Source organism: Trachypithecus francoisi, unplaced genomic scaffold (assembly GCF_009764315.1).
Source record: "Trachypithecus francoisi isolate TF-2019V2 unplaced genomic scaffold, Tfra_2.0 Contig00384, whole genome shotgun sequence".
In the NCBI taxonomy this organism is placed as follows: domain Eukaryota; kingdom Metazoa; phylum Chordata; class Mammalia; order Primates; family Cercopithecidae; genus Trachypithecus; species Trachypithecus francoisi.
Window position 1 is genome coordinate 67,697 of NW_022680607.1, and position 62,020 is coordinate 129,716.

At 38.8% G+C, this 62,020-nt stretch overlaps 1 pseudogene across 1 annotated transcript; it reads right to left on the bottom strand.

Annotated features, from left to right (window-relative positions):
- Positions 1-38,717: 38,717 nt before the first annotated feature.
- On the bottom strand, positions 38,718-57,365 carry LOC117083728 (annotated as a pseudogene). The gene is made up of 3 exons (XR_004437193.1): positions 57,050-57,365; positions 50,677-51,466; positions 38,718-40,550 (listed from the first exon to the last, which is right to left on the bottom strand). The product of XR_004437193.1 is annotated as a neuroligin-4, X-linked-like (transcript).
- Between the last annotated feature and the right edge of the window lie 4,655 nt (positions 57,366-62,020).

Consider the following 62,020-nt stretch of genomic DNA (forward strand, 5'->3'; position numbering starts at 1 on the left):
AAAGTCAAATTATCTTCTTCTGATCAAAGGTTCAGACTGCTCAAAAAGTAACTCTAAATTTTAAGGCAAAAATTTTGCCAAATTGTAGGATATATACTATTGAACATTTATGGAGTTTATTTTGAGATGGATCCTTGCTCTATTGCCCAGGCTGGAGTGAAGTGGCATGATGTCAGCTCACTGCAACCCCTAATCCCTGGGTTCAAGTCTCCTTCAACCTCATGAGTAGCTAGGATTACATCATGTGCCACCATGAAGGGCTAAATTTTGTATTTTTAGTAGAGTTGGGGTTTCACCATTTTAGCCATGATGGTCTCAAACTCCTGGCCTCAAGTGATCCACCTGACTCCTCCTGTGGCTTTCTCCTTTGATGTTCCACTTATTACAACAAAATCACTATTATAGGGTCCCAACTTAATGAAAAAATTCCAAGTAGACCTTAAAATGCAAATGATTTGACCAGGTGGCATCAGACTGCGAGATACATTGAAGTAATTTTATTACGCTAGATTTTAGTTTCCTTGATTAAAAAATATAAAAACTAACAATATTACAAATTACCAAATCATCACCTTTGTTTCCCCATTTGAATTCTGGAATTTGGGAGATGAAATCATCAAGTGTTCTTCCTGTAGTTGTGGTTTCATGGCATTTTGAGAGGAAAGGTTGGACTGCTTTATTTTATGCAAGGGACATGAATGCCTCACTAGTTTGATAAAATGATGTAAAAATGGCTGTGTCAATTTAAAGTCACCGTCTGTTGGTAAGATATAAGTGGAGTGGTCACTGTTGTATGTAGAATAAAGCCTCCATACATTCAATATACATAAACAAGTGGGTGTACTCAAAAGTATCCATATCCTAACCTTGAAAGCCATGAATATATTAGATTGTCCATCAGAGAGGAATTAAGTGGTTGGTGGGATTATGTTTGTTAGTCAGCTGACCTTAAACCATGGAGATTATCCTGGACTATTTGGATGTGTTTGATGTGATTACAAGGTTCTTTCTATGTGGAAGAGAGATTCATAAGAAGGACTAACATAATAGAGATGGCTTTGTAATAAACCTTCTATTGGTGATTGCTGGATTTCAGGTGGAGTGACTACTATAATCCCAGAAATACAGGAAACTCCATAAACCAGGAAGATTAAGGAAACAGATCCTCTGAAAGGAAACATAATACTACCAATGCCTTCATTTTAGCCCAGGGAGACCTCCAGGACTTCAGAACAGTAAGATCTATACCTGCATTGTTTAGACATTAAGTTTCTGGGTATTTGTAACAGAAAACTCATGCAGTCAACCCTGAGCCTCAACCAAACCTGCACTGCCCCAAGGCCCTCCATGAAACAAAGGACAATGATCAAATACACGATAGTATTGATGACGGCAGGAGCTTCAGGAATAAATAAGGAAGTGAAACTTATTTTAGACTCTAGAGAACAGTGTTTCTTTCTTATTTTCTTTTTTTTTTTTTTTTTTTTTTTTTTGAGACGGAGTCTCGCTCTGTCACCCAGGCTGGAGTGCTGTGGCCAGATCTCAGTTCACTGCAAGCTCCGCCTCCCGAGTTCACGCCATTCTCCTGTCTCAGCCTCCCGGGAAGCTGGGACTACAGGCGCCCGCCACCTCGCCCGGCTAGTTTTTTGTATTTTTTAGTAGAGACGGGGTTTCACCATGTTAGCCAGGATGGTCTCGATCTCCTGACCTCGTGATCCACCCGTCTCAGCCTCCCAAAGTGCTGGGATTACAGGCTTGAGCCACCGCGCCCGGCTCTTTTTTCTTTATGGAATAGACCATCTACTTGTTGGAATTCAACTGACTTTTATCTGGTGGCAATATTTAATGAGGACACTTTTCCCCATCTCTCACTAAGGACTGAGAAAATGACCTGGCCAGGCCAACAGATCTGTGCTTCTCATTTTACTCCTGTTAAATAGAAGCAGAACAAGGACTGAATTAAGTCTATCAACCAGAGACAAGGAAACTCAGAGACACCTGAGAACTGCAGGTGGCAGTAATTCAAGATTCCACCAGAAAGCTGCCCAAAGTAGTTAAATCAACATAGTTTGTGGTTCAAGCAGTAAAAACTATGGAAAAATGATTCCAACTTCCACTGATATCCATGAGTTCTATTTTACATGAACTTGAAGTAAAGGTGATGCATTCAGGCAGAAATGTGATGCAAGCTGTAAGACCCACACACCTGAAATCCAAGAGAATGCTAAGCATTTGGGACAGAGTCTTAGTGGTCTCTTGATTTGTAAAATGAATAGAACTGTTAGATCAATTGTAAGACATTTCTGGCATTGCTGTTTCACCTGAGACTGAATGCCTGTGATGTAAGGCAAAAGTGAGACAACAGCAAGAACGCTCCCAGCTGATATCTATTGTTGCAATAAAACCTATTAGAATTATAGAAAACTATTACTTATCATTTGCAAATATAGATAGATAGATAGATAGATAGATAGATAGATAGATAGATGTGCCTGGGCATGGTGGCTCATGCCTGTAATGCCAGCACTTTGGGAGGCTGAAGCAGGTGGATCACTTGAGTCCCAGGTTCTTGTCCAGCCAGAGCAACATTATGAAATCCCATCTCTACAAAAAAAAAATATATATATTTTTTAAAATAGTGGGGTTTGGTGGCATTTGCCCAGGGTCCCAGCCCACAAGAGAAAGCAGGAAAGATCTAAAATTGACACTCACTCTAACATCACAATTAAAAGAACTAGAGAGGCAAGAGCAAACACATTCAAAAGCTAGCAGAAGGCAAGAAATAACTAAGATCAGAGCAGAACTGAAGGAGATAGAGTCACAAAAAACCCTCCAAAAAATCAATGAATCCAGGAGTTGTTTTTTTGAAAAGATCAACAAAATTGACAGACCGCTAGCAAGACTAATAAAGAAGAAAAGAGAGAGGAATCAAATAGACGCAATAAAAAATGATAAAGGGGATATCACCACAGACCCCACAGAAATACAAACAACCATCAGAGAATACTATAAATGCCTCTACGCAAATCAACTAGAAAATCTAGAAGAAATGGATAATTTCCTGGACACTTACACTCTCCCAAGACTGAACCAGGAAGAAGTTGAATCCCTGAATAGACCAATAACAGGCTCTGAAATTGAGGCAACAATTAATAGCCTACCCACGAAAAAAAGTCCAGGACCAGATGGATTCACAGCTGAATTCTACAAGAGGTACAAGGAGGAGCTGGTACCATTCCTTCTGAAACTATTCCAATCAATAGAAAAAGAGGGAATCCTCCCTAACTCATTTTATGAGGCCAACATCATCCTGATACCAAAGCCTGGCAGAGACACAACAAAAAAAGAGAATTTTAGACCAATATCCCTGATGAACATCGATGCAAAAATTCTCAATAAAATGCTGGCAAACTGGATTCAGCAGCACATCAAAAAGCTTATCCACCATGATCAAGTGGGCTTCATCCCTGGGATGCAAGGCTGGTTCAACATTCGCAAATCAATAAACGTAATCCAGCATATAAACAGAACCAAAGACAAGAACCACATGATTATCTCAATAGATGCAGAAAAGGCTTTTGACAAAATTCAACAGCCCTTCATGCTAAAAACGCTCAATAAATTCGGTATTGATGGAAAGTACCTCAAAATAATAAGAGCTATTTACGACAAACCCACAGCTAATATCATACTGAATGGGCAAAAACTGGAAAAATTCCCTTTGAAAACTGGCACAAGACAGGGATGCCCTCTCTCACCACTGCTATTCAACATAGTGTTGGAAGTTCTGGCTAGGGCAATCAGGCAAGAGAAAGAAATCAAGGGTATCCAGTTAGGAAAAGAAGAAGTCAAATTGTCCCTGTTTGCAGATGACATGATTGTATATTTAGAAAACCCCATCGTCTCAGCCCAAAATCTCCTTAAGCTGATAAGCAACTTCAGCAAAGTCTCAGGATACAAAATTAATGTGCAAAAATCACAAGCTTTCTTATACACCAGTAACAGACAAGCAGAGAGCCAAATCAGGAATCAACTTCCATTCACAATTGCTTCAAAGAGAATAAAATACCTAGGAATCCAGCTTACAAGGGATGTAAAGGACCTCTTCAAGGAGAACTACAAACCACTGCTCAGTGAAATCAAAGAGGACACAAACAAATGGAAGAACATACCATGCTCATGGATAGGAAGAATCAATATCGTGAAAATGGCCATACTGCCCAAGGTTATTTATAGATTCAATGCCATCCCCATCAAGCTACCAGTGACTTTCTTCACAGAATTGGAAAAAGCTGCTTTAAAGTTCATATGGAACCAAAAAAGAGCCCGCATTGCCAAGACAATCCTAGGTCAAAAGGACAAAGCTGGAGGCGTCACGCTACCTGACTTCAAACTATATTACAAGGCTACAGTAACCAAAACAGCATGGTACTGGTACCACAACAGAGAAATAGACCAATGGAACAGAACAGAGTCCTCAGAAATAATACCACACATCTACAGCCATCTGATCTTTGACAAACCTGACAAAAACAAGAAATGGGGAAAGGATTCCCTATTTAATAAATGGTGCTGGGAAAATTGGCTAGCCATAAGTTGAAAGCTGAAACTGGATCCTTTCCTTACCCCTTATACGAAAATTAATTCAAGATGGATTAGAGACTTAAATGTTAGACCTAATACCATAAAAACCCTAGAAGAAAATCTAGGTAGTACCATTCAGGACATAGGCATGGGCAAGGACTTCATGTCTAAAACACCAAAAGCAACGGCAGCAAAAGCCAAAATTGACGAATGGGATCTAATTAAACTAAAGAGCTTTTGCACAGCAAAAGAAACTACCATCAGAGTGAACAGGCAACCTACAGAATGGGAGAAAATTTTTGCAACCTACTCATCTGACAAAGGGCTAATATCCAGAATCTACAAAGAACTCAAACAGATATACAAGAAAAAAACAAACAACCCCATCAAAAAGTGGGGAAAGGATATGAACAGACATTTCTCAAAAGAAGACATCCATACAGCCAACAGACACATGAAAAAATGCTCGTCATCACTCGCCATCAGAGAAATGCAAATCAAAACCACAATGAGATACCATCTCACACCAGTTAGAATGGCAATCATTAAGAAGTTAGGAAACAACAGATGTTGGAGAGGATGTGGAGAAATAGGAACACTTTTACACTGTTGGTGGGATTGTAAACTAGTTCAACCATTATGGAAAACAGTATGGCGATTCCTCAAGGATCTAGAACTAGATGTACCATATGACCCAGCCATCCCACTACTGGGTATATACCCAAAGGATTATAAATTACTCTACTACAAAGACACATGCACACGTATGTTTATTGCGGCACTATTCACAATAGCAAAGACTTGGAATCAACCCAAATGTCCATCTGTGACAGACTGGATTAAGAAAATGTGGCATATATACACCATGGAATACTATGCAGCCATCAAAAAGGATGAGTTTGCGTCCTTTGTAGGGACATGGATGCAGCTGGAAACCATCATTCTTAGCAAACTATCACAAGAAGAGAAAACCAAACACCGCATGTTCTCACTCATAGGTGGGAACTGAACAATGAGATCACTTGGACTCGGGAAGGGGAACATCACACACTGGGGCCTATCATGGGGAGGGGGGAGGATGGAGGGATTGCATTGGGGAGTTATACATGATATAAACGTTATGCACATGTACCCTAGAACTTAAAGTATAATAAAAAATAAAAAATAAATAAATAAATAATAAATAAATAAATAAAAAAGGAAAAAAAAAAAAAAAAAGAAAAGCCAGTATTTAGCATGTTCTTAAATATATTTTAACATGTGAACAAATTCAAAGATTTTGGAGGACACTCTTGTCATCAATGATTTCCACAGGGTATTTCCTAATAATATAAATGACAACTGATCCTTTCACTGAAAAATACCAAACAGATACTGATGATAATTGTATTTCCTCAACATATTGAAAAAACAGTGTTACATTTTCAATACTGTTACCTGATTTTTTACGGACTGTGGACATGTGGGATTGATATTACTGAACAATCAGAAACCTTCAGTTGGAAAACAGCAATGGTAGAAATCACCTAATTATCTCAGTGCCAAGGTTTTTAGAAACTTGACTATGGAAGTTGATTCACAACTCAATGGCAACCCCTCATATAACCCTACAAACATAATCCCCTTTTTTTGCAGAGGAGTAATATAGGAAGGTGTATATTGTCTCTCTACCCCACATCGATAGGCTGTTCTAATCACATGATTTAGGAGAAAGGTATTGTTCTAAATAGAAAATTTAAAAATTTTGACATTTAAGTAGACTTCAAATAACTGCACATGACCAAAATGGAATTTTGTTCGTAATAATTATACAAAAACATAAAAATGGCACTGAGAAATTTACATGGCAATAACTAACATGAAATTTATATTAAAAGAATGACTAACACTCTAATACAATTCATTAGAAAAAATGTAGAATAATGATGAAACAAGAGTTTTACAGAAGGCATCTCTATGGATTTAACTTGATTTATCTCAGATTTTGGATGTCTAGCGGTATTTGAAAGATGGACTAGGAAACTTTACTATGGGAATTGTACATTGAAATGAGTAAAGAACACTTCTTTTATTTTCATTTCTTTTTCCTGTTTCTTCATTTCATTTTCCTATTTTTTTTTTTTAATTATGTTTTAAGTACTACAGAGCATGCATCTTTCTTACATAGGTATAAATGTGTCCTGGTGGTTTCCTGCAACCATCAACCCATCATCTACATTACATATCTCTCCTAATGCTATCCCTCCCCTAGCCGTCCACCCACCAACCAACCCCAGTGTGTGATGTTCCCCTCCAGGTGTCCATGTGTTTTCATGTTCAGCTCCCACTTATGAATAAGAATATGTGGTGTTTGGTTTTCTGTTCCTGTGTTAGTTTGCTGACAATGATGGTTTCCAGCTTCATCCATGTACCTGCAAAGGACATGAACTTGTCCTTTTTTATGACTATATAGTATTCCATGGTGTATGTGCCACATTTTCTTCATCCAGTCAATCATTGTTGGGCATTAGGTTGGTTCCAGGTTTCTGCTATTGTGAACAATGTCACAATAAACATACGCATACTTGTGTCTTTATACTAGAATGATTTATAATCCTCTGACTATATACACAGTAATCAGATTGCTGGGTCAAATGGTATTTTTGGTTCTAGATCCTTGAGAAATTGTCATACTGTCTCCCACAATGATTGAACTAATTTACACTCCCACCAACAGTGTAAAAGCTTTCCTATTTCTCCACATCCTCTCCAACATCTGTTTTTTCCTGACTTTTTAATGATTGCCATTATAACTAACATGAATGGTATCTCATTGTAAATTTTATTTGCATTTATCTAATAACCAGTGCTGTGCTGATGAGCTTTTTATTCATATGTTTGTTCATTGTATTTATGTCTTCTTTTGAGGAGTATCTGTTCACATCCTTCACCCACTTTTTTATGTGGTTGCTTTTTTTTTTTTTTTTTTTGTACATTTGTTAAACTTCCTTTTAGACTCTGGATATTAGCCCTTTGTCAGATGAATAGATTGCAAAAAGTTTTCTCTCATTCTGTAGGCTGCCTTTTCACTCATATGATAGTTTCTTTTCCTATGCATAAACTCTTTAATTAGATTCCATTTGTCAGTTTTGGCTTTTGTTGTCATTGCTTTTGTTGTTTTAATCATGAAGTCTTTGTCTATGCCTATGTCCTGAATGGTATTGCTTAGGTTTTCTTCTAAACGTTTTACAGTTTTAGTTCTTACACTTAAGTCTTTAATATATCTTGAGTTAATTTTTGTATAAGGTGTAAGAAAGAGATCTAGTTTAAGCTTTCTACATATGGCTAGCCAGCTTTCCCAACTGTAGGAGATCAGTCACGGTGGTGGGAAAAGTTATAAAAGTTTTAGGGAAAGACACATCTTCTTGGAAGCCTGGGAGATTCTGTAAAAGCTTCAGAAGAGAATTTAGCTGAAGGCTAAATTAGGTTCAGATAAATTCTCTTAAGGCAGCTAAACTATCTTTAGGGCAAAGGGTAGATTAAAAGGGAATGTAAAGGAAGTTATCTAGATAAATTGATTTACTTATGTCTCCAGAAACCAACCTTTGATTATTCACATGCAGGGCTGCTCTCTACTTGAGGAGTTGACAATGTTAATTACCCATAAATTGTGTTCTCTCCAGGACTTTGTCATTAAATCTGTACTAAATGAATGTGATAGTCTCCAGCTTACTGAGGCTGCTGCTGCCGCACTGTCATTGACAGTGTTTAGCCATGTAGTCACTTAGCCATGCTGTCAAGCAGAATCCCTGTCTGTGTACTTCTTTCATCTGTACCTCAGCTAGAGTCTGTAGTGCAGACTTAGTAGTTGGTGCCCCATGCAAGGAACACTACAATGGATCACAACAGAACCCTTGAAAAAGGTGAAGAGGCTGTGCAAACATTAAGTCATTGGTGCCTGCTCAGGATTTCCAAGTTCAAGGGAATTGTTCAGGCTAGGGTTTCATCATGTGACAACAGTCATTAACTCAACAGCAACAGTATAAAAATATTAAAACAACTGTTTAAAGGTAGCAGAGCCTCAGTTTTGCTGGCTGAATTAAAGGACCTAATGCAAATGGTTGTTTCTCATAGCTCATGGTTTCCAGAAGAAGGGATGCTACATCTATATATCTGGGAACAAGTGAGGAAAAATTTTAAACAACATCATGCACAAGGGCAATGAATTCAAGTGACATCTCTAAGGTTATGGACCTTAGTTAGGGCTACTTTCATCTTAGTCTACATGAAGAGCCTAAAACGGAGGAGGAACCATCACCCACCTTACCACCTCCTCCTTCTTCCTCAGCCTCACCATTATCAGGCAAAAATACCAAAGAGGAAATGGAGATTTCACCAGAGCTCCCTCCCTCAATAAACTGGAAAAAAGACAAGGGATGCACTACAGCTATTGGACCCTGTCTTAGGCATGCAGCCTTAAAAGGGGAGATATTGGCCTGCTTGGAAATGCAAGATTGACAAGACAATCAGGTGTATGAACACAGTTCTTTTGATGCTTACAAAGAGATAAGAAAAAGTATTAGAGACAATGAGGCTGTTAAGAGTAATTGAAGCCATAGCAGACAACTTCCATATGACCCCATGGGACTGCTCAGTGCTAGCTAAAACAACTTTAGATGTCAGTCAATTCCTCCTCTAGAGGGCAGAACTTAATTAATAATGTGAACAGTGAACTCTATTCTAATTTTGACCACTGTTGTTGTTCCTCCCCTACTCCTAACATGGCTCTCTCAAAATCTAATTTGGGTAGAGCAGTGGCCTTTAAAGGGAGAGAATTACAATAAGTTCATAAATTAGGTAAGGAGCAATGAAAAGCCAGCCATATAGGACTATCAAACAGCACTTGGAATTTGCCCAATTTCATCATTCCCAAAAGATCTGACAAATGGAGACTTTTACATGACTTATGGACTACTAATGCTAATCTCCAACCTATAGGGCCCCTTCAACAGGAGTTGCCTTCCACTGGTGATTCCTCAGAATTAGCCTATAGTAGTTATTGACTTAAAAGACTTCTTTTATACCATTACCCTTGCAGAACAGGACAGAGAAAAATTGGCATTTACAATACCAGCTACACATAACAAATGGCCAGGTTGTAAAGTACATCCTCAAGGATTGATGAACAGTCCTACCATGTGTCAATAGTACGTAAATCATGCTTTGCTCCCCAGTAAAAAAGATTTTCCTAACAGCAAAATTATTAATTTTATGGATGATATTTTACTAGGACCCACGAACAGATCCAGTACTTTTATGTTTATATGCCTCTGTTCAAAGGAATACACAGAGGTTTAATCATAGCACCTGAAAAAGTACACACTTCCTGCCTTGGAAATATTTTGGATACATAATAACTTTCTGGTCAGTAAGACCTCAAAAGGTTAAATTAAATACTAGCAACTTATACACCTTAAATGATTATCAGAAATTACTGGGTGATATTAATTGGCTGCATGTCACGTTAGGCATAACTCCTAATAAGTTACACAACCTGTTTTCTATCCTTAAGGACAATACAGCCCTAAACTCTCCCAGGTATTTAACTTCTGAAGAAAAAAGGGAAATCAAGAAAATAGAACAAGCTATTTTTCAGAGGCAGCTAGATCACATAGACCCACAATATTTAATCCAATTGTTTGTTTTTCCTACTAAACATTCTCCAACAGTAATAATATGACAAATGGTCCCAGAGCTGCATTTCCTAGATTGGGTTTTTTGGCTCATGTACTATCAGGGAAACCCACCCCCAATAATTCAATGTAGGTTCTTTTCTATTTCCCTAACTATTGGCCGGTCTGAGAAATAAAGGAAAAGAGTACAAAAGAGAGAGATGTTAAAGCTGGGTGTCCAGGGGAGACACCACATGTCAGCAGGTTTTGTGATGCCTTCCAAGTCACAAAAACAGAAAGTTTTATTAGTGATTTTCAAAGGCTAAGCAGTGTATGAATAGGGTGTGGGTCACATAGACCACATGTTTCACAAGGTAATAAAATATCACAAGACAAATGGAGGCAGGATGAGATCACAGGACCGGGAAAAATTAAATTTGCTAATGAAGTTTCAGAAATGTATTGTGATTGATAGCATCTTATCAGGAGACAGGGTTTGAAAGCAGACAACCAGTCTGACCAAAATTTATTGGCAGGAATTTTCTCATCCTAATAAGCTTGTGAGTGATACAGGAGACTGGGGCTTATTTCATACCTTATCTACAACCATAAAAGACATACCTTATCTATAACCATAAAAGACATTCCCAGAGCAGCCATTTCAGAGACCTACCCCTAGGAAAGCATTCTTTTTCTCAGGACTCCTTCTTGCTGAGAAAAAGAAGTCAGCAATATTTCTCCTGTTAGCTTTTGAAATAAGAGAAATATGCCTCTGTTGCACCTGGCTCTTGTTTGGATGAATGGAGGCAAGATGGAGCAGTTCCGGGTTCTTCACTGTCAACTTTCCCGCGCCAGGGAAAGACACGGGTTGACTGCGCAGGCGCAACCCGACCTCCGACGGAGAGAAACCGGAACCGCCTAGCCACGCCTACCTCCCCGCCCCTGACCCGCCTATGTCCCGCCCACTGCCCGCCCACTCCTGGGCCCAGGACATAAAAGCCGCTCCTGGCGGGGGCCAGGCACGAACTTCCTCGGCCCCTCCTCCTCTGCGTGGGACCGGGAACCTCGTCGGAGAACGCCGGAGCGAACTTCCTGGGCCCCTCCTGGTACCCGGGACCCAAGAGCGCCGGAGCTAACTTCCTCGGCCCCTCCTCCTGCGTGGGACCCGGGAACCTTGCCCGAGAGCACCGGAGTGAGCTTCTTGGCCCCTGCTCCTGTGCGGACCTAGGAACCTCGCCGAGATCGCCGGAAGGACTTCGTCGGCCTGCACCGCCGGAGGCTGGTGAACCTCGCCCCTCCCTCACATTTGTTTTGTAAATAAAGGTTTTTTTTGTCTTGCCTACTTGCCTTTTCTCTGGCATTTGCTCTGGGGGTCGCATTAAAGCCAATCAGCTCTCCCCGGGCGCGGTGGCTCAAGCCTGTAATCCCAGCACTTTGGGAGGCCGAGACGGGCGGATCACAGGGTCAGGAGATCGAGACCATCCTGGTGAACACAGTGAAACCCCGTCTCTACTAAAAAAAATACAAAAAAAAAAACTAGCCGGGCGAGGTGGCGGGCGCCTGTAGTCCCAGCTACTCGGGAGGCTGAGGCAGGAGAATGGCGTAAACCCGGGAGGCGGAGCTTGCAGTGAGCTGAGATCCAGCCACTGCACTCCAACCTGGGCGACAGAGGGGGAGACTCTGTCTCAAAAAAAAAAAAAAAAAAAAAAGCCAATCAGCTCTCAGGCAGCCAGATCTAATGATTATCTCCCTTGCTCCCTGAACATCAAGGTTACACTGTTCTTTTGTCAAGATGCCCAGATTTCATATTGTTTAAACAATTTGTGCAGTTAATGCAGTCATCAGAGGGTCCTGAGGCGACATTCATCCTCAGCTTATCAAGATGATGGGATTAAGAGATTAAAGTAAAGACAGGCATAGGAAATCACAAGAATAGTGATTAGGGAAGTGATAAATGTCCTGAAGTCTTCGAAATTTATGTTCAGAGATTGACATAAAGACAGGCATAAGAAATTATAAAAGTATTAATTTGAGGAACTAATAAATGTCCATGAAATCCTCCCAATTTATGTTCTTCTGCCATGGCTTCAGCCAGTCCCTCCATTCAGGATCCCTGACTTCCCACTAAAACATACCAGGACTAAAATACTACCTCCCTGTATCCAGCTACTTAGCAAAGTCATCTATTCAGGCCACAGATCATACAATGAGTTGTGAGGTTATTACCCTGATGTTATAAGAATTCCCTTGAGTAAAAAGCAATTCAAAACAGTCTAGCCTTACCTCTAGACCTGCAAATAGTACTCTGATTACACAAACCATATAAAACATGCCCTTTCTGCTAAAATGCTACCTCAATTCTTATCTCATATTCCTATAGTTATGCCTACCAAAATAATTCAATCCCCCATACCTAACACTTTGATGCATTTTTACTGATGTCTCTGACAAAAAATGGAAAAGCAGCTATTGGAGGGGAATTATGTAACTCCCTCACTCAATCATTTTGATTTACTAGCACTCAGAAAGCTGAGGTGAGAGCCTTAATATTGGCCTTAAAAGCCTTTTCTCCTCAATCTATCAATATTATTAGTGACTCTGCTTACACTGTTTATTACAAAACCTTGAGATAGACCTCATTAAGTCCACACTTGAGTCCACCATATGTGGACTTTTTCTTCAACTTCTCCAATTGCTGGATCAATGTACACAAAATGTTTTTATTGAATATATTTGAGCCCTCAGCTCATTGCTTGGCCCACTGGCTTATGGCAATGATCAAGCAGACTTGCAAGTTATGACATTACTGCTTGGCCAAGCCTCCCAATCACATCATTCTTTTCCACCAAAATTGTAGATATTTATCTAAACAATTTCAATGTACCCAAAGTCTAGATAAACATATTATCCTGCAATGCCCAGATTGCCAGCTCACAGGTACATCCTCTCCTTCAGCAGGTGTTAACCTAGAGGACTATAACCTAATCCATTATGGCAAACACATGTTACCCATGTCCCTGAATTTAGAAAACTTAAATATGTGTATGTATTCATTGATACCAATTATCACCTAATTAGCACACATGTTCTTCCAGGAGAGTCCAACCAATATGTCATTAAACATCTTTTAACTTTGGCATTTATAGGGTGGTCCACAAAATTTAAAACTGCTAATCATCTGGCATATGCCTGCTCACAATTTCAATGATTTTTCTCATGTGAAACAGCCAAATTCCACAGACATCATTTATAACCCCCAAGGACAGGCTATAGTAGAACCTGTCCATTCCTTTGTTAAAAATATGCTCAAAAAACAAAAAGGAGAGAATATAAGTAAGGACCCTGCAACACTACTAGCATCAGCATTATTTACACTTGGTTTCTTAAATTTAAATAATAGATTTCAGTCAGCTATAGAAAAACACTTTGCTAAAACTTCTCAAGACATAAAACTTGCAGTTTTATGGAAAGATGTAAATAGTAATGAATGGTGTGGTCTAAATGATATACTAACATTGAGAAGAGATTATGCTGATATTCAGACCCCGTCAGGTACTCTTTGGATTTCAGCACAGTGCATCAAACTGTACCATGGGTAGGCTATAACCCAGTTCAATAGCAGAAAGGAAGAAAATAACCCTGTGAGACCCACAGCTCTGGACGATATGGCTTCCTCAGATGACACAAGCCCCAGATATTGCCTAGGGTATGCTGAAGAAGACAACTCAGAGGTCTTAGCCTTCTGAGTGAATCCTGCTCTAGATACAGACAATATTCACTTCATGTAATTGTTCCTTTCTAGGTTTTCTATTGCACATTGCAACTTGTGTAGGGTTTTGTTCCTTTTTTATGCTCTCACTTTGTCTGCAACCCATACCTGCTATACTCTATTGGGTTCATCACACCCCCTCCCCAGCCTGTAATAAAGTAACTGCTTGCTTAGGAGGGATTGGATTGGCTTACCCGCGGTGGGTTCCCTCATTAATGACACAAATTGGACTAAGGTGCCAGGTAACACTACAAATTCCTCCACTATCCTCCCACTGTGTATAAGTTATAAAAGTTCTAACCCTTACTGTGTATCTGCCCAAACACAATTCTGGCTACATTATGGCAAAGGAAATGCCTTAACATTCTTGGTTGCAGATAGTCTCAAATTGGATAATACAACCAATGCCACTATTCCCAACATTTTTCCTGATACTAAAGAACAAAGCTGAGAAAGTAATGGATTCCACTTTAGCTGGGAGTTCTGCCATGGTGGACTAGATCATAGCCTCCAGTTAGGCAATTATAATGTCTTAGACTGGAGCCACCAAGGCCATTTGCAGGGCTATCATACCGATGTTCAAATCTCTCAAGGCCTCAATCACAGTTTTGCATCCATGTCTTATTCCTCTGTGATTTGGGCCAATGGGGGGATGGGATATTCCAGATCCTAATTACAGTTCATGCCATCACAAGATACCTTATGATGCTTGGGACACCTTAGCCTCTCCCTTAATGTCTAACATGGGACATCTTGTAATTTCAGTAACAATTATAATATGATCTTTATTCATAATCACACAGATCAGTACCTGATTTGCACTGCATAGTCATATATTTTCTTTATGAGAAAAAATACTTCCATTACACCCAAAAACTACATGTTTGTGACCTGAATGAAAGAACAGACTTGGATTACCTCAGGTATCACTAATTAAAATATATCTAATTTAAATATTACTAGTGTCATGGTATTAAGGAGGCAATCTGAGGTATTCCTACCAGTCAATTTGACACATGATTAGCAAGGTTCCTCTACCCTTGCCACCTGAGAATGTGCTCTGGTCCAAGTCAAACCCATCACTTACATGCTTTAGAGTCTCAGTCATAGTCTTTTGGCAACTGCTAGTGTTGCTGTGGCCTCTATTGCTGAATCAGTACAAACAGCTACTTTTATATATAACTTAGTCATAAATGTGTCTAATGAGCTTCTCCTACAGCAGGATATAGATCAAAAGATGCTTGCATGACTACAAGCCCTTGAGGCTGCCTTGGAATATGTAAAGGAGTGGAAAGATGTACTGGCATTCCAACCACAATTAAACTGTGACAGACGTCATAAGTATATTTGTGCCACCTCTCTACCTTAGAATCAATCAATACATAGTTGAGATGACATGAAACAACATCTCTGGGGAAACTTACATAATAATTTAACTGTGTATGTAAAGCAACTTAAAACTAAAATTCTACAGTCTCTAAACGCTGTAAATCTACATGCCCAACAAACAATCATATACAAGAATGTGCAAGAACATCTCTCCTGTATAGACCCCTACTCCTGGAGGTTCACTCCTTGATTGGAAAAGAATATTACTTATTCTACTCCTGTTTGTCTTCTGTTATTTACTAATTTGAGGATGCAAAGCCAGAATATGAGTTATAACTATTGCACCTGACAAACGTGTTGCTCCACACATCTGTACTCTTCAATCAACAAAATCTAGTGCCAAAAAACACACAAAAGGGGGAGATGTAGATCAGTCAGCATGGTTGGAAAAGTTATAAAAGTTATAGGGAAAGAAACAAATCTTCTTGGAAGGTCACGAGGTTTTGCAAAAGCTTCAGAAGAGAATTTAGCTAAATTTAGCTGATGACAGCTAAATTTTCTTTAAGGCAAAGGGTAGATAACAAGGGAACGTAAAGGAATTTATCTAGATAAATTGGTTTACTTATGTCTCCAGAAACCAACCTTTGATCATTCATGCACAGAACTGCTCTCTACTTAGGTGTTCAACCATGTTAATTACAAATTGTGTTTTCTCCAGGCCTTTGTCGTTATATCTACACAAAATAAATGTGAATATCTTTGGCTTACTGAGGCTGCTGAGGCTGCACTCTCTTCAGCTGGGTTAAGCTCTGCAGTCCCTTAGCCATGCTGTCAGGCAAAATACCTAAGTCTGCTTATTTCTTTCATCTGTTGCTCAGACAGAGTCTGCAGGACAAACTCAACGCCCACACCATTTATTAAATAGGGAATCATTTCCCCATTCTATGTTTTGGTCAGTTTTGTAAAGATCAGATCATTGTAGATGTGTGGTGTTATTTCTGAGGACTCTGTTCTGTTCCTTTTGTCCACATACCTGTTTTGATACCAGTACCTTGCTGTTTTTGTTACTGTACTTTGTAGTATAGTTTGCAGTCAAGTAGCGTGGTATCTCCAGCTTTGTTCTTTTTGCTTAGGATACTCTTGGCCAGATGGGCTCTTTGTTGGTTCCATATGAAACTTAACATAGTTTTATCCAATTCTGTGAAGAATGTCAACAGTAGCTTGATGGTGGTAGCATTGAATCTATACATTACTTTGGGCAGTATTGCCATTTTCATGATTTGATTCTTCCTATCCATGAGAATGGAATGTTTTTCCGTTTTGTGTCCTCTCTTAATTCTTTGAGCAGTGGTTTGTAGTTCTCTTTGAAGAGGTCCTTCACATCCCTTATGAGTTGTATTCCTATGTATTTTATTCCTTTGTAGCAATTGTGAATGGGAGTTGACTCAAGATTTGGCTCTCTGTTTGTCTGTTATTGGTGTATAGGAAAGTTTGTGATTTTTGCACTTTGCTTTTGTATCCTGAGACTTGCTTGTCAGTTTAAGGAGATTTGGGGCTGAGATAATGAGGGTTTCTACATGTACAATCATTTCTTCTTCAAACAGAGACAATTTGACTCTCCATTTTCTTAATTAAACATCCTTTATTTCTTTCTCTTAGCTGGTTGTGCTGGTCAGAAATTCCTATACTATGTTGAATAGGAGTGGTGAGAGAGGGCTTACTTGTCTTGTGCTGGTTTTCAAAGGTAATGCTTCCAGTTTTTTCCCATTCAGTATGATATTTGCTGTAGGTTTGTCGTAAGTGGCTTTTATTATTTTGAGGTTCATACCATCAACACCTGGTTTATTGAGAGTTTTTAGAATGAAGTGATGTTGAATTTTGTCAAAGGCCTTTTCTGCATCTGTTGAGATAATTATGTGCTTTTGGTGATTAGTTCTGTTTATATGATGGATTATGTTTATTGATTTGTGTGTATTGAACCAACCTTGCATTCCTGGGATGAAGCTGACTTGATAGTAGTGGACAATCTTTTTGATAACATACTGGAATTGATTTGCCAGTATTTTATTGAGGATTTTCACATAGATGTTTACCAGTGACATTGGCCTGAAATTTTCTCTTTTATTATGTCTTTGCCAGTTTTTGATATCAGGATGATGCTGGACTCATAAAATCAGTAAGGGAAGAATCCCTCATTTTCTATTGTTTGGAATAGTTTCAGAAAGAATACTACCAGCTTCTATTTGTACCTCTGGTAGAATTCTAAGGTGAATTCGTCTAGTCCTAGAATGAATATATGTATATATGCTTCTAGTTACTGCCTCAATTTCAGAACTTGTTATTGGTCTATTAAGGGATTCAACTTCTTTCTGGTTTAGTCTTGGGAGGATATATGTCTCCAGGAATGTATCCATTTCTTCTAGATTTTCTAGTTTATTTGCATAGGGGATTATAGTATTCTCTGAAGGTAGTTTGTTAATATTTCTGTGGGACCAGTGATGATATTCCCTAGATCATTTTTATTGTTTCTATTTGGTTCTTCTCTCTTTTCTTCTTTATTGGTCTGGCTAGAAATTTATCTGTTTTGTTGATCCTTTCCAAAAACCAGCTCCTGGATTCGTTGATTTTTCAAAGTGTTTTTCATGTCTCTATCTCCTTCATTTCTGCCCTGATCTGAGTTATTTATTGTTTTCTACTAGCTTTTTAATTTGTTTGCTCTTGATTCTCTAATTCTTTTAATTGTGATGTTAGGGTGTCAATTTTACATCTTTCCTGCTTTCTTTTGTGGACATCTAGTGCTATAAATTACACCGTACACACTGCTTTGATTGTGTACCACAGATTCTGGTAGGTTGTTTCTTTGTTCTCATTGGTTTCAAAGAAATTACTTATTGCTGAATTCATTTTATTATTTACTCAGTAGCCATTCAGGAGCAGTTTGTTCAGTTTCCACATAGTTGTGTGGTTTTGAGTGAGTTTCTTAATCCTGAGTTCTAATTTGATTGCACTGTGGTCTGAGAAACTGTCTGTTACGGTTTCCATTGCTTTGCATTTGCTGAGAGGTCTTTTACTTCTAAGTATGTGGTCCATTTTAGAATAAGTTCAGTGTGGTTCTGAGAAGAACGCATATTCTGTTGATTTGGAGTGGAGAGTTCTGTAGGTGTCTATTAGGTCTGCTTGGTCCAGAGCTGAGTTCAAGTTTTGGATATCCTTGTTAATTTTCTCTTATTGATCTATCTAATATTGACAGTGGGATATTAAAGTCTCCCACTACTATTGTGTCGTAGTCTAAGTCTCTTTTAAGGTCTCTAAGAACTTACTTTACAAATTGGGGTGCTTCTATAATCGGGTGCATGTATTCTTAGGATGATTAGCTCTTCTTGTTTCATTGATCCCTTTACCATTATGTAATTCCCTTCTTTGTCTCTTTTGATTTTTGTTGCCTTAAAGTCTGTTTTATCAGAGTTTAGGTTTGTAATTCCTGCTTTTTTTGCTTTCCGTTCACTTGTTAAATATTCCTCCATTCTTTTATTTTGAGCCTGTGTATATTTGCTCATGAGATAGGTCTCCTGAATACAGCACACTGATGGGTCTTGACATTTTTTCCAATTTGCCAATCGATGTCTTTTAAGTGGAGCATTTAGCCTCTTCACATTTAAGATTAGTATTGTTACATGTGATTTTGATCCTGTCATTGTGATGCTAGCTGCTTATTTTGCCCATTGCAGTTTCTTCATAGCGTTGGATGGTCTTTACAGTTTGGTAAGTTTTGCTGTGGCTGATATTGGTTGATATTTTCCATGTTTAGTGTTTCCTTCAGGAGCTCTTGTAAGGCAGGTCTGGGGTAACAAAATTTCTCATCATTTGCTTCTCTGTAAAAGATTTTATTTCTCCTTTGCTTATGAAGCTTAGTTTGTCTGGATACAAAATTCTGGGTTAAAAATTACTGACTTTAAAATGGTGAATATTAGCCACCAGTCTCTTCTCACTGTAATTCTTTGGAGGACAAGAGGCATCCTGGTATTGGAATTTTCAGTATTTTTGCACTAATTTTCCATCATCTTCATGAATGTATTTATCTTTGGTTTGTGATGTTGGTGACTTTCAGATGGGATTTTTGTGTGAACGTCATTTTTGTTGATATTGATAGTATTCTTTTCTGTTTGTTAGTTTTCCTTCTACTAGTATCACCTGTCTGCTGTATGTCTGCTAGCATTTACTGGAGGTCCACTACAGACCCTGTTTGCCTGGGTATCACTGGTGGAGGCTTCAGAACAGCAAAGATTGCTGCTTGTTTCTTCCTCTGGAAGATTTGTCCCAGCAGGACATGCACCAGATGCCAGCCAGAGCTCTCCTTTGTGAGGTGTCTGTCAGTACCTACTAAAGTGTCTCCAAGTCTGGATACACCAGGGTTAGGGATCTATTTCAAGAGGCAGTCTGTCCCTTAACAAAGCTTGAGCGCTGTGCTAGGAGATCCAGAACTCTCTTCAGAGCTGTCAGGCAGGGACACTTAAGTTCGCCGAAACTTCACCCACAACTGCCCCTTCTGCCAGGTGCTCTGTTTCAGGGAGATAGGGGTTTTATCTATAAGTCCCTAAGTGGGACTGAAGTTTTTTTTTTGAGATGTCCTGCCCCAAGAGGAGAAATCTGGAGAGGCAGTCTGACTGCAGTGGTTTTGCTGAACTGTGATGAACTCGGCCCAGTTTGAATTTCCCCATGGCTTTGTTTAAACTGTGAGGGTAAAATTGCCTACTCAAGTCTCACCAATGGGAGATTCCCCTCCCCCTACCAAGCTCATGAGTCCCATGTTGAGTTCAGACTGGTGCTGGCTGCAAGACTTTGAAGCCAGTGGATCTTTGCTTGCTGGGCTCCATGGGAGTGAGACCCTGACGAGCCAGAACTAAAAGCGGTCAGTTAGCATGTATGATTTATCATTCACTTAAAAGGAAGTGTGGATATTTTTTTGTCTACTTTGCATTCTTTTCTATATTTTTAATCTCTGTTTAAAAAGTAGAAAGCTTTGTTTTTCTTGGTATCAATAATTGTACATTTTATAAACTATTACATATTTTGAAAAAATTGCTACCCTGTATGTCTGGTTTATGACAAATATATCATTTGAAATTACCCTTGAATCTTTGGTTCAATATAAATACTTGTAATGAATATTATTGATTTTGAAGTTCACAAAACTGAAGCATTGAATCTCCATATTGCAAAGCATATGACTTCCAATAGTCACTTTCAAAGTCAGTAAAGTTCTCAGAAACGTTTCTTGATCATTCATGGTTTTTAGATATTCATGACTTAAAGTATATTTTATGAAAGTCATTTGAGAAATCTAAGCCCCCTTTTGTAATTACAAGCTCCCTTCAAATATATATTTTTAAAGTAATCAATATTTTATTCATTTTTTACCTCCAAGTTTCACCCAACAATTTTATCAATCACCAATAGATTGTACCTGTAGTTAACAAAGTAGGGTTCTTATGGTGATTTTTCTCTTTACTTTTCTATTTTCATCGTTATTATTGAAACCTTCTTGCTCTGTCACCCAGGCTGGAGTAGGGTGGGGTAATCATAGTTTACTGTAGCCTCCAAGCTCTGGGCTCAAGAAATTCTTCTGCCTCAGCCTTCCAAGTGGCTGGGAATACAGGTGTACATCGCCATCCTTGACTACTTTTACAAATTGTTTTGTAAAGATAAGGTCTTGCTATGATGCCCAGGAAAGTCTTGAACTTCAAGGTTCAGTGATCATCCTTTTTTGGCCTACCAAACTCTTGGGATTACAGGTGTGAGCCTCCATGCCCAGTCTTGACAATTTTCTGTTTCTCTTATCTCTTCTTTTCACCCTCATAACCACCAGTATCTTTACAATCACCACTGTAACATCTTTACTTCTAAAAGGAAGATAAATAAATATATGGAAGGCAGCAATGACCAAGGCCATGATTCTCAACAAGAGTTAGGGGCAGTTCTTGCTGTAGGCACAAGAGTCAAGCTTAAAGTCATGGCCTGAAGGGGCATTGAGAGGTTTTCTGTATTAGTTCTTTTCACATTGCTTTAAGAGCTACCTTAGACAGAGTAATATATAAAAAAGAGGTTGAATTGACTCACAGTTCTTCAGACATAACAGGAATCATGGCTAGGAGGACTCAGGAAACTCACAATCGTGGCAGGAGGTGAAGGGGGACCAAGTACCTTCTTCCCACAGTGGCAGGAGAAAGAGAGTGAATTGTGACATGCTACACACTTTTGAACCATTGGATCCCATAAGAACTCATTCTTATAAATAAAATTTCTACCATGAGGGGAGCAAGGGGGGAATCTGCCCCCCAATCCAATCGTCTTCTACCAGACTTCTCCTCCAATTGGATATGAGATTTGAGCAGGGACACAAATCCAAGTCATCTTGTTTTATTTCCTTTGTATCTATCAAAATCTTAAAAATAAAATAAAACATATTATTCATTAAAAAATAAAAAAAATAAAAGAAAAAGAAAGAAAGAAAAACAAACAAGCAAAACACACTAACATTCTAATTCAAGGTCTCCCATGCTATACACAGAGCTGAAGTTGAGACTAATATATTTGTCTAATATATTGTCTTCCCACCATTTTGAAATGATTATCATGTTTTCCTAGGATCGATTTTATGAGAACTAAATATAATCATTCTCTAATCTGTGTACAACGTAGTGGAAATTGCTAGTTTGAGATGCTGAAAATTTCCAATGAAATATTTTGGAATTTCTCCTCTCCCTTCCTCCCAAAGGAACTTCTATGAATACAAAGATATAAACAAAATTTGTATTCATATACTCGTGTCAGATGTTCTATTTCCTTGCTGATTGATGGTAAAATACCGGTTGGGTTGGCGCCTCTGTTTCATCTGGCAAATGGAACGGGAAAGAAACGTTCATGGACCTGGAAGGAAATCTACAAAACCATAGACTCTTCATCTTGACAGTAAGTTTAGCTGTCATGCAGCTCTACTCACATCGCATGAGAGTGAGAAATGCCTTAACTGGACTTTCAGAAGGTGAATGGGAAGTCTTGCCATTTGGGTTGTCGCTTATTTCAACACACTCCCTACTCACACCCTCCACTATTCATTCAGCCTTCCCCATTTCCACCTGAAATTCTTGCTGCCTCTCCTGACGCAGAGCGGATAGCGCCATCTACTGAGACACTCACCTTGCTTCACGGAATGTGGTTGCGTTATTTTCCGGTTTTTGTTTTTTTTTCCCTCCTATAATATTTATTTCTGATAATATGAATAGACATGCGGTAGATAAATAGGCATATCAAAATCTACTTATAGTATTCATATCATGCATATTATAATAATGATATTCTTTTTAATTTTTTTTTTTTTTTTTTTTTTTTTTTTTAGACGGAGTCTCGCTCTGTCACCCAAGCTGGAGTGCTGTGGCCGGATCCCAGCTCACTGCAAGCTCCGCCTCCGGGTTCACGCCATTCTCCTGCCTCAGCCTCCCAAGTAGCTGGGACTACACCTCGCCCAGCTAGTTTTTTGTAGTTTTTTTAGTAGAGACGGGGTTTCACCATGTTAGCCAGGATGGTCTCGATCTCCTGACCTCGTGATCCGCCCGTCTCGGCCTCCCAAAGTGCTGGGATTACAGGCTTGAGCCACCGCGCCCGGCCTCTTTTTAAATCTTTAATTTTAATTTTAAGTCCTAGGATACAGGCGTTAATGATATTCTAATCCTAAAGCCCTGTGAGGGAAGGAGGAAGAAAGTAAATCATTTATTCGTGGTTAAACAGCTGGTAAGGGGGAGCTTGGAATTTACATCAGGCTGACTTCAGATGTGAAATTTTCTCACTTATCATAAAATGTTTTCTCCCAATAAAATAAATGAATGGATGAGTAAGTCGTTGTGTACTTTGCTTATATTGACCCATTTTTCAAAGGTTCTTCATAAACTTCATATAAAGTATCTTTAATGGCTTAGGAAAACATACATATAATAAAATGAATATATCTTTTTTTTTTTTTTTGAGATGGAATATCGCTCTGTTGCCAGGCTGGAGTACAGTGGTACAATCTCAGCTCATGGCAACCTCTGCCTCCTGGGTTCAAGAGATTCTTCTGCCTCAGCCTCTCAAGTAGCTTGGACTGCACGCACGTGTGAGCCACCACATCTGACTTAGTAAATATATCTAAATGCTTCCTCCTGATCAAGAAAATTGGGAAAAAATCCTGTAACTATGTTCCATAAAACTCTTATAAAACTGTATGCTCTATTACCTATTGTACATACCTAAGATATCACTCATTAAAACATTGTTTTGTTTTATTTATGGCAGAAAAATTTTTAGTTATAGTCAGATTTTAGCACAGTTAATCTTAGCAGCATATTCAGTTTATGTCATTAGCAAGATTATGGTTATGTATAGAAACGCACATACATGCATGCATGTGTGTTTGTGTGTGTGAACCATATACCATACATTTATATCACTTATTTTAAAACATTCTTAATCATACATAATATATTCCTGAGAGTGTTCATGTATGTGTAAAATCTTATGCAATAAAAATAATATCTAAAGTAGAAAGTGGAAGTTGTCCATTGGTTTTTGTTTCAAGAGATAGTATAGATGTAAGTGTAACTGGATTATGCCAAATTAACCATAATTATATATATATGTTTTGTATGTATATACTATATACATAACATATATATGCACACACAATATTTAAGCACCATATATAGACTATATAGAGTATATTTAGATACTATATGTACTATATATAGTATATATGTTTATATAGTGCTATAAAATACACATATACACTTACATGGCACCTATCTTTATATCGTATATATATTTGTATATTTATACATAGTTTTACTGTGGATACATATAGTATGTATATATTTTTTATATCTTTTTACATTCAGAAGTAATCAATCTTATAAGGATGGGAGAATAACATGAACATGAAGCGTTTGCGACATGGGTGTGAACTAATGTCTTTGATAGAGGTATAATGCCATCATTCATGTCAATAGATACGGGAGAACGAGACGGGCGGATCACGAGGTCAGGAGATCAAGACCATCCTGGCTAACACGGTGAAACCCCGTCTCTACTAAAAAATACAAAAAACTAGCCGGGCGAGGTGGCGGGCGCCTGTAGTCCCAGCTACTCGGGAGGCTGAGGCAGGAGAATGGTGTAAACCCGGGAGGCGGAGCTTGCAGTGAGCTGAGATCTGGCCACTGCACTCCAGTTCTGGCGACAGAGCGAGACTCCGCCTCAAAAAAAAAAAAAAAAAAAGATATGTCAAAAAGATGCTAATATTAAAAGACTCATCACATTTCCTAAGTGTACTTTTTCCTTATTAGCGTAGACTTACTTTACTTTGAAATGAACAACATCAACAGATGAATGGCTAAAGAAAATATGGTATATCTACACAATGGAATCCCATCCTGACTTTAAAAAGAAGGAAATCCTGCCTTCTGCGACAACATGCATGAACATGCAGGAGGCTATGCTAAATTAGATAAGCCAGACATAGAAAGATGGACAATGCATGCTCTCACTCATATGTGGAGTCAATGAAAAAACCCAGCTGAGAGCAACAGAGAGTAAATTGGTGCTTTCCAGGGGCATAGATAAGAGGAATGCGGCAGGATTAATCCAAGGATACAAAATTTTAGCTAGACAGGAGAGATGAAAAATAAGTTTTGGGTGAGGGATATGCTAATTAGCTCTGTACAATGAGTCCATACTGAATGCATATACCACATCATGTTGTACCCCATAAATATATATGAATATTATTTGTCAATATATAATTAAAATATAGGAGAATTTAGATGCAACATATATGGTAAGAATCTGTACTACCTTTGCAAATTTTCTGTCAGCCTAAAGGATTATAAAATCAACAGTTTAATTTTGTAAAGTTAAAACAGGAAAAAGATTGTGCTTATCATCCCAAAATCCCAAAATCCCAAGGAAAGTAAAGGTTCATTTTGAAATATTGTTTGTAGCATTTGCAAGCATCAGTCAAAACAAATATGCAAACATTGTGTTTCAAAAGAAAAGTTTGTATGCTCTAGAGATCTTTTTTACAATTATTTTGGAGTGCACTTCAGTGTATATACACACCTATCCTGGATAGGTATGCATATAATATGTATGTGTGTATTATATATTTGAGTTTTTTAATACACATATGCATGTGTACACAAACACACACACACACAAAGAGTAGGCAGTACAAGACTAGAATATTATGTTTTATGTCCTTCTATTTTACTTATTATTACACACGAGTATATATTAAGGCTTCTTACTGATAAAATCTTGAAAAAATTCCAGTAACTTTGTGTTTCATAAAACTCTTGGAAAATTGGCATAATGACATAATCGTCAATGTTACCTCTTCATCTTCACAGGGAGATTATTAGGATGTTTATCAGGAAGAGTAACAAATAATAAAGAAGTAAGTGTGAAGGGAGAAAGAAAGAATAAAGAAGGAAGGATATCTTTCTCTTCACACCAAACTAGTAAAAAACACAATTCATAGAAATATTTTTGCCTATCCACATTGCAATATGGCCTTGATGGTAATTTGGAAATTGACAAGAAAGTGGATTTTGGTGATAAGTTACCTTGTCTCCAGGAAGAGCCTCCATTTTCTCATTAAAAAGAAAAGAAAAAGAAAAGGCACAAAAGAAATATCACAAAGTAGGGGGTGAGGCTGCAAAATGGAGGTGGGTTACAAACTTCTTGAGTCAATGATAAAGGAAAGAACAAAGTCAATCTCTTCATTAGCTGTGTCAGCATAGTGAGTGACTGGATTTTCAAATTTTAATTTTAATTTTGGAAGAATAATTATGTGGATGAACCTTTAGTGATTTTTTTTTTCCTTCTTCCAATACTATGCACATTGTGTCTAAAATGCCCAGCTTCCCACTACCCTGAGCTTACTCTTGTTTGGTTTATCTTCTCTTCTAAATTTAGTCCGGTATTATTTTCTAAACTTCCTCTGTTTCCTGTTTCCTTACTGTGCACCTGCAGTCTCTCCTGAGAGGTTTCTCTCCTCCTAGGGGACAGAAACAAGACATACTCTTATATTTCTGTTTTATTACCACAGGCCTTTCTAGCCTGCCAAATGAAAAAAATTACCAAATGAACAAAGATAATTTTAAGTTCTACCAACATGTTAAGCAGAGTTCCTGGAAGTCAGCAGCATAGAGTTATGGTACCTCCTTTCTTCAAGTATTGCTTAAAAGCAGACTAGAAAATGAATTGGATGACCCTGCATCCTTTGAATTTTTTATGAGTTGATGAAAAATACTCAGATCTACTATTTTGTTCTGTGTTTAACTGGACCCTGTGGTGAAAGCTGGCCAAACGCTCTCTCTGGTGAGCAGACAAGCATATAGATATTAGAGGCTTATGGTAGGATAACTTGAACTTCCACTGCTAGTGGAGGAGAATAACCCAAGCCAGCTGATTCTTGGTTTTTTGCTATTATTTAGAAGCACACTTTACAGGTGAATGTGACAAAGCCCTTTGGCACAGGGCTGCAAATCTTTACCTTCCAGGTTAAGCATGGATTTATTCCCAGTATTGAGAAAGAAAGACTTTTATTTTACTGATTTATTTTTATTATCAACATATAATCAGATTATAAAAATATACAACCTCAAATATGCTGTCTTTATTTACAGATCTTCCACAAAATGCCTAATCCCTTAGTCCTCAGGAGGCACATCTTAGGAAAGCTGTTAATATCATCATCCATTCCACCAACAAACACTACATTTATACTTCATGTTAGAGGCCGGAAAGTAGTTCACAAATTAGCTCAATCCTAAATAAAGGGTCATTGAGGAGGTGATATGAGATGCATTTTTACCCCTTTCCCAGCTGTACACACTACAGATCTCATGGTGTTTGTAGTCTCTACAAAATGGAGAGGCTAGCAACTGGTTTTAGATTCAGATAATGCATAATACAAATAGGCAATCTGCATAAGTATTTCCTATTTAGAAGCTATAATTTCAACTGATCTTTGTATATTGTTGTCTTTGAAACGGACGAGCAACAAATATACATATTTTTCATTCGTACCTAAGAGGTGTTTATTCAGAACTCAAGGTGCATTAGGCTTTCTGTTGGGTGCTTGTCTTTTCCGAGTGCTGCTGATATGTCACTGACATTCCAATAAGTTAACAATATGATCCAATCCAAATCACTTGGGTGAAAGAAGCTACCTTACGGTGTTGTCGTTGTTGTTGTTTTAATCTTTTTAGATGGAGTCTTGCTCTGTTGCCCAAACTGGAGTGCAGTGGGATTATCTCAGCTCACTGCAACATCCACCTTCTGGGCTCAAGTGATTCTGCCTCAGGCTCCTGAGTATCTGGGACTGCAGGCGCCCACCACTGTTTCCAGCTAATTTCTGCATTTTCAGTAGAGATGGGGTTTCACCATGTCAGCTAGGCTGGTCTGAAACTCCTGACCTTGTGATCTGCCTGCCTTGGCCTCCCAAAGTACTGGGATTATAGACGTGAGCCACCACGCCCAGCCCTATCTTACTGTTTTTAAACTGGACTTGTTATTACAAGAAAACAGGCAGGAACTTCCTTGTCTTCATGTCATTTTTACCATCCATTTGTCTTGGAGACTAATCACTAAAAATGCAGAATTTGATTAGTAATGAAGTGTACCAGGTGCAGCCCATGTGTAACTAACATGGCAGTTTTTTTTTGTTTTTGTTTTTGTTTTTTTTTTCCCCCAATAAGTGAGTCTTGTGCTGTTCCCCAAGCCAGAGTGCAGTGGTATGATCTCAGCTCACTGCAGCCTCTGCCTTCCAGGTTCAAGGGATTCTCCTGCCTCACTCTCCTAAGTAACTGGGATTATAGTCGCGGGCCACCAACCCTGGCTAATTTTTGTATATTTAGTAGAGAAAGGGTTTCACTATGTTGGCCAGGCTTCTCTTGAAGTCCTGACCTCAAGTGATTTACCCGCCTTAGCCTCCCAAAATACTGAGAGTACAAGTGTGAGCCACCTCACCCAGCATCTCCGGTGATATTGTTATTGTAACTCAGAAATAAACATAAGGAATCTTATCCCGAATGAGATGTGTGATAGAATAAAGAAAATGTGCTGAAGCCCAGTGGAGAGAGACATAGGTGTGAAGATCATGGAATTAGAATAGCTAGTGAGAGTTGTTTACAGGAAGACTTGTTTAAAGGAGATTTGTTCAAAAAAAGATGTGCTATGAGGACAGAAGAGATGGAATACTCCCATTATGTCACATATTTTTAATCTCTTCTCTCACATGTCTTTTACCAGAAATAACAATATTCTTGATAAAGTGCTTAAACACCTGTAGCAACAGGGATAAAATCTAAGGGGAAGAAGAGTTGTAAAATCTATGAACATCCAAATGAGCTCTTGAGTCATCAATAAGTTTTGTGTCAATACTGATAGCTTATCTTGGATTTTTGACTGAAAGGAAAAGAGACTCATCAGACAGGGGTTGCTATGTAGACAATGTGTCCTGTAACAGGGAATTTTAGGACAACCAGGAGTCCTCCCTTCCCAGACAGCCAAGAACGCTCCTTCCCTTTTTCTGGTTTTCCTTTCCTCTTCCTCTCTGGGGGATACAGTGTCTTCCAGATCATGTTGTCTTGCCTTTCACTTGGTCCTGCTTCTACAGTGCTTCCCAATTTTACATTGTCAAATGTCTCTATCTTCATCTATACTTTAAACATGCCCATTCTGATTTCCCTTTTTATTTTTATTGTGGGGAGCTGTCACTGATCTATATACTCCTCCTTCTGCTCTTCCTCCTCCTCCTCCTCATCATCACCATCATCACTTCTACTATTATTCTTTCATAAGGAAAACTGAGTTTTTCTTACTGAGTATCCCATGGATCAACCTGGAAGAAAATGAGAAAAAGTTCAGGCACTGTGGTTCACACCTGTAATCCCAGCACTTTGGGAGGCAGAAGGTGGAAAATCACTTGAGGTCAGGAGTTCAAGACCAGCCTGCCCAAAATGGTGAAAATTCATCTCTACAAAAAAATACAAAAATTAGCCATGCTGGATGGCATGTGCCTGTAGTCCCAGCTACTCAAGAGGCTAAAGTGGGAAAATCCCTTGAACCTGGGAGGTGGAAGTTGTAGTGAGCCAACATTGCAACACCACACTCCTCCAAGATTGCACCACTGCACTTCAGCCTGTGTAGTAGAGAATTTGTCAAGAAAGAAAGAAGAAAGAAAGAAAGAAAGAAAGAAAGAAAGGAAGGAAGGAAGGAAGGAAGGAAGGAAGGAAGGAAGGAAGGAAGGAAGGAAGGAAGGAAGGAAAGAAAGAAAATGAGAAAAAAGAGTTTAATATTATACATAGCTTCTAACCCTAAAAAAGGAAATAAAAAAATAAAAAATGCAAAAAATACTTGATCTGCCTCTTCATCAAGATAGCTTAAAAAGGGTGGGAAATTGAACTATTGTTCCAAGTCCTATTAATTCAGGATAACTGCTACAGGGTAAAATTGTGTGAATATTTGCCCATCTATGAAGAATAAAACCAGGATAGGCTCAACCTGTACACTATTTATTTGTTAAAGGACTTGCCATGGTACCTGCTTATAGTAATTATCTGATGGATTAATATAACAAAAGTCAAATTTATGCTGTTTTTTAATAGAAATATTGTATCACATGGTTCTGATATTTTTTTCAATTTAAATAGGTGACAAAATACATTACGGTAAATGAGATAATTAAATGAAAGGCTTTCTATGGCATCTTGGACTAGAAAACAAGATAATAATCCTTAGGCTCTAGAAGTTCTGGCAGCAATGTGAATGCTTGTTCAATTAAATTACTTTTCCTGAAAACTGAAAGGGCCAAAACTCTGCAGAGGACAAAGGTAACTTTAAGGTTTAATTTACATGGCTCACAAGTGAATATCTATTTTCTCTATTTTTTGTACAGTAAACACCTATATTAATATCATTAATTTGAAGTTGCAGCCCATTGCTTCAAAATGTGAGAAGTCAAAACCATGCATTCTTCCTACAGGCCTAACATGGAAATAATCTTTCCAGGGACCGTTTAAACAACCATCAGCTTTATTTTTTAAGAAATAAATATTAGTATTTTTTTCTCCAGCATATATGGTGGAGTCTTTCATAAAAGACTCACATAATTTGAAATACTTGTGTGCCAACATGCTGTAAATTGTTATTTTCCTCAGTTACCCTAATAGTTAATTGAGATTGCAAAATGTTAACCCTCCCTATTACAAACTGTTTTATATATACCCCTAAATTAAGAGACACACATCTTAAAACATTAGTTTGTACTTTGTTTCTGCCAGTGCATAAGATACCCTTAAGTGAGTTTGAAAACTATTCCCTGGATTGGAAGAACAAAGTAAGAACTTGTTATACAATGGGTTCCACTTAGGTTTATAAGAAAATTGTGGCTAAAGGGTATAAATAGTGACCATGTATCCTGCTAAATTTCTTTTTTCTCTCAGGAGCAAGCCAGCATATAGAATTTGAATTTCAGAGGTGGGGAAGGACAGGATGAAAAATACTGCACATTCAGAACTTAAGTATAAGAAATATTCACACTTAAATGCATTCTTACTTAAATATTTGATAGATCCTTAAGGTGGAATCACTCTGCCTAAATAACAACCTTAATCCAAAGTAGTTGGATTTGGAAGTGGGGATCTGCCCTGGGTCTACTGCTGAAAGTACTTCTAATAGTATTTGAGGACAGAGGAAGGAGATTCTGAAGCACTCAGGTAGGGACATAATGTTTTCTCCCATTGCCCAAGTCTGGAGAAAAGGGATTTTGCCCATGGTCTGATGGGGATGACACAGTGCTGGTGGGGTTCTGATAATAGCCACATATTTCACAAAGTGCGTGCACTGATCACACAGGTTAGGCAGTTCATGGACATTGTTAGCTAGGAGCAGGTGTCCTGGGGTTTCATCTCATTCAAAGAGTGCTGCTTTTGAAAGCCAGTCCTATTTAACACATTTTCGGGTACCTTCTGTAGCAAGCCAAGCCTGCTTTCTTCTATACTAAGCATTATTCACAATGTTTCCATGGGCACCGGTGTCTCCTTTGTGCTCTCTAACCTTAATTTTCCAAGTTCCATGCACTCTCTGTGTGAATTCAGGTGAGATGCAGGCAAAACCAGGGTTTTAAAGTGCCATTTCAGACAAAAAATGAGCACAAAGCAAAATAAGCAGAAGTAAAATAAAATCATGTGTAAAACTGAGAAACTGTGTTTTAAATGGGCACTTTACAGAACTCTATAAGCACTCTGAATCTACTCTGTTTGTGTGTGTGTGTGTGTGTGTGTGTACATGACAAGTTTTATGATATAAAGCTATCAACATTCTCTGTAAATAGAGAGATGACAGTGATTTTTTTCTTCCCCAAAATGTCTACAGGAGGCATATATTTCTGCAATAACCAGGTTTTTTAGAGAATAGTTAGCAAACAAGCACATGCTCTTGCTGATGAGTTGATGGGTGCAGCTCACCAACATGGCACAAGTATACATATGTAACAAACCTGCACGTTGTGCACATGTATCCTAGAACTTAAAGTATAATTTAAAAAATAAAATAAAAAAATAAAAACAAAACAATATGATTGGAACACTAGAAATTTTATGTGCTAAGTCTGCAACCTTGAGCAATTCATTTAATGTTCTGTATCCCAGTTTCCTCATCTGTAAACTGAGAGTCTGCACCCTGGAACCAGTAAAAGGATTAAATAACTTAATGCATGTAACTTTACATAAAACAATACATTTTGACGATTATCTGAAAGTTTTAAAAGTTGAAACAAGTGATTCCTCTGCAAATAGTTGAATCAATGCTTTTAGAAAATCTCTTAAGCATTTGTTTGAAAAGTTTGTCTGCATGTAACATTTATCCTTATAAATTGTAAAGTACTTTTCTGTTACTATAATCTAAAAACTGTAATTACTCTTTAAATATTAGAAACAACGTCCAATAACCTAGGCAGGCCAAACATGCTAGTTTGAAATCTGTGATCATAATGTATATACTTGTAGAAACAGATGTTGCATAAAAAATAAAGCTAATATCTGAGCCCACAAGAAACTAGTTTAACCAATTGTACCACTGAAGCATAATAGTGGTTCTAATATTAGAAATCGGGCACCATCTGAGATTTCAGTTTTTATGAGAATTTTTAGGGTTAAATTTTGGTGTGTCAGAAATGCGTCTTTCCATTTCCTTTCTGCCGAGTCTAAGTTCTTGTGTTTAGGGCCCATAGCTGAGAAAGATTTCTCTTTCCAGCATCCTTCCAGCTGTAACTGTTGGCAATTTGTCTTAGTCTCCAAGGACTACCTCTCCAGTCCTTTTAGGAACCAGTGACCTCAAGAACTAGTTGGAACATTCCACTTTAAGAATGTCACCTGTTAATTTCAGGCAGGGTTTTCTCCTGGCTAATTTTTCTCATTTTTCCTAGTTCTCTTGCTTCTAGAGGAAACCATATTATTTGTGCATGTTCTAAGTATTTACATGGATGGTCATTTTAGAGTAAGGCAGAGGTACAGTGGACTTTGTTTGTATCCCAGTTTCTCTCAATATATTAATAAGATTTTGCAGAGAAATTATCACTTTTACTTTGTTAGCATAACCTTTTTTTCTTCTTTCTTTCTTTTTTTTTTGAACCAGGTGGCCTAGGAGATGTGACATATGCATATATTTCCTGGAAGTTCTGAGAAACAACAAAAACAGCCCTTATATCTGGCTGCTAGAACTGGCCTGCTATATAGTGACTAAGTCAAGGTGCATCTACCTGCACATAAAAATAATTGAAAGAACTTTCACATCAGAGGAAGGCAGCCCACAGCCAGCATGGAATAAGACAGAAATATGAACAGTCTGTAACCACCAAAGATGACCCCAAATCCCCTTCTCTTCTACTGCTTATTTTTACCAAAGACAATGCTAGACATGCTCTGGTCCTGTCACTTTCTGGCTAAAGGTTATTGACATCCCCATTATCCTGATAGCAACCAATCCAGGAACAATTTTTGCCCCTCTGAGCACTTATAAAACAACCCAGTCTAAGCCCAAACCCTTGACCAGCCCATCTGAGCCTGACTCCAAGGTAGCTCATCATTCTCCTCTCTGTCGAAACAAGTTCCTAAACCCACGCTTAATGACAGGTTGTGGTTCCAGGTGGTTTTTGATGACTACACTTTATCACTTCTGGTACACATAGCCAAAAAATGATGCAATATTTTATCTTTTTCTTTTTCACTTTCTTATTCTTGTCTTATTACTGTCTCCATCACCCTTAAAAAGAGGAGAGTAATTAATTTCTGATTGCTCTGGCTCCTTAATGCTTTCCTTGCATCCAGAGCCCTCTCACTCCAATGCAGATGATTTTCATGGTTACTGCTAAAGTGGACAGTTCTCCATCCTTTGTAACCTAAATGAGTTGGGGTTAGATGAGAACCAGCAACAAGTGCATCACTTAGAGAACTTCTTGGAAATTCAGACACAGGTTCACTAAACCACAGTTCAATAATGTCTGTTAAGTTGACATCCTGTGTATTCCTAAGTATGCGAACTTTAGAGAATTACTGCTAAACCTCTCAACTAAATACACTCATAAACCACTTTGGTGCAATCATTGGTGTCTCTCAATTGACTTCAGGACAAAGCGCAAACTCCCTGTCTTGCAGTTGGATGTTTTTTATCAGCCAGTTTCTTTCTGTCTCATTTTTCACACCTTTCTAAAAAACACCTTATATTTTTCACCCATGATGCAGAAGCCATGTCTCCCTATGTCTTCCTCTGTCTTCTCACTTCAGAGATGTGGAATACTATCCTCCCCACAGCACAACACCCACCAATAATTCTTCTACAGAGCTGTGAAGACCTGGCCTAGGGGTTTCTTCAGACAGAATATATTCCCAATCTTCCCAGACTATGTTAAGGGCGTCCAGACATTTATTAGCACCACTTATTAGCATGGATGGCATCTCCAACACCCACTGCCTCTCCTTGCTTCTGTGTTTCTCTGCCTTTCCCTCGAGTTTTATGGTGTGAGAAGTTTTTTTCTTCAATTTTAACACCAACCCAGCACAGGGCCTGGGACAGTGGAGATATTCAGTAGGGATTCGCTGAATAGATGCATATAATTTTAGCATTCCTTGAGTTATTCAAAATGAGCAAGAATGCATAAGATAGTCAAAACAAGAGTGATTCTCCCTGCAACTGAAATTTGCTAAAAATTAGACTTTGAATGCCTGAAGATGACATTTGGTTAATATGTATATATGTATGCATGTATATACATATTTATTTGTATACATTTAATGAAAATGCCATTCTTAGAGATTTAAGTGCAGTCATATCTGTGAATATGTCTATATATAAATTATGTATATGTATATGCATGTGTCTATATGTGAGTGTATAGTGTAATGCTCCTTTTCCAAGCAGAATGCATTCCAAGACTCCCAATGGATACCTGAAGTCACAGATAGTACCAAACCCTTTATACACTACATATTTTATTACATATATACACTTATTATTAAGGTTAATTTATAAAGTAGAGGGAGTAAGGGATTAACAATAACTAATAAAATAGAACAATTATAATGTCATAAATGTTATGTGAATGTTGTTTCTTTCAAAATATCTTATTAAAGTACTCAAATATTTTTAGACCACAGTTCACCACAGTAAATGAAACTGCAGAATGTGATTTCACAGATGAAAAGGACTAATGTAATACACTCACACACAGACATACACACACACACATGCACACACACAGGAATGTATATATGAGCATAAATGTATTACAGATGTGTAAGTATATATGAGTGTGTGTGATTAAGACTGTGTGTGCATACATATTTAATGGGATTGACATATTCAGGAATTTAAAGTATGTAATATTTATGTATATATGTAAATGTGTAACATATGCATCTATGCATATGTACATATACAGTATATATAATGTAAACATATACAGTCATGCATCACTTAACAATAGGGTTCTGAGAAAAGTATCATTAGGCAATTTCATCATTGTGCAAACATCATGTAATGTACTTACACAAAACTAGAGTTATAGCCTATAGCATACCTAGACTCTATTGTATAGCCTAGTGCTTCCAGGCTACAAACCTGTACAGCATGTAACTTGAGAGAATACCCTAGGCAACCATAACACAATGATAAGTATTGTTTCATCTAAACTTATCTAAACACAGAAAAGGTACAATAAAAATATGGTATTTTAATCTCATGAGACCATCATCATATATGTGATCTATAGTTGTCCAAATGTTATGCTGTTTATGACTCTATACATACATACATATACAGGATAGGTACATGTATACACATATATAATGTACACATACATGTACATATATGCATATATGCATGTGTTTGTATGTATTTCTCCTGCGTGCCTTCACAACATGATTGAGGCCAACAACATCTAAAGGATTTAGGAGTTCACATATACCAAAGCATCTTGGTCCTTGTTATATTTCTTTACTTGATACTTAGCTAAGATTTTTATGCAGGACCTTGACTTACAGTTGTTTGCTGAATAATTTTTGGCGAAAGATTGGGATATGAGGATATACCATCCTGTTATCCATCAAATTTTCCTGTCCAAGGGGGCATGTTTCCAAGTCTAAACAGCTTCCATTATGAAAGGGGAGTAATGCAAGTGCCTGCCCCTTAGAGCTACTGTGAATGTGAAACAAGTTTGTGATGGCTGGATTTACAGGAAGGAATTGACAAATGAGCTCCCATTGGAATGACACAATTCTCTGCCTCTTGATTTTCTTTCAGTAGAATTTTTGCTGTCACTTGAAGGTTTACTCAGCTAAGGCTTTGTATTTGCAACTGTTAAGGCATTAGTGTGTTGAACACAACTCAAGACATAGTGACACAAGAATGAATAGTAGTAGAAATAACAAATCCAAACACTCAGTTTCAGGCAGTGTCATCTCAGGAGCTTCACCAAAGAGGGCTTAGTTTTCCAAATCAGGCCTGCAGAGAGCTTCCTCAACTGTGCAGCTGGCCAAAGCTAAAACAATCATCCCATTATCAAATGTATTTATCCATTTGTAGCATATGTGAGAGCTATCAGTTAGCATTTACAAAGAAAAAGGCATTCACAGAACAACAAAAGTAAATAAAATATGCCACCTACTAAGAAAGAACAGATGCATAATTGTTTGCACAAAGCATTATAAAATATTGTGATATTTTATTATCAAAATGCATTGAAAAGTTTACACATATGTGTCTGGCCATATATATCTTCTATCATTACCTAAGGCAAAATAAGGAATAAAATCTCAAAATGATAACCCAAGGAACCATTGAACTCTATGTCCCTTTGAAGATCAAGGAAAAGCCTAGGAATGAATTTTTTCTTACTTTTTCTCATTTTTTTCTTTTTTCTTATGAGAAAAATATAGCAAGCATATTTTTCTCATAGAACTCTATGAAGATTCTATAACTTCTTTTCATGTAGAAATGAGATATCGTTTAAGATGTACTAAATCACTTTTGATCATAATCCCCTGAAAAAGCTAAAGCTATTTATTTAACGGGAACTCTTTTTTTCATAAGAAGTCACAAGCCTGTCATGTTATTGTCTGCTAGTAGCAGACAACTGGAAATATAAAAAAATACTGGAATCATATTAGAGACAGACAAAACTAGCATGGTGCCACACATCACTTCCTTGTAGTTTCATGGAAAGCCTGTTTGAGGTTGCTCAGATGGGGTCATATTTGCGTGCAGAAATGGCCTAAACATAGCTCTATCAAACAATGAATTGGGAATGAAATCTTTTTTTTTTTTTTTTTTTTTTTTTTTGAGACGGAGTCTCTCTCTGTCGCCCAGGCTGGAGTGCAGTGGCCGGATCTCAGCTCACTGCAAGCTCCGCCTCCCGGGTTCACGCCATTCTCCTGCCTCAGCCTCCCGAGTAGCTGGGACTACAGGCGCCCGCCACCTCGCCCGGCTAGTTTTTTTGTATTTTTTAGTAGAGACGGGGTTTCACCGTGTTAGCCAGGATGGTCTCGATCTCCTGACCTCGTGATCCGCCCGTCTCGGCCTCCCAAAGTTCTGGGATTACAGGCTTGAGCCATCGGGCCCGGCCGGGAATGAAATCTTACCATGTCACCTCTGTGTAGGAAAGAAATGTTGCTTCACGTGTGCTAAGTGCAGATCATAATATCTCACATATTTATATAGAGAGAATCACTTTCAAATTTAACCCAAGATAAGCAACAGGTTTGGGGGATGATTTTACGTATTTCTTAAATTTTTCTTTTTTCTAGAGGGGACTCTCAAACACTGATATATCACTATGATTTGAATGTAGGGATTTAGTAATCAAAGTTATTATTGCAAAAGAGTCAGGTAGCTGGACAAATTTTATGGGGAATACCCAGTTTAGCAGAGGCATTTAACATTGGATTTCTAGAGTAATCCACAATGGAGCCAAGGACATGATCTTCAAACATCTTTGGCTACTGTTTCTTGGTAATGCAGTAATTTTTGAAAGACAAAATATAGAACAACCATTGCTACTGTGTTTCCTTCTGCCTTGTAGCACTCCAAACTTCCCTGAAACTGAGAAATGAGAAAATGACAAGCACTGGAGAGACAAATCTCTGATCCCCAGGTAACAAATTTAAAATGGGTGAATAAATTCCATTCAGTATCTTGTCAGTGAAGACATCCTAATCCCCCTACCCCCCCCCCAAAAAAAAACAAAACAACCCATGCAAAGCAGTTTTAATATTCTATCCTTCCCTCCCCCCCTCCATTCTTCTATAATATTCATTGTTTGGTGATCAGATAAATCCACAAAAAGTGGTATTTTCAGACAAGCATATGTTTTATCCCATAAATGATATAAAAGACTTTTTAAAAATCTGCTTACTGATAAATAAGGGATTGGGTGCTTAAACAGAAAACATACATGTCTTCATTCAATCTGATTAGCTAAGCTGAGCAGGTACTTCCTCAGCCAAATCCTCCAGCAGCTGCTAGGGAACATAGAGGAGTATTTACTTCAAGGGGCATAGTCCCACCAAAGGCAAGCTTTCTTCTTTTTTGGCAGGGTCCTAAAATAGGAAGTAACTCTTCCTAAATGTATTCAAAGGGCAAGAGCTACAGAACAGTACTTGTATTTTTTTTCCTCTGTTCATTCTCTCTCAATCTCTCTCTCTCTCTGTCTGTCTCTTTCTGTGGTGTGTGTGTGTGTGTGTGTGTGTGTGTGTGTGTGTGTGTGTGTAATTCAACAAGTTTTAAATACATCCACTTTTAGGACCTATGTCTGTGCTGCAATTTCATGAAAACTAGCACATACAAATCAAATTTCACCAAAACAATGGTCTCCTAAGACTGCTCTACATGCGTCTGTGCAACCTGACAGGCAGAAATAGGCCACACAAAACTTCTGAGTCTTCTGTTTGACCTCACATATTCCTACAAATGAAAATCTCATGTCAGAAAATCTCATGTCTTTGTTTACATATAATTAAAAAGAAAAGTCTCTTTTGTTGTGAAGGAAGAGAGGTGGTATAACTAATATGTATGTAAAAGCATAACGTTGCTAAAAGTTCTTTCAAACTGAAAACACAAATAAAAGCCTTTCTCTTTTTTGTTTGTCTGCAGTTTTTGTTTGAACTCAACAGCTATATACGTTTTTATTTTTTACAAAGTTTTGTAAATATAGTTCAGGCTGGCAAAACACCCCTCTTTCCATAGAACCCTATGGATTTTGCTGTGCAGTCAATTCTTTTACTTTGATAATAAAATTCTACATTTCCTTCTCTCTGGATTACAGCTGTATGTGCTAGGTAAAAGCCCATAGATTCTTTCCGCACTTAAAAAGAACCATTCATTATGTAGCCTAGACAGAAATGTTTAAATTTCCATTGTAATTAAAAAATATTAAGTGTCCCTGGCTGAGTTTTGGAAGTGTGAGCTGCTACCATGATGTTGGAAACACACAGGCCCTTGAAATGGTGATGTCCTAGTCACACAAAATATCTGTTGGCATGATAGAGATCTTAAGCAGTATCGTAACAGAAACAGATACTATTCACATTTCATATGGTCAGAAATTGATCTCACAATACTGGAAAATGCCAATGAGAAGTGTCTGCTGGGATGGGATTACTGCCCTTTTGCATTTTTATCTAAAGTCGGTGGCAAAAAAACATTCCTGGTTTGGAGATTCTCTTTGTCTCTTCTATGTTGCTGAGGGGGTGGTGCAGAGGGATAGGAAGGGAAATACTGCCAAGCTACACTCTAGTGGTGGAATGTCCGTGGGGTAAATTTGTACTGTTTTGTCCTCTACTGAAGGTGTTAAAAGTGTGCAAAGGCTGCATCCCCGTCAGTGTGTTTGGAATCATGGTGATGGTGTTTGGCGTCATCAGTGGGATGTCATCTGGCGACCGGCGCAGCGTGAGGGTGTAGTCTGGTGGGCAGGTGAGCCTCAGCGTGTCCTGTGCCTGCAGCGACTCACACTCGTGATCATGTTCCAGCTGCTTCATCTGCAGAGACATGATCTCTTCGTTCTGGATGTGAGCGATATCATTTGTGGTGTTTCTCTGGGGACTCGGGCGCCTGTGAGTCTCATGGCGCCTCTTGTCCTTTTTGTAGTACAGCGCCGCAAAGGCTAAAATGTTGAGGAAGAGGAGCGATGCCCCGACGGCAATGGTGACACTTAATTCAGTGGAATAATCCCGTTTGGTTTCAATGAGGACAGTTGTGTCCTCGGGTCCCGTTTTGTGAGGGTCCTTAGAGTGTTTGGGATTGTTGGCAGGAGTGATTGCTGGGCGTTTGGTCGTTGGCCATATCTTGGCCGGAGATCGGCGGGTACCATAGGGAAATGATGTCATGTCTGGAGGAGGAACCTTTGTGGTTGTTGAAACATACTGGAATATCTCATTCAAGTTGTGCAAATGAGGAACGAGTTCCAACCAGAAAGCCACTTTTGTTGCCCGGTAGTGATCTCTCACTCTGGTTTCAAGCCTATATGCAGATAGAGCTGGTCTTTGGGATTATACTTGGACCAGGCCACTTCTTCAAAGCGGTTGGGTTTTGTGTGAATGAATTTGGTATCCTGAGGAACTGGCTGATTTGGATCACTGGGGATAGAAGGAAGAAAAAAGAAAAGTCATACCCTTCCACACGTGACATGAAATTATCTTAAACCAATAAATCAGGAAGTTACAATCACTCTTCATATATTTTTCGATGACCACAAAATACCCAGCAGCAAAGGTACATTCTGCTTTAATCCTAGACATGTCTACCATGTTGTCTTTTCCTTTAAAAAGTGCTTATTTTTATTTTAATATAAACCCTGATAGCAGTATTATGGTGTTTTTATAACATCTCTACTACTTTTAAGGCATCAAATGATCTTCAAAAGTAAACGGAAAAAAGGAAAACTAAGTGTCTCGAGGAACATTTTCAGTATTTCAAGTTTCACTCTTTTGAACTGTAAAACTCATCCAGGAGTGATTTGCTCCAAAGGGATACTTGGCAAGGTCTGGAGACATTTTTGGTTTTCATACAGAGATGGCAGTTTCTATGAAGGGTGGAGGTCAGGGATGCCACTAAACACACTCTGGTGCACAGGAGAGACCCCCACAGCACGGAAGTTATCTGGACCCAAATGTTAACAGTACTGAGGCTGAGAAATTCCTATTAAGAATTGTTCGTCCGGGCGCGGTGGCTCAAGCCTGTAATCCCAGCACTTTGGGAGGCCGAGACAGGTGGATCACGAGGTCAGGAGATCGAGACCATCCTGGCTAACACGGTGAAATCCCGTCTCTACTAAAAAATACAAAAAACTAGCCGGGCGAGGTGGCAGCTCCTGTAGTCCCAGCTACTCGGGAGGCTGAGGCAGGAGAACGGCGTAAACCGGGAGGGGAGCTTGCAGTGAGCTGAGATCCGATCACTGCACTCCAGCCTGGGAGACAGAGCGAGAATCCATCTCAGAAAAAAAAGTAGAATTGTTCAACAAGTGGCCATTCTCTGTCTTGCTCAATAATTGCATTTGAAGTAAATGAACAGATGTTGCAGTTTTAGCAATGAAAATTGATATTAACACTCAAAATAAAATAGGCTTTATAATTACAAGCTGTTTATAAATCAACACATGCATCAGTTGTTTGCTCTCTTTTTGAAAGTAAAATACCTATGCCATGAACACTTTTTGAAGACTGAATCCAGGAAAGATGAAAGCACACCACATTTGCTGTAAGAAGTTTGTTACAATGGTACATATAGTTATGGTGAGGTAAACATGTTTAGGATAAATGAGACACCCAGAAACAAGCTGAGGGCAGTTAGAGATGCAAAGTTGTGCTTAGAAGCTATACACTGAAAAATTATCTTATTGTTATGTGCACAAATGGGCAAAGGTAGACGGAGAATCATAAAAGATTGGAGATAATTCATAAAACATAGAGCCTTTAAACATTTTTGCAACCAACTCTTTTAAGATAACACTTCCCCTTCGAAAACATATAGCAAATTCTCATTTCTTCCTTTTCTTATGGTTGATAAAGTAAGCTATAAAACCAATTACATTTTAAGGTCTAATTATTATTAAAAAATGAAATTACGCATGGTAAAATGTCCTCTAGTGGTTAAGACTGAGCATTGAGATGTGACGTGCAGACTAAGGCAGGCAGGGAGTTGCAACATCCTGATCAATGGCTCCAGGTGTAAGTTAAGGTCCATCTTCCACGTAACTCCTCCTTAGGGAACTTTTGTGAAGCTACCTATAGCCATTGCATATTGCCCTGTATGGCAGAAGGCTGCAGGACCAAGGAAGAGTATGTATCTAGTCATTACCAGACATTGTGAAGGATTCAAACAATGTACTTGACTCAGAGATGCCATATGTGCTAAGGGAAGATTTTCTGCCCTCAATCTGAGTCTGTGGTTGTTGTAAAAGAAATAATGTCCCTGTATTCAAATTTCTGAAGCTCTGGCTCATTAACAGCTGTGAAATCTTCAGCAAAATTCCAGTCAGTATTGGCCTTAACTTAGCCACCTACATATTGAATAAGAATATTAGGCTTGGAGATTAGTGACGAAGGTTGAAAAAAATGACAAAATGTCAGACATATGGTAATAAATCAGCAAATATTATCCCTTCTCTTCCAATAGAAAAATTAGAACACCTACAGTATTGCAAGGGAGGTGGAACTAGGGATGATGGAGTGATATACTGTATATCAAGTATATGCTATAATTCTATATTATATACATCACAGAGTATATAAAAGTATACTGTATATTACAAACTATAGATAAGTTTACTATGTACCACAGTTTATACTGCATACTAACCATATACTATATGCAGTGTATATGTGTGCATATTTATTTATATATGTATACCTGTATATCTATCTATAGATATAGATAAGATGTATTATGTAATAGAGAAGAAAAATAAAGTCAACCACTACCTATTAGTTGAATGCATACTAACTTCTGTGCTTTCACGTTACTAAGAGGGTGAGAACAAATACATGTAAAATCACGTAGGTTCTAATACCATGAGATCTCATTTTATTCATAAAAAATATATTTGAAAAGTCTACTGTTTTTTATTTAGTATGTATATATTTTGATATGGTTTTGAAAAATACTGGATTCATTATAATATCTCATGTTTCTTTTGATTCTTTAAGGACTTCTGAAAAAGTTATGAAGTTTTTACCTATTTAATGAGTTGAAATAAAAATAAATGAATAATATTTTAGGAAAAAATTCCTGCTAATATTTGTTATTGATTTGTAGTGTTCTAAAGAAACAAATGGAAGTGAAGATTCCTCCTTTTCTTCATGGATCCAATTTTACTAAATTGGGTCTATTAGATGTGTGGCTATTTTATCTATTAGGCAGTGAGCATCTAGGAGATGGAGTACTCTGTTCATGTTCATTACTGGGCATTTTTTAAGGAATCCAGGGTATATTTGAAAGGTAAAGAAAACATATTTATTTTGCTCTTGAAGAATAAAGGGAAGGATTTGGGATACCCAGATAAGTGAGCTGCTGCCTGATACACTCCATCTATTAAAGATCTCAGAGATACATAGCCAGAATTCTTAAACCCAGATAAATTTGTGGAGATTATGACAGTCCACGCCATTCCTGTTACTAAACCCTGCAGACAGTGAGGTCTAGATGTATGATATCAGCGTTTTATTTTTTAGTCTTTATTCAGCATGAGAAATGTTTAAATCACTGTGAGTAAAATTAAAGATTATAATGACTAAGCATAGAAACACAAGTTGGTCTCTGTAGTAAAAGACTCAATACATGTCTTCCTCCTTATCCATTAGCACCTAAGACAGCCATTTCCATCTGTCCTGTTTTATTTGATATGTAATCTTGGCATCGGAGACTCAAGTGCAATTCTAATGTCTTGTTCATTTCTTCAGCTAGAGATGGATATAGTACTATGATCTCTCTAAAAATATCTATGAATCCTGTCAGCCGTTCCTTTAAGTAGTACAGGTTTTTCTTATACCCAAAACATTGTTAGCAGTTAACAATCTGTTACCAAACTAGTTTACTATGCATTCAGCGACTCTTCTGCCACACCAGGTGAGGATGTTCATTCATTCAGCTTAAAATCCCTTTTTGGTAGTAAAGGTCTCCTTTACAACTAGAATTATGCTGCAACTCTCTGTAACCAATTCCTGCTAAATACTTCATTGGGACTTCCTCCCTCCACCCCCTGCCCCAGGTTTAGCAATGGTTAAATATAAATTATTGATAGAATAGAGAACATTCAACAGCAGTGATGATGTCTGATGCAAACAAGATAGAAATCAATCTCATGTACAAGTCTCAGACTTAGTGGAACAACATAAAAAATGAAAATACACGTTGATCTGATTTGCCATTACAAAATTTTCTGCCCATTTCTGACTTTCAAAAGCACATAAGTTCTTCTATTACGTATTATAATGCATTGTTTGATAACTTTAAAGCACTGCTCTTTGTCATATCTTATAAAGAGACCAAGATTTGGCCAATCGTTGTGACTCTCACCTGTAATGCCAGCACTTGGAGAGTTTGATGTGGGCAGATCACAAGGTCTGAAGTTTGAGACCTGGCCAACATGGTGAAACCCTGTTTCTACTAAAAATAAAATTAGCCACTTATACTATACTATACTATACTATACTATACTATACTATACTATACTATACTATACTATACTATACTGTATGTGCAAAGGCTGCATCCCCGTCAGTGTATTTGGAATCATGGTGTTGGTGTTTGGCATCACAAGTGGGATGTCATCTGGCTACCAGTGCAGCATGAGGGTGTAGTCTGGTGGGCAGGTGAGCCTCAGTGTGTCGTGTGCCTGCAGTGACTCACACTCGTGATCGTGTTCTAGCTGCTTCATCTGCAGAGACATGATCTCTTCATTCTGGATGTGAGTGATATCATTTGTGGTGTTTCTCTGGGGACTGGGTACAGTGGTGGGAGCCTGTAATCCCAGCTACTTGGGAGTCTGAGGCTTTAACTCAGAGGTGGAGGTTGCAGTGAGCTAAGATCACATGAGATCACAGTACCATGCTCCAAACTGTGTGACATAGAAAGACCATATCAGAAAAAAAAAAAAAAAAAAAAAAAGACCATGATTCCCCCACTCCTTTTGGCCCATCTCTTTCTGCACAGAGCTCAAAATGAGAGAATCCTGGATCAATGGGCACCTGAATTTTACTGATCAACTTGGACAAACCCTTCTCCTCCTATTTCCCAAATATTTTAGAGGAAAATAAATTTAACTCTCTAGAACCCTTTTCAAACCTTAGAGATCATTTTCACCTGCATTTGACGGTACTTCTCATATCCAAAAATGCTTTCAATCTACCTTATTTCTACAATGGCTCTTCATGTTTGGGCTTACACCGTTCTCTTCAAGCATGATTTTAGTTCACTGACTTGGACTAATGCTGAAACATCTCCTTGCTACAGGGGAGAACCCCCTCAGGTATAGGTCTGGGCACCTACTTCCCTTTTCAAAACAGTAATTAAAAAGTAGCAAGGATTATTTGAGGCCCTGGCATTCACTGATTTCAACATCCTGTGTTCATCAAGGTTTTTATGATTTAGAGCTTCTGCAGCAACTTTCTTCTCATTTTCTACTGTGTTTGCTTGTTGACTCTGCCTTTCTAAGATGGGGGGTCCCTCTTATCTAATGCTAACATGAAAATATACAGGTGACATGATTTGTAAGCAAGGATCCAATTATCCCTCCCTCTCTCCTTCTTTCCTTTCTCCCTCCTCCTTTCCCTCTTTTCTCTCTCACACTCCCTTTCCCTGTTTTCCCCCTTTCCCTTTCCATCCCTCCCTTCCCTCAATCCTTTCTTCCTCTCCTCCTCCATTCCCTCTTTTTTCTCTCTCTCTTTCTTCCTCTTTCCCTTCCTTCTTTTTTGTCTCCATCTATTTCTTCCTTCTCTCTCTTCCAAATCTCTCCTTCCTTCCTTCCTCTCCTTTTTCTTCCTCCTCCCTTCCTGTCTTCCCTCTTTTATCTCACGCTTTCCTTCCTTTTTCCTTCTTTTCTTCCTTTCTTCCTTCCTTTCACCTTCCTTCCTTGTCTTTCCTTCCTCTTCTCCCCCTTCCCTCTTTGTTTCCTTCCTTCCTCCCTTCCTTTACTCCTTTGATTTCCTCCCTTTCTTCTTCCTTTCTTTTTCCCTCTCTTCCTCCCTCTCTCTCTTCTTTCCCTCCCTCCCTTCTTATTCATTGCAACTCTTTCCTCATTGCAACTCTGCTTCCTTCAGTGCCTTCATCCTCCCTTCCTTTTTTATTCTGACATACACATTCTAATATCATTTTTCTGTGATCATTCAAATTTCAAAGGTTTATGTATACCAGGTATATGTACTTTTAAACTTATACTAAGGGTCACAACCATCTGTTTTGAGATGTCTGTAAAGAAGCATCCAGATACCATCCACTTCATCTCCGTAAACTTTTGTCATTAGGAGACTATGCTGTGCCTGCAGGTTTAAAACACATGACATGATGACCACTGAGAGTGGTGAAACGTCCTCTCACAGTGTGATCCTCTCCCCACAGCACTGTGTAGTGACAGACACGCTGTGAGCTCTTCTTGTTTCCTCCTGTCACCTCCAGTGCTGGAAGGGGACAGTGAAGGAATGCAGAAATTCCCCTCCTTTTCTGTGAGTAATCATCTGAGTGTGTGCTTTGTAGAATGGCATTAAACTTGGCAGCTCACACCATGACAACAGATAAGATGCGTCCCATGTTTTCTCTTTACAGGCATCAGATTGGTTTGTTCTCTGTACCTGATGACCAGGGAATCCTTCTCTGCCCTGGAGTGATCAGCCACCACCTAATTTACAATAAACAAATAACTAGCAACAGTGAAATTCCTCATTTCCTTCTCTTATAGGGCTGCCAAAGAAGTGTGATCACTTAAACTATTTATATTTGAATCCACATCTTGCATTTCACATGACATGTAAGTTCTCAGCAACTTCCTTGATGAATCATTTGAGTCATTCTAATACCTTTCTAATGAAACAAAATAACTCACTGCATTATACAGTCTGTTATTTCAGGGATGTTTCCTATGGATGAAGAAACAAAAATAGAGGCTTCAGACAGACTGACATTCAGGAGCTTATTGCCTCAGTGAACTCTCTACCTGCAGCTTTTGATTTGAGTAACATCAGAGTGTCTCTCCAAGTTCTAGTGGTTTTGCTTCCTCATCTCCTCCAGTGATGTCAGGGGCTCCACAAAAGCCAGAAGCAGCTTCAACACAGACCATGGATGGCAATGTGAATGCATTCCCTAAATGCAGGGTGGAAGTCACAGGCTCTAAGCCAAGTGACTTTAAGAAACAGATTCATGGCATTAAAAAGTACTCAATAACACAGAGCTCACTGGTATTCTCACGGCTCTCTCAGACTTTCATGATATCTTGGTAAAAGCGTCCTTTTGGTGCCAGCAGTGATAATAATCACCTCACAAAACTAATTAACCACCTTTTTTTCCTATTGTTTTTTTCCTTTATTTCTTTTTCTTTTTTTAAGTAATGAAAGAGCCAGCCTCAGTCTCATAGCCTATGGGAGTCAGGAAGAGTTAATGAGAATTTAACAGCATTATTTAGATTTCACTATTGTTTTAATGGTTCTATAAAATATATGAAGACTAACTCTAGCCTTCCACTTAAGATAATCGATAAAGTTTATTTTCAAATTCTATAAGGAGGAAAAGAAAAAGCATAGGGTTTTAATGGAAGTAAGTAAACACAGTGTACCATATGAACTCAGCAATATGTTTGGCTGCCAATACAATGAAGACTGACAGAATATAGCCCTTTTGGGAAACTCTCTTGCAAGTCTTCAGGCTTCAGGACAAAGGAATTCTCTACAAGCGTAGACACCACCTATGTTAGTGTTAAGGTGTGGCCCTGTCTTCACAAGTTATTAGAAATTGAATACTGTCTCCTCCTAAATTAAGATATGCGAAGTCCTAACCCCCATACCTCATGAGGTATGTGAGCATGTTTGGAAATAGAGTAACTGCAGATGTGATTATTTAAGTTAGGAGGTCATACTGGAGTAAGTGAGCTTCTAATGCACCTTGGCAGATGCCTTTATATGAAGACAGTCATGTGGAGACAGAGAAATGCAGGGATGCCGTAAGATGACAAAGACACAGAGTGTAGTTGTGCACCTGCAACCCAGGAATGCCAAAGATTGCAGCCAAATACCAGCAGCTAGGAAGCAGCAAGGAATACTCCCCTGCAACTTTTGAAGAGAACTTGGGCCTGGAGTACCTTCGTTGCTGACTTCTGGTCTTATGAACTGTAAAATGATAAATTCTGTTGTCATATGACACACAGTTTTTCATGCATTTTGTTTGCTTGTTTTAAAGACACAGGTTTTGCTATGTCACCCAGGTTGGAAGGCAGTGGTGCAAACATGGCTCACTGCAGTCTTGGCCTCCTGTGTTCAAGTGATCCTCCCACCTCAGCCTTCTGAGAAGCTGAGATTTCTCAGCTCTTGGCATATTCTACTATGGCCTCCTAATAGTTTTCATTTGTTTTGTAGAGACAGACTCTCACTATGTTGCCCACGGTGGTCTTAAAATCTTGCCCTTCTTAGGCGATCCTCCGGCCTTGGCCTCCCAAAATGCTGGGGTTATAGGCATAAGTCACTATGCCTGGCACAGCCACATAGATTTTGACACTCTAGAAACAGCAGCCCAAGCAAAACTAATAAACAAGGGTTACTTTGAAAAAATTATGAATTTGATTTCAGTCATTTCTTCACACAGGAAAGAATCTTTCAACGATAGACAAGCATCTCCATCAAATATTGGCCCCTCCTCTGTTCTTCTCCTGGTAGCCAATCTCTAACCAAATCTACAGAGTCTGATTTTGAAAGTTGGTATCCAGATGATACATTTTCCACTTCAAAGACATGCTAACATGCTATACATTTGCCAAAAAAAAAAAAAAAAAAGAAAAAAAAAAAAAAAGAAACCCTGTCATCTGATCTTCTCAGAATTACTGTGCATAGCTCATGCATGTCAGGGTCACGGCAGTCTGAGAGCCTCACTCCGCATGGGAAGATTTACTCTCCCTGAGTGACATGCACATCTTTCTCTTTCATTCACTTTACAGAAACTCAGGGTGGATGACAGTGGTACACACAAGTAGAACAGAATGATACCCCATTGATTTCCATAGTTATATTATTAGACAAGAGAAAATGAAAAGATGCCACAATATTTGTAGCTATTTAGGATGCTTTTGGTTCTTTGCAGAGAATCCGCTCGGTACAATATTGGCAGACTCTGTTGAATGTACATTTTTTGTATATTTTATATTTTATACTATATTTAGACCAATAAATGAGCTTTCCTGTGACATATGTGTGTGTGTTTATATATGCGTGCCATATAACAATATAATACAAATATCATATATTTTCCTTTGTGCTCTCTCTCTAGCTATATGGCAAAGGAAATACAAATATATATGTATATGTACATATATTTGTACTTGTATATGTATATACATATTTGTATTTGTATTTGTATTTGTATATATATTATGTATATTGCATATGCATATATAATATATATATTAGTATTTGTATATGCTACACACAAATATACTGGTATTTACATGTATGTCAATATACAAATGCAAATTATATAAATGTATATATTATACATATGAGAATAGTTCTTTTTCTCTATATATGTTAATACATGTAGGAATATATGTTTACATTTCCCTATAAATATTATGACAATTGTTTGTATTCCTATGGCCAGGCAATCTAAGCAATTCCCCAAGTGGTAGCTCAGGTGACATAGCAAAATCCTGTCTCTAACAAAATAAATTTTTAAATTAGCTGGGTATGGTGGCATTCACCTGTAGTCCCACCTATTGAGAAGGATGAGGAGGGAGGATCCATTGAGACCAGGAGTTTCAGAACAGCTTGGGCAACATAGGAAACCCTGTCTCTACAAAAATCCATGTAAAGGCGTGGTGGTTCATGTCTGCAGTCTCAGCTGCTTGAAATGTTGAGATGGGAGGAGCAAATAAATCCATGAGTTCTAAGCCACAGTGAGCTATGCTTGCACCATTGCACTCCAGCGTAGACAACAGAGTGAGACTTTGTCTCTATGAAACAAATAAAAAAATAAACATTAGCCAGGCAAGGTAGTCACTTGTACTCCCAGCTACTCAGGAGGCTGTGGCAGGAGAATGGCTTTTGCCTAGGAGATCAAGGCTGTAGTGTGCTAGGGTTGTACCACTGCACACTAACCTGGGCAACAGAGCGGGACTGTGTCTCTTCAACAACAATAAGAACAAAAACAAAACTGTTTGATCAGCTGTTAACAGAACCATTATGTATGTGTAAGTCCTGCACCTGCAAGTAGGAACTCTAGAATTTCTAATGGGCAATTAGAATCTAGTGAAAATCTGGTTTGACACTAAAGTGTTTTACTCCTAAAACACTTTGGTAATAAAGAAAATTTAAGTTCTCACAGATGCTGGGGAAGACTCTCCTTGTTATTGCTGTGTATATAACTGTGTGTCTGTATGTGTATATGTGTGCACACATGTGTATGTGTGTGTATGCATGTGTGCTCCTGCACATGCCGGTAGAAGGAACACTTACACTGAGGACCCAAACAAGCGAAGAGGACGGTGATACCACAACAGGAGGAAGAACGTACCCAGTTTTGGCGAAGTTTGTCCAGTAGGTCATGATCACGGCGCTGAGCATGATGTCATTCTTGGAGAAATTACAACTGAAGAGCTCGGTGGGACCGACCATGGGGATGCCAAAGACGTAGGGGACCTCATCGCCATGGGCCGAATCCGCCCAGCTGGGCTTCATTTCGCTTTGGCAGTGATGATAGAAGGCATAGAAGTAGGTGGGGGAGCCGTACTGCGCGTGCAGGTCGGCGGTGGCCACGGCGGGGGCCACCCACTGGTGGTCAGTGAAGAGAGCCACCAGCGTTTTCCGCCGCGTCTCCGGATTTTCCTTATCGGCCCAGTCTGTGTACATGAACTTGATAGTCTCGCGCAAAGTGTCTTTCCCTTCAGGATAGCCGTAAAGGTTGTCCACGAAGTTGGACACGGAGAAGTCAAAGTCGTTGGGCGTCACACCGTCCTCGTTATCCACGATGCCATCCACAAACTTCAAGCCTTCCCCTTGGTTGACGCCCAGCATGATGTCGTAGTTGAGGAACTCGCCTTGCTCCATCAGGATCTGGGGGTCGTCTGGGATGACGTCGCCGTCAATCACGGGCCCGAAGGCTATGTGGTAGGTGGCTGGGGTGATGGTCTGCTGGATGAGCTCCTTGTAGTTCTTGTTCCGCAGGCATTCTACCATGTCCATGGTGTCCAGCATGTTGCAGCCGACCTTGTCTGCCAATATCCGAGTGTACTTGGCCGGCTGGTAGTTCACTGCCCAGCTGGACAGGGCGGTACCGCTCTGAATGATGGCCTTCTGGAAGAGACCTGCAGGTGCAAAATTGTGGACATGCAAATTAAAACCCGCAGGACAGAAACACAGCTTTTACTGAGCAATGAAGGCTGTGATTGTCTCTCAGCATGTGAATTTCTGGACCAGTAGCATTCAACTCTGTCAGGGGACCTTTTACCCATTTTCATTTGGATTCCCTCCCTCTGAACATTCATTTTTGGGAATGATATTCTACACACATGCTCACAGACATACACACACACACACACACAAGTTTAAGGAAATGAAACCACATTGAGGCTTTTCCCTGCACTGGTAAAACACATGTGATTTCTTGTTTTCTTCCACAATTTAGTGTCCTTTTTGCTTCCTTGCCTCCGGGTGCCATATATAAAAACTCAACAGCAACTGCATTCCCATTTCTGACGGAAGAAACAAACAAACAAACAAACAGGCCTTAAACTAGTAAAAGGTCAAAGCCTCCCTTGTTTCACAAACAAATCCAGGTGTCTCTTCATTATGAGAAAAAATAAATCCAGTTGAATGAATTTCAGAGTCCTAATTTAGGAATGCATTTCCACCCTGAGTCTAATGAAGATATTAATGTTTGGGAATTAAAATAAATGCATTAGCTTAGCTATGCCTATCACTCAACTGGGTACCCAAATAACAAGTTTTTTTTACGTTATTTTCTTCAAGACTGTATCCACTAGAAACTCAGAGATGTGTTTTTTTGTTTGTTTTTTTTTTATTTTTTTACTTTTTTTGCCACATTTGAAAAATGGTCCACTTGGTGAGAAACTTGAAAAAGCATGGGCAATTTTAGGAGTAAAATTCTATATAGCTTAACATTCTCCATCAGCTCAGTCTACTACATGAATGTCCAGAAGTATAAAATCTGTATTTTTAATCATTACAGGACAAGAGATGGCAGGCTGTAAAAATCACAGCATTCCATCTACAGTCACTTCCTGCCATTTCTGTGAATCCCAGACTGAGTCAGGCACTAAAGAATAAAGCATTCAGCTGTAAGTCCAGATACCCTGTCAATTTTTAATGTCATGGAAGCAATCAAATATGAGGAAAATATGATTGTCATCAGGAAGACGTGATTTTAAAGACTGAAGGATTGCCCAAAGATGACACACAAGACTGCAACTTGAAAACCAATATGGCTTTAACCGTTATGTCATCAAGGCCATCTTGGGGACATTTCTGTCAGAAATGTGCAAGTTTTGACTCGAGTACTTGGCTCTGAAGATTATTTTAAAATATCCAAAAGAAAGAATGCAAATATGTAATCTGTTGGATACTTTCATTAGTTAAAACGTTCAGAATTAGACAAATGCTCTGACATATTCCTTTCCCACCCTTCTTATAACTACTGGCAATAATTTAGGTAGCAGCATATATATACATGTAACATATATAATACATATATGTGTATATATATGTAACATATATAAAACAGTTATTTGTAAGTTAGGGAAGTAATATAACTCCTGATGAGACCAAAAATCTTAGATAATGAAAAAAATCACCCATAAGTCACACATTAAAGCACAACTCACATTAGCATAACGCGTATGTTAGGAATTAACTTATTCTTTCTTACATCATTCTCTCCCATTCAAACATTGTTTTGAATAGCTGAGCCCGATATTTATATAGCTGTCTATACTGTGTTTTTCCACTTGTTGAATATCTTAGGTAAGTTATTATTCTTTTAAGTTAATGCATATGGTTTCTCATAACTTTCCTCTTCTTTTCATCTTGTATTTCATTTCATTCTTTGCTATGGTAATAATACTGGGGTGAATACCTTCATAAAACTATCTCTTCCCACATATTCTTTGTCTTCATTAGACTAGAATTCCTAAGGCCAACAATTTGGGTACTTTTATCTTTATCTTTATTTCAGATAGGGTGTATCTCTGCTATCCAGACTGGAATGAAGTGGCATGATCTTGGCTTGCTGCAGCTTCTGCCATCCAGGTCCAACTGATCCTCCCATCTCAACCTCCCAAGTAGCTGGGATTACAGGTGTGCACTGCCATACCTGGCTAATTTTTGTAATGTTTTGTATAGATGAGGTTTCACTTTGTTGCCCAGGCTGGTCTTGAATTCCTGGACTCAAGCAATCCTCACACTTCAGCCTCCCAAAGTACTAGGATGATAGGTAGGAGTCACAGTGCTGGACTCATATTTTTCATAATTCTTGACGATACTGATGGGCTGCTTAGAAGCACTGCCTCGCAGAAATGACCAGCACAAAGGTTTTTCTGCAGCAAATAATAACTTCTAACCTGTTGACTTAAATAATTACTATTTTCCTCTAACTAATGTGTCTTATATGTGTTTCGTTACTCCTGAATTTGGTTCTGACTGCTTTCTAAGTCTACAACTGTCATATCAACTGATAAATGTGAATATCTATGTATTTTCAAAAATGCCATAGAAATCTCTATGCCAAATGGTTCATCAGATTATTCACTGTTCCTGTTTTTAAAATAAAGTTAGTGCAAATATGAGCCCTTCCTCTTTCCTGGTATTAGCACTAGTTTGAGGTAAAAGGTTTTTTGGTCTTCTGGGCAAAACAGTATCAACTATGAACTCAAGAATTCAGAGTTTGGAGGATTTTAGGAAATCCTCATCTGATCTATCTTGCTAAAGAAGACACTGAGGAGCATAGTGATCTAGAAATTTGTTCAGAAGGTGCAGAAAGTGAAGAAAGTCCTCCAGTTACTTGAAAGAAGGGTATTTTTAAATTTTACTTATCTATGTTTAGACAGGGTCTCTCTTTGCCACTTAGGTGGGAGGGTAGAGACACCATCAGAGCTCACTGCAGCCTCAACCTCTCTGGCTCACGTGATCCTCCCTCCTCAACCTCCCAAGCAACTGAGACCACAGGCATGCACCACCAGCCCCAAGTGGTTGTTATTGATTTTTATATAAATGTGGTCCCACTATGTTGCCCAGGCTGGTCGCAAACTCCTGGGCTCAAGCCATACTTCCCACTCAGTCTCCTAAACTGTTGGAATAACAGGCATGAGCCACCTTACTCAGCTGATAACTTGAATAAATAACAGTTCCAGAGGCTGAAACACGCAGATCACTTAATTTCAGGAAGTTTAAGACCAACCTGGCCAATATGGTAAAACACCGTCTCTACTAAAAAATACAAAAATTAGCTGGGTATGGTGATGGGCACCTGTAATCCCAGCTACTCAGGAAGTTGAGGCGGAAGAATCGCTTTGAAACTGGAAGACAGAGGTTGTGGTGAGCTGAGATCATTCCACTACACTCCTGCCTGAGTGACAGAGTGAGACTCCTTCTTTAAAAAAAAAAAAAAAAAGGCCGGGCGCGGTGGCTCAAGCCTGTAATCCCAGCACTTTGGGAGGCCGAGACGGGCGGATCACGAGGTCAGGAGATTGAGACCATCCTGGCTAACACGGTGAAACCCCGTCTCTACTAAAAAATACAAAAAACTAGCCGGGCGAAGATGGCGGGAGCCTGTAGTCTCAGCTACTCGGGAGGCTGAAGCAGGAGAATGGCATAAACCCGGGAGGCGGAGCTTGCAGTGAGCTGAGATCCGGCCACTGCACTCCAGTCCGGGCGACAGAGCGGGACTCCGCCTCAAAAAAAAAAAAAAAATCCATTAAGATTTTGAGTACTTCAGATATAAATAGTCCAGTCAGTGTGGTGCCATTCTGAAGACAACCAATGACACATAAGAAATTACAATGCTGTGTTGATGACTGAGATGGCTATTGTGAATATTCATTTGTACCTGGCCAGTAACAGAGGACTGGATCTGTTCTGCAGACTTTCCTGCTTCCTCCTTTTAGGCCACAGCCAAGAATTTGTGATCTGGCTTCAAGAACCAATTGCCTCAAATTCCTGCAGACTGCTCTTTGAAGTCTCATCTGATACTGCAGAGAGCCTGCCTCATGTATGGACAGCAGGCAATCACACTGAATGAGCCTCAGGCACTCTGGCAGGGCTCAGGGGTGTGACTGTCTATCCTGACCACCAGTTAGGCAGCATAAGCAACTACTACTTAGAGGCCCAAGTGCACATCTGGTTGGGTATGGTTGCCTATGCTAACTACCATGTCCAAGTGCAGGTCTGGTTGATGTAATATGATGTGCATGTGTCTCTGTGATTTCCACTTTCTCTGTTTCGCCAACAGCAGTTTTTTCCAGGTTATTAGCAGGGCCCCACCGAGGGTTTGGAGCTCCCATGGGGACAAGTAGAGGAACTCATGCCGACTGCCCCAGCAAGGAGGTTCTTCCTAAAAGTGAGTGTGAGAGAGAGATAAAGCAAACTGTGAACACTTCCAAGTGCCTCATGCTGAACTGACAAGTAAGAAGGTACTTTGCTGAAAGTTATATTTGCAGGAGAGGAAGAAAGGGAGAGAGAGAGAGAGAGAGAGAGAGAGAGAGAGAGAAAGAGGGAGACAGAGGAAAGAAAGAAAGAGAGATGGAGTGTGGGAGAAGGAAGAGAGGAAGAGAGACAGTGAGGAAGAGAGTGGGGAACCAGAGACGGAGGGAGAGAAAGAGAGAGAAGGGCAGAAAGGTAGAAAAAGGTGAGGGGATAGTGTGAGGGAGAGGCAGATGGGGGAGAAACAGTGGGAGGACGGGAGAGAGGAAGGGGGAGAGACAAAGGAAAAGAGACAGAGGGATAGGGAGAGAATGAGAGAACACAGGGAGAGACAGGAAGAGAGAGTGAAATAGGAGAGTGAAAGGGGAAGAGTGAGAGAGGGAGGTGGACAGAGTCAGGGAGAGAGACACTATACCTGTGGGTAGAATCTACTTCTCTACTAAAGCACCAGCCAGGTTCTCAATGTTTCCAGAAGATTTAAGAATGAATGTGAATTAGAGAAATGACTTAATAAAAACATTTGGCTGAAAGCTCAGCTGATTACAAAATCTATAAATCTACAATATTGACATACTATTTCCCTTCCTTATTGACATACTGTCTATCTTCCATATTACTCTTACCAAATTGTAGCTAGAAGTTAATAAAATTTCAAATGGTCAAATACAATGAGAATGTCAAAAGAAACAAAAGTGTCCACCCTTCTAAAGCAGTTATTTTGTTCCAATCATTATAACTGACACCTAATTGTCACACATTTAAATTAGGAATGTTGCTGAGCAAGCATGGTGGCTCAATTCTGTCATCTCAGCAGTTTCGGAGGCCAAGTGAGGAGGATCACTTGAGGCCAGGAGTTTGAGACCAGACTGAGCAAACATAGCAAGACCACTTCTCTATAAAAATAAAAATAAAAATTTAATCATTAGTCCCAGGTATTCAGCAGATTGAGATGGGAAAATTCTTAAGATCAGGAGTTAGAGGCTGCAATGAGCTATGATCATGCCACTGCACTCCCTCCTGAGTGAGAGAGCAAATGGAAAAAAAAAAAAAAAAAAAAAAAAAAAAAACTGAGTTAAAAGACATGAAGATGGGTTCATTTTATCTTTAAGGCATTTTCCGTAGCAATTTCCAGGGTGACTTCTAGCAACTTGGACATGCATTTCACATATGAACTCTGACTATTCATTTATTGGTTCAGGGCATTTGCCCACCCACCCCAGGGATACCATTATTACCTTCTGAGTAGTGGGACAGTGTCAACAGGCTGACACAGGAGGCCCCAGCCCCCGAGCCAAAGATGGTCACTCTCTTGGGGTCCCCGCCAAAGGCTCCCACATTCTCCTCAATCCACCGCAGTGCTTGAATCTGATCCAAGAGCCCATAGTTGCCTTTTGCTGCCTGGTCACCAGTACTTAAAAACCCTACAGAAGAACACAGAACATTTTTGTTGGTCAAAAAAAAAAAAAAAAAATGCATACATATCCCCACTATTTGAAAGGTTATCTCATAGCTTGTCTTCTTCATTCTCTCTCTCCACAACACTCACCCTCACAAATTAGAGGAAAAACTGGAGAAAAGGTTTTGTGGCAGAAATAATTACACAGATAATAGTTATTGTTCAGGTTGACATTATGATACTGTGTCATCTTTAGGTATGTATGGCTAATGTAGAAGGCAAAATGAATGCAAAATATTAGGGAAATTGCAGGAAATTGGAGAAAAAAATGGAGAAAAATTTTTGTGGCAGCAATAATTACATAAGCAATTTTTTTTAGGTTGACATTATGATAATATGTCATCTTTGAGTTTATATGTGGCTAATACAAGACAAAATGAATCTAAAATAATAATAACATGAAGCAATCCCAGAAGTCATTGTAAATTTTACTATGTTCAAGGTACCATTTCTGTGCACATTTAAATAAAACAACAACAACAACAACAATAACCGACTCCTACAATAAATTACGTACTCAATATCCCTTGAAATGAGTTAATGACATGGATCTTCGAAAAAAAGTATATGTTTAAGGGACAAATATTATTGTTGAGTATTTGGGGAAGGCTTTTGTTGTTGTTGTTGTTGTTATTGTTGTTTTACCAATTTCATGTCCTTAGATGAGCCTTTCTCCTGAGCAAAGTTTGATGCCTTTTATGAACAACAATGTCACATAAGGGAAGGGCTTGTTTGTATGATGACCAACTGCTTTAAGCCCTAAAATAACATAAATCCAAACCAACTCCTTAAAAGCATATTCCTAACCAAAATTGACAGCAGTCCAATGAGGCACTGAATGTTGGCTTCTACTTTTAAAACAAAAAGAGTAGACGGTGAGGCTGAATACCTGTAGAATTAACTAGCTTTTCTTGCATTAGGTTTTCCATTAGGTTGTTCTTGCATTAGAACAACTGCGGGAAAATGCTCTGAGCTGGAAAGCAGGCAATGGCCAGGCCTAAAGAAAGTCACAGGATTTTTTTTTTGTACGATGACAATAAATTCCAAGCCTGAATCGGGAGTCACTATTGCCTGCAACTTTCAAAGAGAGGCAGCATTGCAACTGTGAGGTTGGATACTTAAAACACATCCTACCAATATGATTTCTTTAAAGTTCAGAGAAACTTGATGTGAGATTAGCTATGATTAGTGGGTACCGTCAGACATTACCCAAGCCCCCCACCATTTAATTAGTGAATACTAATAAGTGCTTCATGCCAAAAATGTTCTGCAACACCTGTCACCATCACTAAATCTTTGACTCAGTTTGTTTATAAACAGCATCGGGCTCTGCTTGGAAGAAAAAAATCGTTTCATTCAGGGTACATGTTACAATGATGAATAATGCCTGTGTGGGTGCCCTATAATACTACAGGGCCATGCATTCTTCCCCTATTAAAGAGAGAGGTAATTAATTCTTAAGGCATGAGTAATTTTTTAACAGAATGATTCTGTCTTCAGCACATCTTTTCTTAACTCACTGTTTTCTCTTTCTCAATTCTACAGAATGATCTATGGCCTTATTTCATTTCTGCAGAGGATCACGAAGAATTTCAACATACAGTGAATCACTGGCCTTTCTTCCACCACAACCCCTTCCTCCCAAGCAAAACAAGCATGTTGTAACCTTTCCAACAATAGGCCATGAATATCCCTTGCATTCAAAAATCTTAGTTCTTCAAACAGAATCGTACTGGATGAATTGATCTTTGACGTTCAGAATTTCTTCTATATATTCTATAAGCTGACAGTGAAATGGAAATGCTTGCATCTCTGAAGTTTAACAAATGAATGTGATGTTTTGAAGCTGGTGTTTCCATAGTTTCTGCATTGGAATTTTCATTTACCACAACATCCAGGGATTATGATTTTTCTTTTTAAATTTAAACTATCAACAAGTGGGAGTACCTGTTTCAGGGACAGAATGAATAAAACTATTTTATGCTTTTTACAAGAGTATACTCCTTTCAACTTGACACCACCTTTGCAAAATGTGCAACTGTGAGAAAATTATAACAGTGAAAGAGATCTGACCTAACCAACACCATCGTGCCTTTCACCAGCTTACTACATATGATCATTGCTGAGCATAGACCAAGTTAACTTTGGTATAAATTGAACTTATAGTTCAAATGATCATAGCCCTTCTTAAACTAAACCACCTTTGTAAAACTAATGAAAGTTCAGCAGGCTAGAAAAATAAGAGGGGTGTAAATTCTGCTAAGATATTGGCTTAGTTAAATGATTACCAGCCATTATTCTGATAGGTGAAGCCAGATGGACATCCTGGGTCGAGTGCGGACTTGGAGAACTTTTCTATCTTAAAACGGAATTGTAAAACACACCAGTAAACACTGTGTAGCTAGGTTTGTAAAATGCACCAATCAGTACACTGTAGTTAGTAAGTAGATTGTAAAATACTCCAATCAGTAATCTGTACAAACACACCAATCAGCAATCTGTAGCTAACAAGAGGATTGTAAAGTGCACCAAATGGCACTCTGTGAAATGCACAAATCTGCGCTCTGTAAAATGCACCAAACAGCAGGAACTTAAAAGTATTCAATCACAAGGAGGATTGCAAAAAGGGCATTCTGATAAGACAGACACAGAACATGGGATGGGACAAATAAGAAAATAAAAGTTGGCCAACTCAGCCAGCAGCAGCAATGCACTAGGATCCCCTTCCATTCTGTAGAAGCTTTACTCTTTCACTCTTTACACAAATCTTGTTTTTGCTTATACAATAAATCTTGCTGTTGCTCATCCTTTGGGTTCATGTCACCTTTAAGAGCTGCAACACTCATGGTGAAGGTTTGTGGCTTCATTCTTGAAGTCAGCGAGACCACCAACCCACTCACAGGAACCAACTCTGGGCATATCTAGGGGCTCGCCCAGGGTATTGAAATGTGGTATCATTGGACCCCTTTTGCTTCTATTCTATCCTATTTTTTCATAGAATTTGGGGACTAAATACCGGGCACCTGTCAACCAGTTAAAAGCCACTAGTGCAACTGCTGGACCAAAGACACAGGTGTCAGGTTTTTCTGGGAAAGGGCTCTCTAACAACCCCCAAACCTTGGAATTGGAGCCTTGGTTTGCCTGGAACCAGCTTCCACTTTTCCTCCATCTGGGCTGAGCCAAGAGTTGACAGGGAGGAAAGTCATTCAGCTTCAGGGTCTTGCCAATAAGTTAGTTGACCCTGCAGCCATAAGCAGAACTCTCCAAGTTATGATGCCCAAGTGAGACTCACCCATCTATCCTATCTATCCTGACCCTAGTCTCCTGGGTCCTAACTCCTGTAAGACAAACCTTCCTCCTGCCTCTCTTCTGTGATGGCAGCACTGTTTCTAAAAAACACTCCCTGTCTCTGGTGATCTTCTAATTTCTCCTGCAAATGATTTCTAGTATGAATTTTGGGATTCTGTTCCTTCTTTAGGCACCCAGGCTCACCTATCAGAAAGACATAATTTTCACCTGAAGCTGTGTTGGGAGGACTATCTGGAATTTTAGCATCCCTCCTCAGACTAGTAGACCTAACAAAGACAATTCCTGAAGCTAGAAATTATATCCTTCCTATTCATATGATGAGTTGTGAGGATAAAAGGCATCACTCTTCCAAACCTGGAGATCTCTTCCCTCCTTCAGAGTATGGCCCACCACTCCATTTTGAGGCATATCATCTTTATAGGACAAGGATAAGGTCCCAATAGTAAGAATATAATGCTTAGAACTCTAACAGATTTTCAATAGTGCATTGGTAAAGGTCACTAAATCTGATTTTTCTCAGTGCTATTTGTGGTCTAAGAAAAAAGGCAAGGGTGCAAATTTTCAAGAATGTGTTGGTAAGGAAAACTAAATCTGACCTTCATCTGTCTTCCTTGTGGTCTAGGAGGAAAACTAGTGTTTCTGCTGTTGCTTTGGTGAGCGCAGCTATTCTGAACATCAGAGTCCAGGGACTGTTGCAAGTTCTTGGGCAAGGAAAAAAAAGCAAACTGAAACTACATTTTTTTTTTTTTTCAGATGTGAATCACTCAGGCATCAACAAGTTCAACCTTGCAATGCATCCTAAGCCATTGGGGACAATTTGATCTGCAAACCCTGAAAAAGAAGTAGCTTATTTTTTTTTCTGCACTATGGCTTGGCCTCAATATTCTCTCTCTGATGGGGAAAAATGCCCACCTGAGGGAAGTATAAATTAGAATACTATCCTGAAGTTTGCCCTTTTCTGAAAGAGGGAAGGCAAATGGAGTGCAATATCTTATGTCCAAGCTTTATTTTCATTGAAGGATAATCCACAACAGTGAAAGCTTGAAATTTGCATTCCACAGGAGGACTTCTCAGCTTACCTTCATATCCTACCATCTGTGCAGCTCTCTTTCCTATCAATAATAAGTTTCCTCTAATCTCCCCCACCCAGAAGGGGAATAAGCAAAGAAATCTCCAAGGGACCATAAACCCCCCGGGCTATCAGCTATGTCCCCTTCAAGCTGTAGGGTGAGGGGAATTTGACCCAACACAAGTACATGTCTGCTTCCCACTCTCCAATTTAAAGCAGATCAAGTAGACCTTGGGAATTTCTCAGATAACCCTAATAGGTAAATATATGTCCTACAGAGACATCTTAGGGCAAACCTTTGACATCACTTGGAAAGATATCACGCTATTGTTAGATCAAACCCTGGCCTTTAATGTAAAGAGTACAGCTTTA